Here is a 72,089-nt window from a genome sequence, read left to right as displayed (position 1 = left end):
ACTTTTAAAGAGGTCTTCTAATTTATTCTTGAATATTGTACTGTTTTGCAAAATGAATGAGTTGGAATGGGTTGAATGCAGAGTTCTTCTAGGAAGCTTCCTGTCGTTTGCTTTGGTTGCACATTCCTGAGCTTCACGCATGTTGACGGGTGGCTCGAGTCGCCCCGCCGTGCCGATTTTCGGATCACTAGGGCATTCTGGGGGTTTAATGCGACAAGCCCGCATGCAGTTTATGCGCATTCATGCGTTTTGTGGGTTAATGCATGGGAGCCCATTCATTTAATTGAGCCATTCATTCCGATGCCGCATGGGCGTTGCCCCGCATGTCTCTGCAGGGTTATATCAGCCTGAGCTTAACGCATGTTGACGGGGGACCCTAGTCGCCCCGCCGTGTCGATTTTCAGAGAGCTGAGGCATTCTGGGGGTTTACTGCAACAAGCCCGCATGCAGTTTATGCGCATCCATGCGTTTTGTGGGTTAATGCATGGGAGCCCATTCATTTAATTGAGCCATTCATTCCGATGAAGCATGGGCGTTGCCCCGCATGTCTCTGCAGGGCTCTATCGGCCCGAGCTTAACGCATGAGTACCGTCACTGTATGACATGCGACAAACAATGCACGTTATATTTGTAAATGCATTAACTATTAAAGAGGTCTTCTAATTTATTCTTGAATATTGTACTGTTTTGCAAAATGAATGAGTTGGAATGGGTTGAATGCAGAGTTCTTCTAGGAAGCTTCCTGTCGTTTGCTTTGGTTGCACATTCCTGAGCTTCACGCATGTTGACGGGTGGCTCGAGTCGCCCCGCCGTGCCGATTTTCGGATCACTAGGGCATTCTGGGGGTTTAATGCGACAAGCCCGCATGCAGTTTATGCACATTCATGCGTTTTGTGGGCTAATGCATGGGAGCCCATTCATTTAATTGAGCCATTCATTCCGATGCCGCATGGGCGTTGCCCCGTATGTCTCTGCTGGGTTCTTTCGGCCCGAGCTTGAAGTATGAGTAGTGTCGCATTACCGTGGCATGTTGCACAAAATGCGGTCAAGTTGCGACCGCATTTAAAGGGCATGCAGCAATTGATTAAATGCGGATCTCCTTAACCATTTGCTGGGCAAAATAGGTGTTTCATGGCCACGCTTTCCTTGTCGTCTGTGTAAATTGCCATCGGGCACAATAGTGGTTTCGTGGGCATGTTTCCTTGTAGTCAATAGAGCGTCTGTGTAAATTGCAAACGGGCACAATAGTGGTTTCGTGGGCATGTTTCCTTGTAATCAATAGAGCGTCTGTGTAAATTGCAAACGGGCACAATAGTGGTTTCATGGGCATGTTTCCTTGTAGTCAATAGAGCGTCTGTGTAAATTGCAAACGGGCACAATAGTGGTTTCATGGGCATGTTTCCTTTCAATCAATATAGCGTCTGTCTAAATTGCAACTGGGCACAATAGTGGTTTCGTGGGCACGCTTTCCTTGTTATATATAGAGCGTCTGTGTAAATTGCAAACGGGCACAATAGTGGTTTCGTGGGCATGTTTCCTTGTAGTCAATAGAGCGTCTGTGTAAATTGCAAACGGGCACAATAGTGGTTTCATGGGCATGTTTCCTTGTAATCAATAGAGCGTCTGTGTAAATTGCCATCGGGCACAATAGTGGTCTCATGGGCTAGTGTCTGTGTAAATTGCCATTGGGCACAATAGTGGTTTCATGGGCATGTTTCCTTGTAATCAATAGAGTGTCTGTGTAAATTGCAAATGGGCAGAATAGTGGTTTCATGGGCATGTTTCCTTTCAATCAATAGAGCGTCTGTGTAAATTGCAAACGGGCAGAATAGTGGTTTCGTGGGCATGTTTCCTTTCAATCAATTCAGCGTCTGTGTAAATTGCCATCGGGCAGAATAGTGGTTTCATGGGCATGTTTCCTTTCAATCAATAGAGCGTCTGTGTAAATTGCAAACGGGCATAATAGTGGTTTCGTGGGCATGTTTCCTTGTAATCAATAGAGCGTCAGTGTAAATTGCCATTGGGCAGAATAGTGGTTTCGTGGGCATGTTTCCTTTTAATCAATACAGCGTCTGTGTAAATTGCCATCGGGCAGAATAGTGGTTTCATGGGCATGTTTCCTTGTAGTCAATAGAGCGTCTGTGTAAATTGCAAACGGGCACAATAGTGGTTTCATGGGCATGTTTCCTTTCAATCAATAGAGCGTCTGTGTAAATTGCAAACGGGCACAATAGTGGTTTCATGGGCATGTTTCCTTTCAATCAATAGAGCGTCTGTCTAAATTGCAACTGGGCACAATAGTGGTTTCGTGGGCATGTTTCCTTTCAATCAATAGAGCGTCTGTGTAAATTGCAAACGGGCACAATAGTGGTTTCATGGGCATGTTTCCTTTCAATCAATAGAGCGTCTGTCTAAATTGCAACTGGGCACAATAGTGGTTTCGTGGGCATGTTTCCTTTCAATCAATAGAGCGTCTGTGTAAATTGCCATTGGGCAGAATAGTGGTTTCGTGGGCATGTTTCCTTTCAATCAATAGAGCGTCTGTGTAAATTGCAAACGGGCACAATAGTGGTTTCGTGGGCATGTTTCCTTGTAGTCAATAGAGCGTCTGTGTAAATTGCAAACGGGCACAATAGTGGTTTCGTGGGCATGTTTCCTTGTAATCAATAGAGCGTCTGTGTAAATTGCCATTGGGCAGAATAGTGGTTTCGTGGGCATGTTTCTTTTCAATCAATAGAGCGTCTGTGTAAATTGCAAACGGGCACAATAGTGGTTTCGTGGGCATGTTTCCTTGTAATCAATAGAGCGTCTGTGTAAATTGCCATTGGGCAGAATAGTGGTTTCGTGGGCATGTTTCTTTTCAATCAATAGAGCGTCTGTGTAAATTGCAAACGGGCACAATAGTGGTTTCGTGGGCATGTTTCCTTGTAGTCAATAGAGCGTCTGTGTAAATTGCCATTGGGCAGAATAGTGGTTTCGTGGGCATGTTTCTTTTCAATCAATAGAGCGTCTGTGTAAATTGCAAACGGGCACAATAGTGGTTTCGTGGGCATGTTTCCTTTCAATCAATAGAGCGTCTGTGTAAATTGCCATCAGGCAGAATAGTGGTTTCATGGGCATGTTTCCTTGTAGTCAATAGAGCGTCTGTGTAAATTGCAAACGGGCACAATAGTGGTTTCATGGGCATGTTTCCTTTCAATCAATAGAGCGTCTGTGTAAATTGCAAACGGGCAGAATAGTGGTTTCGTGGGCATGTTTCCTTGTAATCAATAGAGCGTCAGTGTAAATTGCCATTGGGCAGAATAGTGGTTTCGTGGGCATGTTTCCTTTCAATCAATACAGCGTCTGTGTAAATTGCAAACGGGCACAATAGAGGTTTCGTGGGCATGTTTCCTTGTAGTCAATAGAGCGTCTGTGTAAATTGCAAACGGGCACAATAGTGGTTTCGTGGCTATGTTTCATTGTAATCAATAGAGCGTCTGTGTAAATTGCCATCGGGCAGAATAGTGGTTTCATGGGCATGTTTCCTTTCAATCAATAGAGCATCTGTGTAAATTGCAAACGGGCAGAATAGTGGTTTCGTGGGCATGATTCCTTGTAATCTATAGAGCGTCTGTGTAAATTGCAAACGGGCAGAATAGTGGTTTCGTGGGCATGTTTCCTTTCAATCAATAGAGCGTCTGTGTAAATTGCAAACGGGCAGAATAGTGGTTTCGTGGGCATGTTTCCTTTCAATCAATAGAGCGTCTGTGTAAATTGCAAACGGGCATAATAGTGGTTTCGTGGGCATGTTTCCTTTCAATCTATAGAGCGTCTGTGTAAATTGCAAACGGGCAGAATAGTGGTTTCGTGGGCATGTTTCCTTTCAATCAATAGAGCGTCTGTGTAAATTGCAAAGGGGCAGAATAGTGGTTTCGTGGGCATGTTTCCTTTCAATCAATAGAGCGTCAGTGTAAATTGCCATTGGGCAGAATAGTGGTTTCGTGGGCATGTTTCCTTTCAATCAATAGAGCGTCTGTGTAAATTGCAAATGGGCAGAATAGTGGTTTCGTGGGCATGTTTCCTTGTAATCAATAGATCGTCAGTGTAAATTGCCATTGGGCAGAATAGTGGTTTCGTGGGCATGTTTCCTTTCAATCAATAGAGCGTCTGTGTAAATTGCAAACGGGCACAATAGTGGTTTCGTGGGCACGCTTTCCTTGTTATATATAGAGCGTCTGTGTAAATTGCAAACGGGCAGAATAGTGGTTTCGTGGGCATGTTTCCTTTCAATCAATAGAGCGTCTGTGTAAATTGCAAACGGGCAGAATAGTGGTTTCGTGGGCATGTTTCCTTGTAGTCAATAGAGCGTCTGTGTAAATTGCAAACGGGCACAATAGAGGTTTCGTGGGCATGTTTCCTTGTAGTCAATAGAGCGTCTGTGTAAATTGCAAACGGGCACAATAGTGGTTTCGTGGCTATGTTTCATTGTAATCAATAGAGCGTCTGTGTAAATTGCCATTGGGCAGAATAGTGGTTTCGTGGGCATGTTTCCTTTCAATCTATAGAGCGTCTGTGTAAATTGCAAACGGGCAGAATAGTGGTTTCGTGGGCATGTTTCCTTTCAATCAATAGAGCGTCTGTGTAAATTGCAAACGGGCAGAATAGTGATTTCGTGGGCATGTTTCCTTTCAATCAATAGAGCGTCTGTGTAAATTGCAAACGGGCAGAATAGTGGTTTCGTGGGCATGTTTCCTTTCAATCAATAGAGCGTCAGTGTAAATTGCCATTGGGCAGAATAGTGGTTTCGTGGGCATGTTTCCTTTCAATCAATACAGCGTCTGTGTAAATTGCCATCGGGCAGAATAGTGGTTTCATGGGCATGTTTCCTTGTAGTCAATAGAGCGTCTGTGTAAATTGCAAACGGGCACAATAGTGGTTTCATGGGCATGTTTCCTTTCAATCAATAGAGCGTCTGTGTAAATTGCAAACGGGCAGAATAGTGGTTTCATGGGCATGTTTCCTTGTAGTCAATAGAGCGTCTGTGTAAATTGCAAACGGGCAAAATAGTGGTTTCATGGGCATGTTTTCTTTCAATCAATAGAGCGTCTGTGTAAATTGCAAACGGGCACAATAGTGGTTTCATGGGCATGTTTCCTTTCAATCAATAGAGCGTCTGTGTAAATTGCAAACGGGCACAATAGTGGTTTCGTGGGCATGTTTCCTTGTAGTCAATAGAGCGTCTGTGTAAATTGCAAACGGGCACAATAGTGGTTTCATGGGCATGTTTCCTTGTAGTCAATAGAGCGTCTGTGTAAATTGCAAACGGGCAGAATAGTGGTTTCATGGGCATGTTTCCTTGTAATCAATAGAGCGTCTGTGTAAATTGCCATCAGGCACAATAGTGGTCTCATTGGCAAGTGTCTGTGTAAATTGCCAGCGGGCACAATAGTGGTTTCATGGGCAAGTTTCCTTGTAGTCAATAGAGCATCTGTGTAAATTGCAAACGGGCACAATAGTGGTTTCGTGGGCATGTTTTCTTGTAATCAATAGAGCGTCTGTGTAAATTGCCATTGGGCAGAGTAGTGGTTTCGTGGGCAAGTTTCTTTTCAATCAATAGAGCGTCTGTGTAAATTGCCATCGGGCAGAATAGTGGTTTCATGGGCATGTTTCCTTTCAATCAATAGAGCATCTGTGTAAATTGCAAACGGGCAGAATAGTGGTTTCGTGGGCATGTTTCCTTGTAATCTATAGAGCGTCTGTGTAAATTGCAAACGGGCAGAATAGTGGTTTCGTGGGCATGATTCCTTGTAATCTATAGAGCGTCTGTGTAAATTGCAAACGGGCAGAATAGTGGTTTCGTGGGCATGTTTCCTTTCAATCAATAGAGCGTCTGTGTAAATTGCAAACGGGCAGAATAGTGGTTTCGTGGGCATGTTTCCTTTCAATCAATAGAGCGTCTGTGTAAATTGCAAACGGGCATAATAGTGGTTTCGTGGGCATGTTTCCTTTCAATCTATAGAGCGTCTGTGTAAATTGCAAACGGGCAGAATAGTGGTTTCGTGGGCATGTTTCCTTTCAATCAATAGAGCGTCTGTGTAAATTGCAAAGGGGCAGAATAGTGGTTTCGTGGGCATGTTTCCTTTCAATCAATAGAGCGTCAGTGTAAATTGCCATTGGGCAGAATAGTGGTTTCGTGGGCATGTTTCCTTTCAATCAATAGAGCGTCTGTGTAAATTGCAAATGGGCAGAATAGTGGTTTCGTGGGCATGTTTCCTTGTAATCAATAGATCGTCAGTGTAAATTGCCATTGGGCAGAATAGTGGTTTCGTGGGCATGTTTCCTTTCAATCAATAGAGCGTCTGTGTAAATTGCAAACGGGCACAATAGTGGTTTCGTGGGCACGCTTTCCTTGTTATATATAGAGCGTCTGTGTAAATTGCAAACGGGCAGAATAGTGGTTTCGTGGGCATGTTTCCTTTCAATCAATAGAGCGTCTGTGTAAATTGCAAACGGGCAGAATAGTGGTTTCGTGGGCATGTTTCCTTGTAGTCAATAGAGCGTCTGTGTAAATTGCAAACGGGCACAATAGAGGTTTCGTGGGCATGTTTCCTTGCAGTCAATAGAGCGTCTGTGTAAATTGCAAACGGGCACAATAGTGGTTTCGTGGCTATGTTTCATTGTAATCAATAGAGCGTCTGTGTAAATTGCCATTGGGCAGAATAGTGGTTTCGTGGGCATGTTTCCTTTCAATCTATAGAGCGTCTGTGTAAATTGCAAACGGGCAGAATAGTGGTTTCGTGGGCATGTTTCCTTTCAATCAATAGAGCGTCTGTGTAAATTGCAAACGGGCAGAATAGTGATTTCGTGGGCATGTTTCCTTTCAATCAATAGAGCGTCTGTGTAAATTGCAAACGGGCAGAATAGTGGTTTCGTGGGCATGTTTCCTTTCAATCAATAGAGCGTCTGTGTAAATTGCCATTGGGCAGAATAGTGGTTTCGTGGGCATGTTTCCTTTCAATCAATACAGCGTCTGTGTAAATTGCCATCGGGCAGAATAGTGGTTTCATGGGCATGTTTCCTTGTAGTCAATAGAGCGTCTGTGTAAATTGCAAACGGGCACAATAGTGGTTTCATGGGCATGTTTCCTTTCAATCAATAGAGCGTCTGTGTAAATTGCAAACGGGCAGAATAGTGGTTTCATGGGCATGTTTCCTTGTAGTCAATAGAGCGTCTGTGTAAATTGCAAACGGGCAAAATAGTGGTTTCATGGGCATGTTTTCTTTCAATCAATAGAGCGTCTGTGTAAATTGCAAACGGGCACAATAGTGGTTTCATGGGCATGTTTCCTTTCAATCAATAGAGCGTCTGTGTAAATTGCAAACGGGCACAATAGTGGTTTCGTGGGCATGTTTCCTTGTAGTCAATAGAGCGTCTGTGTAAATTGCAAACGGGCACAATAGTGGTTTCATGGGCATGTTTCCTTGTAGTCAATAGAGCGTCTGTGTAAATTGCAAACGGGCAGAATAGTGGTTTCATGGGCATGTTTCCTTGTAATCAATAGAGCGTCTGTGTAAATTGCCATCAGGCACAATAGTGGTCTCATGGGCAAGTGTCTGTGTAAATTGCCAGCGGGCACAATAGTGGTTTCATGGGCAAGTTTCCTTGTAGTCAATAGAGCATCTGTGTAAATTGCAAACGGGCACAATAGTGGTTTCGTGGGCATGTTTTCTTGTAATCAATAGAGCGTCTGTGTAAATTGCCATTGGGCAGAGTAGTGGTTTCGTGGGCAAGTTTCTTTTCAATCAATAGAGCGTCTGTGTAAATTGCCATCGGGCAGAATAGTGGTTTCATGGGCATGTTTCCTTTCAATCAATAGAGCATCTGTGTAAATTGCAAACGGGCAGAATAGTGGTTTCGTGGGCATGTTTCCTTGTAATCTATAGAGCGTCTGTGTAAATTGCAAACGGGCAGAATAGTGGTTTCGTGGGCATGTTTCCTTTCAATCAATAGAGTGTCTGTGTAAATTGCAAATGGGCAGAATAGTGGTTTCGTGGGCATGTTTCCTTTCAATCAATAGAGCGTCTGTGTAAATTGCAAACGGGCACAATAGTGGTTTCATGGGCATGTTTCCTTGTAGTCAACAGAGCGTCTGTGTAAATTGCCATTGGGCAGAATAGTGGTTTCGTGGGCATGTTTCCTTTCAATCAATAGAGCGTCTGTGTAAATTGCAAACGGGCACAATAGTGGTTTCATGGGCATGTTTCCTTTCAATCAATAGAGCGTCTGTGTAAATTGCAAACGGGCAGAAAAGTGGTTTCGTGGGCATGTTTCTTTGTAATCAATAGAGCGTCTGTGTAAATTGCCATCGGGCACAATAGTGGTCTCATGGGCTAGTGTCTGTGTAAATTGCCATTGGGCACAGTAGTGGTTTCATGGGCATGTTTCCTTGTAATCAATAGAGTGTCTGTGTAAATTGCAAATGGGCAGAATAGTGATTTGGTGGACATCGCAACCGAATGGTCCAGCGACATAAAACTTGTTTTACTGCGCTCCAGACGAGGCTAGGAGTTTACGCAACTCGTTCCGGATCGTAAATCCGATGACCGGAAAACCACTATGCCGTTGAATGGGATAAACCTGATGCGGGCCTTTCGTATCTCTGCTCCGCGGTTGGTTGCGACGTTGAGACGCACGTTCCTGTTTACGCCTCGACACGCTCCTTTGCGATGCGAAGTTTAAATAAGATCAGAGGAAGTTGAAAATTATCGTCAAAATATCTACAAGGGTAACCCCTTGTATTTTTTTCGTCGAAAATTTTCGACTTGTTTGGATCTTTTCCTAAGTTGGGATCCCGGATCAGCTGGTGGAGACGTGAACAGGAACGCGCGTCTTCAGATCCTAGCCTGCCGCGGAGCAGAGATACAGCGGTCCCACCTCTGGCTTATCCCATTCGACGGCATACTGGGTTCGTGGTCATGGGAATTCTGGGTCGAAAGAGTGTCCCTCATACTGCCGCGGGAATGGTGATCGCCGTAAAGTGCCTCTCGATTGTTTAGGATGCAGTTTTGCATGTGGGCCAAATAGTGGTTTCATGGTCACAGAGCAACTGTAGTGGCTAAATGGGCACAATAGTGGTTTCATGGGCAAGTTTCCTTGTAGTCAATAGAGCGTCTGTGTAAATTGCAAACGGGCACAATAGTGGTTTCGTGGGCATGTTTCCTTGTAGTCAATAGAGCGTCTGTGTAAATTGCAAACGGGCACAATAGTGGTTTCGTGGGCATGTTTCCTTGTAGTCAATAGAGCGTCTGTGTAAATTGCAAACGGGCACAATAGTGGTTTCGTGGGCATGTTTCCTTGTTATATATAGAGCGCCTGTGTAAATTGCCATTGGGCACTATAGTGGTTTCGTGGGCATGTTTCCTTGTAGTCAATAGAGCGTCTGTGTAAATTGCAAACGGGCACAATAGTGGTTTCATGGGCATGTTTCCTTGTAGTCAATAGAGCGTCTGTGTAAATTGCCATCGGGCAGAATAGTGGTTTCGTGGGCATGTTTCCTTTCAATCTATAGAGCGTCTGTGTAAATTGCAAACTGGCAGAATAGTGGTTTCGTGGGCATGTTTCCTTTCAATCAATAGAGCGTCTGTGTAAATTGCAAACGGGCAGAATAGTGGTTTCGTGGGCATGTTTCCTTTCAATCAATAGAGCGTCTGTGTAAATTGCAAACGGGCAGAATAGTGGTTTCGTGGGCATGTTTCCTTTCAATCAATAGAGCGTCTGTGTAAATTGCAAACGGGCACAATAGAGGTTTCGTGGGCATGTTTCCTTGTAGTCCATAGAGCGTCTGTGTAAATTGCAAACGGGCACAATAGTGGTTTCGTGGGCATGTTTCCTTTCAATCTATAGAGCGTCTGTGTAAATTGCAAACGGGCAGAATAGTGGTTTCGTGGGCATGTTTCCTTTCAATCAATAGAGCGTCTGTGTAAATTGCAAACGGGCAGAATAGTGGTTTCGTGGGCATGTTTCCTTTCAATCAATAGAGCGTCTGTGTAAATTGCAAACGGGCACAATAGAGGTTTCGTGGGCATGTTTCCTTGTAGTCCATAGAGCGTCTGTGTAAATTGCAAACGGGCACAATAGTGGTTTCGTGGCTATGTTTCATTGTAATCAATAGAGCGTCTGTGTAAATTGCCATCGGGCAGAATAGTGGTTTCATGGGCATGTTTCCTTTCAATCAATAGAGCATCTGTGTAAATTGCAAACGGGCAGAATAGTGGTTTCGTGGGCATGATTCCTTGTAATCTATAGAGCGTCTGTGTAAATTGCAAACGGGCAGAATAGTGGTTTCGTGGGCATGTTTCCTTTCAATCAATAGAGCGTCTGTGTAAATTGCAAACGGGCATAATAGTGGTTTCGTGGGCATGTTTCCTTTCAATCTATAGAGCGTCTGTGTAAATTGCAAACGGGCAGAATAGTGGTTTCGTGGGCATGTTTCCTTTCAATCAATAGAGCGTCTGTGTAAATTGCAAAGGGGCAGAATAGTGGTTTCGTGGGCATGTTTCCTTTCAATCAATAGAGCGTCAGTGTAAATTGCCATTGGGCAGAATAGTGGTTTCGTGGGCATGTTTCCTTTCAATCAATAGAGCGTCTGTGTAAATTGCAAATGGGCAGAATAGTGGTTTCGTGGGCATGTTTCCTTGTAATCAATAGATCGTCAGTGTAAATTGCCATTGGGCAGAATAGTGGTTTCGTGGGCATGTTTCCTTTCAATCAATAGAGCGTCTGTGTAAATTGCAAACGGGCACAATAGTGGTTTCGTGGGCACGCTTTCCTTGTTATATATAGAGCGTCTGTGTAAATTGCAAACGGGCAGAATAGTGGTTTCGTGGGCATGTTTCCTTGTAGTCAATAGAGCGTCTGTGTAAATTGCAAACGGGCACAATAGAGGTTTCGTGGGCATGTTTCCTTGTAGTCAATAGAGCGTCTGTGTAAATTGCAAACGGGCACAATAGTGGTTTCGTGGCTATGTTTCATTGTAATCAATAGAGCGTCTGTGTAAATTGCCATTGGGCAGAATAGTGGTTTCGTGGGCATGTTTCCTTTCAATCTATAGAGCGTCTGTGTAAATTGCAAACGGGCAGAATAGTGGTTTCGTGGGCATGTTTCCTTTCAATCAATAGAGCGTCTGTGTAAATTGCAAACGGGCAGAATAGTGGTTTCGTGGGCATGTTTCCTTTCAATCAATAGAGCGTCAGTGTAAATTGCCATTGGGCAGAATAGTGGTTTCGTGGGCATGTTTCCTTTCAATCAATACAGCGTCTGTGTAAATTGCCATGGGGCAGAATAGTGGTTTCATGGGCATGTTTCCTTGTAGTCAATAGAGCGTCTGTGTAAATTGCAAACGGGCACAATAGTGGTTTCATGGGCATGTTTCCTTTCAATCAATAGAGCGTCTGTGTAAATTGCAAACGGGCAGAATAGTGGTTTCATGGGCATGTTTCCTTGTAGTCAATAGAGCGTCTGTGTAAATTGCAAACGGGCAAAATAGTGGTTTCATGGGCATGTTTTCTTTCAATCAATAGAGCGTCTGTGTAAATTGCAAACGGGCACAATAGTGGTTTCATGGGCATGTTTCCTTTCAATCAATAGAGCGTCTGTGTAAATTGCAAACGGGCACAATAGTGGTTTCGTGGGCATGTTTCCTTGTAGTCAATAGAGCGTCTGTGTAAATTGCAAACGGGCACAATAGTGGTTTCATGGGCATGTTTCCTTGTAGTCAATAGAGCGTCTGTGTAAATTGCAAACGGGCAGAATAGTGGTTTCATGGGCATGTTTCCTTGTAATCAATAGAGCGTCTGTGTAAATTGCCATCAGGCACAATAGTGGTCTCATGGGCAAGTGTCTGTGTAAATTGCCAGCGGGCACAATAGTGGTTTCATGGGCAAGTTTCCTTGTAGTCAATAGAGCATCTGTGTAAATTGCAAACGGGCACAATAGTGGTTTCGTGGGCATGTTTTCTTGTAATCTATAGAGCGTCTGTGTAAATTGCAAACGGGCAGAATAGTGGTTTCGTGGGCATGTTTCCTTTCAATCAATAGAGTGTCTGTGTAAATTGCAAATGGGCAGAATAGTGGTTTCGTGGGCATGTTTCCTTGTAATCAATAGAGCATCTGTGTAAATTGCAAACGGGCAGAATAGTGGTTTCGTGGGCATGTTTCCTTTCAATCAATAGAGCGTCTGTGTAAATTGCCATCGGACAGAATAGTGGTTTCATGGGCATGTTTCCTTGTAGTCAATAGAGCGTCTGTGTAAATTGCAAACGGGCACAATAGTGGTTTCATGGGCATGTTTCCTTGTAGTCAATAGAGCGTCTGTGTAAATTGCCATTGGGCAGAATAGTGGTTTCGTGGGCATGTTTCCTTTCAATCAATAGAGCGTCTGTGTAAATTGCAAACGGGCACAATAGTGGTTTCATGGGCATGTTTCCTTTCAATCAATAGAGCGTCTGTGTAAATTGCAAACGGGCAGAAAAGTGGTTTCGTGGGCATGTTTCTTTGTAATCAATAGAGCGTCTGTGTAAATTGCCATCGGGTACAATAGTGGTTTCATGGGCATGTTTCCTTGTAATCAATAGAGCGTCTGTGTAAATTGCCATTGGGCAGAATAGTGGTTTCGTGGGCATGTTTCCTTTCAATCAATAGAGCGTCTGTGTAAATTGCAAACGGGCACAATAGTGGTTTCGTGGGCATGTTTCCTTGTAGTCAATAGAGCGTCTGTGTAAATTGCAAACGGGCACAATAGTGGTTTCGTGGGCATGTTTCCTTGTAATCAATAGAGCGTCTGTGTAAATTGCCATCGGGCACAATAGTGGTTTCATGGGCAAGTGTCTGTGTAAATTGCCATCGGGCACAATAGTGGTTTCGTGGCCACAGTGCAACCATAGTGGCTAAATGGGCAGAATAGTGGTTCGGCGCACATCGTTACCGAAAGGTCCAGCAGTATAAAACCTGCTTTACGGCGCTCATGGCGAAGCCCCCTGGAGGCCCCAAGTGACCCCTGCCTTTCCCTGGCAGAGTTTGGCAAAATAGTTAGTTAGCGGGCATAATAGTTGGTCTGTGGGCGGGGGGGGGGGGTGTGGGGGTGGCTCCCCTAGACCCTGGCCCTCATTGGTGGAGTTTGACAAAATAGTGAGTAAGTGGACAAAATAGTGGGTCTGCGGGCCGGGGGGGGCGTGGGCGTGGTCCCGCTTGACCCTGCCTCTGATTGGTGGAGTTTGACAAAATAGTGAGTAAGGGGGCTAAATAGTTGGTCCGCGGGCCGGGGGGGGGGCTTGTGTTTCATAATTGGGGACCGGGTCGACACGTGCGCGCACGAGCAATTTATTAAGTGGGCATCGGGCCCATTGGAATAAACCTGCAGCGGGCTGTGGGATATCCCCCTAGTGGATTGTGAGCGAACAGCAATTATTTCAATTTTATGAGGTGAATTTTAAATAATTTCCCGTGCGAACCACGAAGGTTTCAGCCGCGCAACGCTCGCCCGCACGACTCCCCGGCTCCCCTGGGACGCGTGGACGCTATCGTGGCATCCCCCAAAAAATTAGGGGGTCCGGCGCGCAGCGACCAGCAACCCATTGCCCGGTGGCAATTTATTAAATGGGCCGTTACATCTGTGGTCCTAACGGCATGTTAGGAAACATGTTTGTTTCTGTTTATTGGAAGTGCATTTAAAGACAGCACAGTTGTTTTTGTTGGTGCTTTTTTTTTTCTTTTTAAGAGCAATAATGGCATCTCTCACATGTAGCACCTCACGTTGTTAGTGTATAAAGCACTGTTTACAAAATAGTACTGTTAGGCTACTTGAAATATAGACAGATAGTCTGAATTGAGTATTTTCCTAACGTTATGGGATTAGGAAGTCTTGTAGAATACTATAAAACATAAAAACTTGAACTGTTAATTTCTATGATAACAAATGTTCAAATAAACCTGTTCAATTAGCAAATGACTGTTGTCATTAATGCAAGTTGTATGTGCCCTTGAGACAATGCCCAGTTTTTCTATATTCATTTCCATTTAGTGGACGCTTTTATACAAAGCGACTTACGAAGTATAGGAAGACAATGGAAGCAATAATCACATCATATAGCTGAATATTACTGTAATGTTTGTCATTATAGTGTAATGTGGGACCATTTCATGCTGCAGTTCATTAAGAGCAAAAACAGAATAACACATTTTACTGAAATGATGTACTGTTAGGTACTTAATACAGCAATGTTTTATAATCATGTTTGTACTGTAGCTTTGCTACCCTGTGGACCATCGTAGTCTGAAAATCTCCATTTTCAGTAACTGACTTTCAGTAAACGTTTTCATTCTGACGATGCATTTTTGTCTTCAAAAAAGGTTTATTTATTATAGTTTACTATTTTTATACAAAAAGTAAACCATAAACGTTTGCAGGAACAATATTAATCACACATTTTGAAAATAAAGTCTGACATCTTTACTAGTTACTTTTAATAACACAATTTAAATCACAAACCCTTCCTTTCATCTGAAAATGCAGGGGTATATATATTTTTTTCTTCTTTAATACAGTGGCGTACACTTGTAAAGTCAAAAAGAATAAAACTTCTCTGTTTAATATGAACACAACAGTCCAGTTTATCATAGTCATCGCCCATAACTGGTGATAGGTTATGAATTACCGTACAAAACATAAATCATGTAAATGCAGGTTTATATCCTTCTAGTGTATCATGAGATCATATCAAGTGTGGCAAAAGACAATACAAGGAACATTATACAACTTTTAACTTAAAAAACTGAAAGAATTATACTATGGCTCCAGTCTATGTGTAATGTTCACATTGGTCTCCAGACACTCCCAGAAAAGGTCACTGTGACCTAAAAGTGAAGCGTAAAAGATTTCATTGTAACAACAGGTTGACAACAGCAACATTTCCCTCTGCACCTGAAGGTCGGCATGGCCATCGAGGGGGTCTCGTCCGAATGGTGTGGGATAAGTCAGAGTTCCTCCATTCCTAATGTAGTCAGCAGCAATGTCCACAGCAGGTGGAAAGAACTGAAACGGGATCCGAGAGGTTCTGAGATGGGCTGCAAAAAGAGCATCTGGTATACCCTTGGATGGGATTGTGTGTGCATTTCAAGATGAAATGAAACTCTCTAACCCAACCATGCAACATTTTGAAGCAACAGAAGAGACACAGTGCTTCCACAAAGGGTCAACAATGTCCAAGAAACCATTGTTAACCAAGGAACACAGTGTACGCTTAATTGGGTAGTTTATTCCAACCCATTTTCTTTCTGCAGCGTGGTTCTGTTTTGACTGACTTTGAATGTCTATTCACATTGGTCCTAAAGTCCTGAAGATTGTCTTGTTGATACAAGCATAAATAAAACTCGCGCCCGTGATCAGCTCGCAGCTGATACAGGCCATGGGTCAGACAGATTTCTCTTTACACCATAAATTATAAGGTTATTCTATACAATTTTGCCACTAAAACCATGAGTGGCAACCACTTCAGTCACTCCAAAGTCCACGAGCTTTTCGTTTGGTCCATGTGTAGTTTGTGACCAGCATGTGTAGTTTGTGACCAGCATACTCAGCGTAATAGACATGGGGATTCGTTTGGCGAGCAGTGCCCTCTCTTCGCATTTGAGTGTAGGCCTACTGCGGGGTAAGATGTGCTAGCGCGCGCATTAAGCTCTTTCACCCACTCCACTCACTCATTGTCCAGGCAATGCACTTAAATCGCAAAGTTAATGGTGATCGGATATAAATAGTAGGACGCACTGTACACCCCTACCCCCGGCGACAATGGTACAATCCGGCTGCAAGCGCACGCACAAAAATGAAAAATTTGAAAAACAAGTAATTTTTTTGTTTGTTCCATAAACTGAAATTCTGAAAGACGTATAATGGAAAATGAAACTGAGGGACAATTATCCATTTATGAAGTACTCATGAAAATTGAAAATGAAAGTTTGAAACCAATTTTCCGTATATTAATTTTGATGGTGCAAATTGAAAAAAAGAACTGCAAAGCGTTACACGGGCCCTTGTCAAATGTTTAATTCACAAATACATTTTGTAATATAAAGAAAGCACCTGTGCACACATTATTTACAACTTGGTTTTATCATTCATTGTAAAGTACTCTTGGAGTAAAGGGTAAATACAATTTAAACATTTTGATAATTCATAGTCCAATATTACATTAAATGCACATTTAGTAAATAGTGTTTTTTTTTACCAAAAATTGCTATATGTTTAATTATATCTACTCATTTATTTTGGTGGAACAATTTACACTAAAAAATATTTTGATTTGCAAAATCAATAAAATTAACTGCTTAAACAGAATTAATGCAAGACAAATAAGTAAATCTGAATAACTCTACTCGATTTTATTTGTCATATAAAATAATTAAGTTATTCAGATAATAAAAATAAAATAAACTAGATCTAATCAATTTTATTTGTCATATACATAAATGGAGTTACTCAGATTTGCTTAATGTTTTTAATTTGCTTAGTTAATTAATGTTTAGTAAATTGCAGTAAAACTTTTTAGAGTGTATGGAAAAAGTCATTATATTGTTTTATGTCAACGATCATTTGATTATCAATTTGTCTGTTGCTGATAAAACTATTATTTTATTATATGTATTTTATGTTTTAATTTTAGAGCCAAATATCTAGGTGGCCATTGACCATGTCATAATGTTTTGTGACCAGACACACACCAGACTTTATAAGCTCAGAGACTACAGGATGATACAGCATATATTAGATCAGAATGTTTTACACATTTCAAAAGTAATATTATATTTACATTAAACATAACTCTACACTTTAAGCGTTTCACAGCTGTCACCGTTGACGTCACAGTCTTCAAAGAGAAAAAGGCACAGATGATCTTTACTGAATGAAGTGAATCCTTTCACTCTGCATGTGATTGTAATAGTTGAGGCTCAATACTGTAAAACATTGAGGAGAAACATCAGATATGATATTAATATACACTCATCTCAGTCATTATCAACATCATGTCAGAATGACTTTATACTTACAAATCATAGTAAATGAATCCAAGAGAGAACACAATACAAGAAAAGCTACCACACCAACATTAACACAAGTGTGAGTACAAAACATTTCTATGACAATCACTTGAACACAAAAGTGTTTCCACTGTAAAAACTCTACGTAAAAAAAAATCTCCAAACAAAGGTAATAAAGTGATTTAAACAAAGATTTTTAAAATTTTAAATATTTTTTATACTGAATAAAATCAGTGCTTAAAATTTTCCAAATAATGGATTTTTTTAAGGATATTTAAAGGAATATTTCACCCAAAAATGAAAAAAGGCTACTATGGGAGCCAATCGTGACCCAAAACAGATTAGTTACAAACTCTCAAAAGTGTTTATTTGTGTTAAGCACAACAAAGAAATGTTTACAAGTTTATAATAACTGGTCACTCAAAATTTTTAATTCTTTCATGATTTACACCTTGTGTCATTCCAAACCTGCATGACATATTCTGCAGGACACAAAAGAAGATATTTTGAAGAATGTTGGTAACCACAGAACGTTGGTTCCCATTGTCTTGTCATTGGTTTTGTATCCATACAATAGAAGTATATGACTACCAACGGTTTTGGTCTTTTGCAGAAGAAAGTAAGGTTGGGTGGACTTATTTGTGTAAACTCAGACATGTAGCTTTTTAAATTAATGTAAAAGTTGGATTCATTTAAAACAGTGTGTGTGTGTGTGTGTGTGTGTTTAGGAATGCAACAATTTTGTCCAAAAGTTCAGTAAACTTAAAAGTTTGTCTAACACTTTTGAGTTTATTATTAAAGATTTCTCAACATTTTAAATTGTGGGAATTGTTTTAAAAAATGGTTTAATCAGTAACTCACATTAGTGTCTGTAGTTGACAGTGTGGATCCTTCAGTAGATCAGAGAGCAGCTTCACTCCTGAATCTTCTGGATTATTATCACTCAGATCCAGTTGTGTCAGATGTGAGGGGTTTGATCTCAGAGCTGAAGTCAGAGCAACACAACCTTCAGATCTAATACTGCAACTAGACAGACTGAAGAGAGAAGAAAAATAAAATAAATAATGTCAATAACATTTAGACAATAACAAGGAGTAAAATTGTTTAATATAATATTTACATGTATTCATCAATTTATGTCCATTTTTACAAGATATAATATATTAATTGGCTCTAAATCACTGTCATTTTATGATAATAACATCTAAAGTTTAAAATATTAAAATGTTTAAAATGATCTCAGTATCATGATAATGCTGCATGAATCTAAATCAACAGAGTCATTGACTGACTGATTTACAAAATACAAACATAAATGTTTAACATTATTGGTTTAATGATTTTCTTACTTTAGTGTCTTCAGTTTACAGTTTGTATTCTTCAATCCATCAGAGAGCAGCTTCACTCCTGAATCCTTCAGATTATTGAGACTCAGGTTCAGTTCTGTCAGACTTGAGGAGTTTGATCTGAGAACTGACGCCAGTGATGAACAACTTTTATCTGTCAGATTACAGCCACTCAGACTGAGAGAGAAATAACAACACAACAGTGAGTTAAAATGTTAGTAATACACTTATGACTTTTTTCTGACCGCATGATTGATCGTTCAGATTTAAATAATGCTGCACTTGAGACACATATAACAGACAAATATTAACAGATCGATCTTTAATGATCACTTCTAATCTCATTTCTATTTTTCAGGATATTGTATGAAGCAGTAAGGTTCATGTGAGACGTTAAATCTCAGAGTATCACAAATGTAATAGCCTACATATAACAATGTTCCAAGAGAAAGACACAAACATAAATTTTCAATGAAAGTTTGACAACTTCTATGAGTGACAGTGAACTTCAGCAAAACATGATGTGTGTGTGTCCAGAAACACAAGAAGAGTATGTGATAGTAACAGGGTGAACTTTGTAATTGATAACTGACACTCGTTACCAACAATTAGCATTCAGTGCCCGCTTTTTAAGAGCTGGTTTGCTGTAGCCTGATGTGCTTCACGTCCGGACTCTCCCAGATGATGTTTGTTTGACTCTGGTTACAGGTATGTGCTGTTAGCTGTCATGGTTCCACTACCATGTCATGTTTTATTCCTGTCTCAAGTGGAGCCATGGCATTGCCTGATGGTTTTATGTGGGAAAGACCTAGTTCTTTCTCGTGTCTTGTCATTGTTCCCTACATCTCGTCCCTCGTCAGCCTCTCCTTAGTGCCAATCCCCAGCACCTGTTGCTCGTTACCATCCTCTGTTTGTTTCCCCTATAAAGAGTCCTCATGTTTCTTTGTCTCGTTGCTCGTGCATTGTATGCAGTACCTGTTCATGTTCCTGTTTCCAGTCGTCTTACCTTGTTCCTGTTTCCCGTGTCTAAGTGAGTTTAGTCTAGTGTTTGTTACCAGTGTTTGTCTTATAGTTTAGTCAGTCAGTGTTCTTGTTTAAGTTATATATATTCCTGTCCTGTTTTCCCCCTCGTGGGTTTTTGTTTTGCCTGTCTTGTTTTGTTGTGTTTATTTGTTAATAAACATCCCTGTCACATCTACCGTCCGTGTCTGCCTGCAATTGGGTTCTCACGCCATGTCTCACATTGAGAATCATGACAGAATGCACGAGCCAACACAGAACCCAGTAGGCAGCATGGACGGTACGACGTTGTCCTTGCGGTCTCGCCAGCCCCACTTGATACTTGGATTCCGCCAGGGGAATTATGGTGACCAGGAGTTCGCCAGGGCATTCTCGGCGGTGGCGGAGGTGACCGAGTTTGGTGAGGCGGAGTTGAAGACGATCTTAAACTGCTGCCTCACCCGGCGCCTCACACGGTCGGATAAGAGGCTGCTGGCTCCCTTGGGGTTTGCGGACATGGTCAGGTACGTGGCCAACCGTAGCGATCCCGGGGGTGAGGTTCCACATGGGACTTTCACCCCACGGTCGAGCGCTGCGGAGGGTATCGTCCTGGCCGCCGCTGCCCTTGGGGAGTCAGTACCCTCTGGCTTGAGCTCCACGGTCGCCAGCCCTTCTGGTGGAGTCCAAGATGAGTGGGTGGCTAGAGACTCGAGGACGACGTCGCGGGAGTCCTCCTTCCCGGTACTCCCTCGGTTCCCCACTGGCCCGGCTGAGTCAGCCGTGGGCCAGACTGACCGTAGTGGGAGGAGAAGGCCACGTGGAGGACGTCCCAGGCCGAAATTGCTGTCCTGTCGCCCAGTTCAGAAACCGGCAACAGTTCCGGGTTCCCCGAGTCCTGTGGTCCCGAGTCCTGTGGTCCCGAGTCCTGTGGTCCCGAGTCCTGTGGTCCCGAGTCCTGTGGTCCCGAGTCCTGTGGTCCCGAGTCCTGTGGTCCCGAGTCCTGGGGTCCCGAGTCCGGTGGTGTCAAACCCCAAATATTTTTTGGGGGGGCGCTGTGGGGAGGTGACGGTCCGAGCGTCCAGCCCGGCCGCAGATCCGCTCCAGCAACCGGCACCTAGCCCGGTCCAGCAACCGGCACCTAGCCCGGTCCAGCAACCGGCACCAAGCCCGGTCCAGCAACCGGCACCAAGCCCGGTCCAGCAACCGGCACCAAGCCCGGTCCAGCAACCGGCACCAAGCCCGGTCCAGCAGAGGCCGCCGTCAAGTCCGGCTGCCCAGCCGCCGTCAAGTCCGGCTGCCCAGCCGCCGTCAAGTCCGGCTGCCCAGCCGCCGTCAAGTCCGGCTGCCCAGCCGCCGCCAAGTCCGGCTGCCCAGCCATGGTCCAGCCCAGCAGTCCTGCAGGGGACAAGAGCAGTTCCCCCCAGGACTTCCCATGTCAAGTCCCCTGGGGCTCCGCGCTCTGGCGCGTCCCCAAGGGCTGGAACTTCCCCACCCAGCCCTGCCCCTTCTGGACTTCCCATGTTTCCTCGTTTGCCCCCGCCCCCCTCCCTTGTTTGTTGTTTTTGTTGTCTCACCCCAACCCATTTGTTATTATATCTTGTATGCCCCTTGTCATGTTCTCCTCGTCTGTCTGGTTTTTGTCTGTTTCCCAGTCGGTCTTGTCCTGTTAGTTACCCCTTGGTGAACGCCTGGAGGCGTTCATTTAAGGGGGGGCTTATGTCATGGTTCCACTACCATTTCATGTTTTATTCCTGTCTCAAGTGGAGCCATGGCATTGCCTGATGGTTTTATGTGGGAAAGACCTAGTTCTTTCTCGTGTCTTGTCATTGTTCCCTACATCTCGTCCCTCGTCAGCCTCTCCTTAGTGCCAATCCCCAGCACCTGTTGCTCGTTACCATCCTCTGTTTGTTTCCCCTATAAAGAGTCCTCATGTTTCTTTGTCTCGTTGCTCGTGCATTGTATGCAGTACCTGTTCATGTTCCTGTTTCCAGTCGTCTTACCTTGTTCCTGTTTCCCGTGTCTAAGTGAGTTTAGTCTAGTGTTTGTTACCAGTGTTTGTCTTATAGTTTAGTCAGTCAGTGTTCTTGTTTAAGTTATATATATTCCTGTCCTGTTTTCCCCCTCGTGGGTTTTTGTTTTGCCTGTCTTGTTTTGTTGTGTTTATTTGTTAATAAACTTCCCTGTCACATCTACCGTCCGTGTCTGCCTGCAATTGGGTTCTCACGCCATGTCTCACATTGAGAATCATGACAGTTAGCATGTATTCAGTTTGCTAAACTGTGTTTAAGTACAACTTGTCATGGCACTAATGATTTGTGTATTACACCCCAGCCTGTCTGTGTATCTCAGAGTTCTCCGTCGGTTTCTTTACTAAATAGACCTAATGACGGCCTTCCCTTCAGGTAAGTGTGCTGTTTGTCGCAAACAAAAGCCTAGCGCTGGTTTATCTTAACGGTTGGCAGCGTGTTGAGTAACGTACAGTTTATTATACTCTAGCATAGCAGCGAGGTGTTTGGATGTTGTTTATCTGGACTTGTGACCTCATAAGAAGTACACGTATACCCTTGTGTGGTAAGTCTAGCATATGATCATCTTTGGGAAATTCTAGCGGGTATGTAATTAGTAGTAACCCTGTTTTGTTCCTATTTGCTACAGGGTCCTTTCTCTCGTCCTGTTCCTCATGAACGCGTTTGGTATCACCCTGCTCTTCCCCCCCTCTTTAGTGCGGACGATTAATGGTGTAGCTCCGTCGCTATTTCTGGTGTATGCTACAAGAACATTATCACATGTCGTTTACTTAAAGGTAGAGATGGGAACAAGTCACATATGGTCAAGTCCAAGCAAGTCTCAAGTTTTAACCATCAAGTCTCGAGTCAAATCTCAAGTCACAGTTTAGACAAAACAAGCAGGTCAAGTCAAGTCAATGGTTCACCCTAAGAAAGTCAAGTCGAGTCCTGTTAAGTTTCAAGTCAAGTCGCAGTACTAAAATAATAATTTTTTAGATACATGTTTTTTTTTTGCACAGAAAAGATGAACTTATATACATACATTATGTATCTTATTCACATTGCTATGTATGAATTATATGCATATCTGTGCAACATTAATATCAAAAAAAAATAAAAGTGTTGCTTACACAAAAGAAATCCAGTCTGAAATGTATAATACAATCTAATTCAATTTAATTGAAACGGTCTACACTGAAATGGAAATACTTGTATCTGACAGAATGACTTAAGACTTAAGCATTTATACAGGCTATGAAGTAGGGATGTGCACGAGTACTCGATTAATCGATTACTCGAACGCATCAGCAGGATCGAGCATGAAAATGATGATCGATTGGCTCTAAAAAATTTTTACTATCATTTTTTCTCATTGGTTATGCTGGTATTTGGACGGTAGTCTGATATTTGATTGGTTATGGCTGCGAGAAGTTGTGGTCTAGAGACAAGACCGGAGCACAGAGCGAAAATGGCGTCTAAAGCGCGCAGCGATGTCTGGCAACACTTTGAAAAACTTGATGAAAAAACAGTCCACTCCACAACGAGTTCGATGCGTTACCATCTTGCACATAAACACAAAAAAGTAGATGATGCCGATGCCACCAGCAGTCAGACGAGCATAAGAGATTTTACCATCAAACAGAAATGCAAAAAAGGCAAGAAAATGACGCAGCTAATAGCAGAAATGACAGCAGAAGACTTGCTGCCTATTAGTTTTGTTGAAGGTGAAGGTTTTAGGAGTATTAAAATCTGTTGGAGACGGCGTGGATAATACACAGTCGTTCACCTCGAGTCCTGTTCTCCTCGCGATCCACTTGAGCTAGCTCTCTCGCTTTCTCTTTTTTGTTTTTTTCATTGCCAGTTTAGTGCCTTTTGCACTCTTTATTGATTTAAGTGACCTCGTTTAACTGATACTTATTTATTGTTTACCAAGAGATATTTATTTTGTTTCTGATCTTCCTTCAGTAGCTGAGGGCACACCGTTTGCTGTGTGACATTCTTGAAGTGTTGGAGTGTGTGATTTGAGTTCACTGTGAGTGGAAGTGTGCTTTTTAGAAACCTAGTAGTGATCACCCTCGTGGGTCACCTCAGCCCTGTCGGTTGGTGTATTTTGTTTGCTTTTCTATTTCTATGATACCCGCGTCCTCCTGCCTAGCTTAAATTATTAAGAGAACATACCTGTGTGCTTTAAAAGATAAAAATGGTTCTTTCTAATTCCTGGGTGAAACTTTCTCGGGTGATGTAGTCGGTGTTTATAATAAGTATATGTCTCGTGTTGTTGAGAACGGCACTCGGTTACATTTTTAACTTCATGTAAATGGAGAGCAGCTTTCTGCATAATACAATTACACTTATTGGGGAAATGATTGTATCCAAAGTGACTTAGACATGAGAATAAACATGGAACAGACAACATATATAAAATGTAAACAAGATCAAGAGTGAAACAGCAAAACCTACGCGGCAACAATATTTGATTCACTTGTGATTATTAATAGTGAATTTAATAAACAAAATAATAATTGAATCAGTAACTCACAGTAGTGTCTGTAGTTGACAGTGTGGATCCTTCAGTAGATCAGAGAGCAGCTTCACTCCTGAATCTTCTGGATTATTTCTGCTCAGATTCAGTTGTGTCAGATGTGAGGGGTTTGATCTCAGAGATGAAGTCAGAGCAACACAACCTTCAGATCCAATACTGCATCCAGACAGACTGAATAGAGAAGATTTTTTTTTGAGAACTCAATGACATTTTAAAATAATATATAGGAGTGTTCATTTTTTAACATGTATTTCAATAGGCGGTAGTAAACAAATATTGTAGTCTCATGGCTAATTCTGTAATTCGATCAGATGTGTGTTTGGTTAGAGTGTCTTGCGGTTATTTCTCATTGTAAAATGATCAGAATAATCTGAATCATCAGAGAGTCATTGACTGACAGTCACTGTTGATTCTCTATGATCAACAACATTATATGAAGGTGATTCACATGAACTTTTAGAAGGAACTCTAGTGAACTTAATACATACACACGTTTCAATGTATTTGGGAGTTTTCTTACTTTAGTGTCTTCAGTTTACAGTTTGTGTTCTTCAGTCCATCAGAGAGCAGCTTCACTCCTGAATCCTTCAGTTTATTGTTACTCAGGTTCAGTTCTGTCAGACTTGAGGAGTTTGATCTGAGAACTGACGCCAGTGATGAACAACTTTTCTCTGTCAGATTACAGAGACTCAGACTGAGAGAGAAATAACAACACAAGAGTGAGTTAACACACTATGATATAAACACATCAAGAGAACTTGTTTGTAAAATGAGAATCTGCTGCACAAGATCTGAAGAAACATCTGCACCTGATTGAGAATTACTGCAAAAACTGAAACAAGACAGACAATTATCAATAAATATAAGACAAACAAATGATTAAAGGCAAGAGCACAAGAGATCAGCTCTCACTCTATAAATGCAGTGAATCATTTCATAATTTCCTTCATATTTTTTATTTTGTCTCTGATCATGTACACAACATTGACTGATCACTGTTACAGTAATATGACTGTTAGATGTTCAGGTGAAATGCAGTTAAATGACTCACTCAGCTGTTCTGGATGCTTTGATCACTGGCAGAAGCCCCAGAAGACATTCATCTGATCGAACATATTTCCTCAGATTAAACTCATCCAGCTTCTCTTCTGAGTTCAGTAACACAAACACCAGAGCCGACCACTGAGCAGGAGAGAGACGGACTCCAGTATGACTAGACTCATCTCTTCTGTTCACATATGTTTGTACTTCCTGCACTAGAGAATGATAATTGAGTTCATTCAGACAGTGAAACAGATTGATGGATTTCTCTGGAGAGAGATTCTCTCTGATCTTCATCTTAATGTACTCGACTATTTTCTGTTTACTGTCAGAGCTTCTTCCTGTCTGTGTCATCAGATCTCGTAAGATTGTCTGACTGGACTCCAGTGAAAGACCCAGAAGAAATCTCAGATAAAGATCCAGGTGTCCGTTCTTACTCTGTAAGGCCTTGTTCACTTCACTCTTTAGTAAATTAATCACACTTGTCTTGTTTTCTTTATCTTGAATCGAAAATAAAAACTTGAATAAAGCAGCGAAAAACTCCTGAACGCTCAGATGCACAAAGCTGAACACCTTCCCCAGGTTCAGTCCAAACTCCTCTCTGAAGATCTGAGTACAAACTCCTGAGTACACTGACGCTTCTCTGACATCAATGTCACACTCTCTCAGATCCTCCTCATAGAAGATCAGGTTCCCTTTCTCCAGCTGTTGAAAAGCCAGTTTTCCCAGTGACTCAAGACTCTTTCTAGCCTGCTTAAGATTTACCTCACATTTCCCATCATACTTCTGACTCTTCAGTTTGATCTGAAACATCAGGAAGTGTGTGAACATTTGAGTGAGAGTCTTGGGGATCTGTGCTTGACTCTCTGCTTCACTCAACATTCTCTGGAGAACAGTGGCTGAAATCCAGCAGAAGACTGGGATGTGACACATGATGTACAGACTTCTGGATGATTTCATGTGTGTGATGATTCTGTTGGCCAGACTCTCATCATTGATTCTCTTCCTGAAATACTCGTCCTTCTGAGGGTCATTGAATCCTCGTACATCTGTGATCAGATCAACACACTCAGGAGGAATCTGATTGGCTGCTGCTGGTCGAGAGGTGATCCAGATCAGAGCAGAAGGAAGCAGATTCCCCTTGATGAGGTTTGTCAGCAGCACATCCACTGACGCTGATTCTCTGACATCAAACAAACTCGGATTCTTTGAGAAATCTAGAGGAAGACGACACTCATCCAGACCATCAAAGATAAACACAACTTTATGATCATCAAAGTCTGTTGATCTCAGTTCTTTTGTATCTGTGAAGAATTGATGAAGAAGATCCATCAGACTGATATTTTTCTGTTTGATCAGATTCAGTTCTCTGAAAGGAAGTGGAAATATGAAGTGAAGATCTTGATTTGTTTTTCCTTCAGCCCAGTCCAGAATGAACTTCTGCACAGAGACTGTTTTTCCAATTCCAGCGACTCCTTTAGTCAGCACACTTCTGATGGGTTTGTTTTGTTCAGGTGAGACTTTAAAGATGTCATTACATTTGATTTGTGTTTCTTGTGTCTCTGATCTTCTGGATGCTGTCTCAATCTGTCTCACCTCATGTTCATTATTGATGTCTTCACTCCCTCCCTCTGTGATGTACAGCTCTGTGTAGATCTCATTCACAAGTGTTGAGCTTCCTTGAGCTGAGATTCCTTCATTCATTCTCTGGAATTGCTCTTTTAGTCTGGATTTGTGTTTCTTCATGTATAAAGGGGCAAATCCTGATAAACAAAGAGAATATGTATTTATAAATCAACATAATAATAAAAAATTGTATGAAATATACATTTAATATAGTACAGCTTGCTATGCTTATTAAAACAAATGAATATTTTGTCTAATCTGTTATTATATTTGAATCAAGAGTGTTTTAAGAGTTTGATGATCATGACATTAGATGAACACAAACAGCTTCATGGTTCTATTCTGTTGATGTATTAACTGTAAATGTGTTTTCACTAATAATCATCAGTAAAAACAGACGCTGTGTCTGTTCGTATGAAGGTAAAGTGATGTAATAGTCACATGACTGAGAGCTCTTACTGGTCTGTAGATTGTTAGCGAGGTCTGTCTGCTTCATCTTCTTCAGGACGTTCAGTGTGATCTTCAGAAACATCTCTCTGACTCTGATCTGATCTTCATCATCCTCCTCTTCTCTCTCAGAGCATGATGGGTAATCTGGACTCAGTAGACTCTTGAAGATCTTCAGCTCTTTCTTCATCATAGAGATGAGTTTGTGCTCAAGCTCCTGAAATTATTGTTCAAACACACAGTGTTTTTTCTCATAAGGGCAGAAAAAGTTTCTAAATGCTCATTGTAGTTTACACACTTTTTAAAAAAAATCTTAAACCCCATTTCATGAAACCTATAACACATTTCAGCACTATTTCCACACATCAAAACTACAGAAACATAATAAAAAACGTGCACAAAAAAATCATGTTATCTATGATTTAAATTTTGCCTTTAAGTGATTCACAAATTATCAAATACACGTCAGCATCAATAACATACTGAGTGATCGATTTAAATTCAATATTATATAAAAGTCTCCTTCAGATCCTCCCATTGGCCACCAGAGGAAACCCTCACCTGAATTCTAATTCTCTCTCTGACTACAGTTCCCATATCTGTCTCTGATTACTTCTGCACATGAAACCCAACAGTAGAGCTATTCAACACGTTCTGACTTTCTCTCTGTGTAAAGTCCTGTTATGGCATGATTGACAATTCTGAGCGTTTATTCTGTTGTTGCCTTTCGTGTTTGATCTTTGGACTGTTTATTGTTTTTATGAACCTTTGCTGCCTGACCTGGATTATTGCTAAATTGACTCTGCTATTGGTTTTGATGGTGTTTGACTATGCCTGTTTGACTAAATGTTAATAAAACTGCAAATGGATCCTCATTTCAAGAGTGCTTCATTACAATATGATCGGTACCCGTTTACTACAATGAATCAGTTTGAAACTAGACATCTAAACATGTTTTATAATCATCAGTAATGATAAAAGTAATCTGTGTAAAGATGCAGTATGACTGCCAGTAAAAGAATATCATGAAACGCCTCTTAAACACACAGATTTGTTTGGGGGCTTATAATTACAATGTGGGCTAAAATCCTTTAAAGCATCATTTGAAAAAGATTTCTGAATTTCTGAATAAACTGATTGAATGAACTTGATTTTTAATGTAAATCAACTGAATGTACAATAAATTATTGTAAATTTAAGTGAAATAGAAAATGCACATTATTGAAAACGAAATACTGTAAAAAATATCCAATATAAATGTTTATATCCATTTCTCAACTTGCAATAATTATATTTCAAATAAGATTTTATAGAAACATTCTGGTGTAGGCTGAAACATTTTTGGTTTCACTTTATTGTACAGTATGTGAACCTGTTTATGACAGTGCACTTACGAAAGAAGATATAAAGTGTAGTATACAGTAACTGCATGTTATAATAGTTTAGGTTCAGGTTTAGTACCTAGTTGTTAACCAGTTATTATATTTACTGCACTGTAAAATAAAGTGCCGCACATTTTTTATTAAGGCCAAAGTCTGTGATATATGTGCATGTGGTGTGAGTGTGTTCCATGTTTTATACTAAAAAAAATCAGTACAGAGTTTTATTGTATTATATCACATCTCATGAATGAATCCGATGATAAATCATAAAAATAAATGCGCACGCGCACACAAGCACAGACACTCACCTGGAAAACAGAATCCATGTGCTTCCCTTTGAAGGATCCATTTGTTGTGTTACTGTAATTGAACAATAAATGAAATATCTGTTTACATACAGTGAACACATGGATTAATGTGTGTATCTGTCAGTAAAGTGTTCAGTGAATATCTGCAGTAACATCAACAGCACAGACTCAGATCAGAGAATAAAGATGATGAAGTGATTTACTCGTCTAAACCATCAGACTGTTCTCACCTCACATCTGTATCATCACAGTCTCCTGAACTGAAATGAAGTGGAAGACCCATTGATCTGTCACTCTTCATAGACACACAACTGGGTTTAGGAGATTCTCCACTAGTCAAACTAAAACAACATTAAACTGAGTTTACTTCATGTTCATTGTTATGCATTTTTCAATAAAGGACTTTTATTAATTAGATATTTCATCCATTGTTAATCATTCATATAAATGATAAAATATATTTAAATATTATTCAAAAAAGAAAATGTTTAAATGTGTGTAAATGTTCTATCCTTTTTCTTTCTTATAAAACCAAAAATAATGAATTAAACTTTCAACTAAAACCATTTAAACTAAAATAAGTTGTTAAATACAAACAAACATCTGTCAGACCAAAATTTAGCCTTCAACTAAACAAACACATCTAACTATAGACAAACATTTTTCAATTATAATAAAAAAAAATTTGTTTATTCAAATATTTCGATTATCTCACCTTTTTGTCTCGCATGAGAGATTCATGATGAACACACAGTGCCAAATACACAGAGTTAATCTCAAACCTGTAGGAAAAAAACTGATGTGTTACATGTCATCTCAGAAAGACTTCTTGTCCGTCCACAACATTGAGCTTCACATTTGATCTTTAAACAGTGAAACTAAATTTCAAAACGTCACTTTTAATGTTTTGAGTTTATAAACACACTTCCTGCTTCCAAAACTAACACAATACTTCCAACACAGTTCTTCAACCAATAAACTTAATGTGATGTTCAGAGCAAGACAATATTGAATCTACTGAATAAACATTAGACTATTTATACTTACTGTGTTTTTATCTTGTTTATTATTTATTTCCTTGAACGAGGCTTTACTGTCGAATGGCTCCTGCTGTAATAGTTTCACTTTCACCTGCAGTTACATACCTGTGGAGGAGGAGGAGCCATCAAACGTCTCAGTTGCGGAGGTAACTTCCGTTCCCTGGGAACATATGGCTGTGTCCAAATACCCCCCCCCCACTTGCGGTCTTTGCTCTTGACCACTCGACTTCTTTCATGACATATTTCCTGTTTTTGCTCTAGTGTTCTAGTGAGCGTGAAGAACCCAAGTTAGCATGTAGTATTTCTGACCGTTGGGAAACACTTAGCAATTGCAAACACATAACGCTAATTCATGTGTTTTTTATAATTAGGAGATAAAAATAAGTTTACAAAATACATACCTCTGGAGTTTTTACCAATAAAATATGTAACACCATGTTTCACTACGAAATTAAATGTAATATCTAATTATATAGTCAATTCCGATTTGTGTTGTATCAAAGCAACTGTTCCCAAAAAAAAAGAAAAATGAAAAGAAAAACACATGTTAGTTCAACATAGAATTAATACATAACTAACCTTAAAAAAATAGTATTACATACACTGGAAAGGTTTCCGCAACATCTCGCGAGACCCGAGCAAAAAGTCTCATGATTCATATCCAGAACATACTGCATGATGGGATACGGCTATAATCACCGCTCCGAAGCGTTATTCAGTCTAGTGTGGGTTTAGTGTGCGTTAAGCTCTTTGGCATTTTTGTAAACATTGGCGGTATTTGGACGCAGCATATGATTCATCACACACACTCAATCTAACTCGCACACACACACACGTTCTATAGTTCATCAACTATTATGAAATAAAATCCTTATCAGAAGTGTGCTATAAAAGTGAACCAACTGAGGTAAAACATTTGATAACAGCAGATTATAGAAGTAGAAGTATTCTTATAGAAGATTTTACTAAAATTGTATTGTACACTATCAATATGGCAAACATTGTTATTAATATCCTGATAACATCACTTTCCAGCAAAGAGTCAACAAGAACATTAACTGAACTTAATTTATATATCGCTTTTTACAATTTCCATTGTTACAAAGCAGCTGTACATAAGACATATTGACTCTAAGCAAAAAGTCATATACCTGTAAAAACAAGAAAAAGGTGAAAACTCAGAAGACAGACATACACACATATTAACACACATCGACATACGGACACACACACACACACACACTAACAGTGAAAGCACACATTTAAGAAAAAGGAGAGAGAAACACAAGTTTATATATGCAATATTAATTACAGTTGAAAGAAAAAGTATGTGAACCCTTTGGGCTTACTTGGATTTCTTCAGAATTTTTTTTATTGAACACAACATGTAAACATTCATAGTGCAGGGTGGAAAAAGTATGTGAACCTTTGGCTTTAATAACTGGTTGACCCTCCTTTGGTAGCAATAACCTCAACCAAACGTTTCCTATAGTTGCAGATCAGACCTGCACAACGGTCAGGAGAAATTGTGGACCATTCCTCTTTACAAAAGTGTTTCAGTTCAGCAATATTCTTGGGATATCTGGTGTGAATCGCTCTCTTGAGGTCATGCCACAGCATCTCAATCAGGTTGAGGTCAGGACTCTGACTGGGCCACTCCAGAAGGCGTATTTTCTTCTGTTGAAGCCATTCTGTTGTTGATTTACGTCTATGCTTTGGGTCGTTGTCCTGTTGCATCGTCCATCCTCTGTTAAGCTTCAGTTGGCGGACAGATGGTCTTAAGATTTCCTGCAAAATGTCTTGATAAACTTTGGAATTCATTTTTTCCATCGATGACAGTAATCCGTCCAGGGCCTGAGGCAGCAAAGCAGCCCCAAACCATGATGCCCCCTCCACCATATTTCACAGTTGGGATGAGGTTTTGATGTTGGTGTGCTGTGCCTTTTGTTCTCCACACATAGCATTGTGTGTTCTTTCCAAACAACTCAATTTTGGTTTCATCTGTCCACAGAATGTTTTGCCAGTAGTGCTGTGGAACATCAGGTGCTCTTTTGCAAACTTCAAACGTGCTGCAATGTTTTTTTTGGACAGCAGTGGCTTCCTCCGTGGTGTCCTCTCATGAAGTCATTCTTGTTTAATGTTTTCCTTATCGTAGATTTGTCAACAAAAATGTTAGCATGTGCCAGAGATTTCTGTAAGTGTTTAGCTGACACTCTAGGATTCTTCTTCACCTCATTGAGCATTCTGCGCTGTGCTCTTGCAGTCATCTTTACAGGACGACCACGCCTAGGGAGTGTAGCAAGAGTGCTGAACTTTCTCCATTTGTAGACAATCTGTCTTACCGTGGACACATGGACATCAAGGCTTTTAGATATACTTTTGTAGCCCTTTCCAGCTTTGTGTAAGTCAACAATTCTTGATTGTGGTCTCTGAGAGCTCTCTTGTGCGAGGCATGGTTCACATCAGACAACGCTTCTTCAGAACAGCAAACTCAAAACTGGTGTGTGTTGTTTATTGGACAGGCCAGCTTTAATCAACACGTCCAAAAAAAAAAAAAAAAACACATCCAATCTCATCACATTGATTGGACCCCAGGTTGGCTGACTCCTGGCTCCAATAAGCTCTTGGAGAAGTCATTAGCCTATGGTTTCACATACTTTTTCCACCCTGCACTATGAATGTTTACATGTTGTGTTCAATAAAAACACGCATAATGTTTGTGCGGTATAAGTTTAAGCAGACTGTATTTCTCTATTGTTGTGACTTAGATGAAGATCAGAACACATTTTATGACCAATTTATGAAGAAATCCAAGTAAGCCCAAAGGGTTCACATACCTTTTTCTTTCAACTGTATGTCAAACTTCTGAATTCTATAGCAGCCCCCCCAGATTAGAGGCAATACACTTCACCCTTTACACAGGGTTAACAGAGATTTAAACAGTTCTTCCATATTTTTTTAACTAAATATGTTTTTCAATTAAAACAATTGAAATCACAGTAAAAACTAAACTTTTCACAACTATGACTAAAATCTGAATGATTTCATTACATGTAAAATGTATTTTATGCACTGTGACAGGAGGAAAACCGTGCGTCTCATTCGCTAAGAATGAGTACACAGAAATTTGTGCTTGATATCTGCTTACGAACATTTTCACGAACAAATGATGATTCACTAAAACTTTCGTACCAAAATTTATTCTAAATTTCAGAAGAAAAATATAGGAAAAACTGAAAGCACACATATGCAAAAATCACACTTTGGCCGGTCTTAATAATATTTAAAATCTTTCTAGTAGCTTTCACTTAAATGACACCATGGGCGTGTTTTATTCAAAAGACTAAACTCGTGCACATGGCTGCTCATTCATAATTCTCCAAATTCACTAACATTAGGAGGAGGTTAATAATCAATTCATGTGCGTCTGCACGTGTTGTGAATTAGGCGGATCGTTTCATGAAAAGTTCAAATGTGGGTAGATAGGCCTACGAATAATCTACACAATTATTAGTGAATGAGACCCAATGTCTAGTTTCCTCTGGGAACAGAGGTTTCATATGTAACACATGAGACATTCCCTTTCTGTCACTCAAAGACCAAACTACACACCACATGCTAAACTTTTCTATACAGCAGCGCAAACACGGGCAAACTATGATGTGTCTTGTCATGAGCGCTCAGTACTGATGCAACCTTTCAACTTAAAGAGTAAGGTGTCTTTCTGCCCATCTGGATAGAGCATGCACCACAAAAGGCTATAGATGGTGGCTCTCTTAAATAATATTTGGACACCTTGCATGAATAAATCTAGGAGAAGTTCTCCCTCACCTAGAAGAAGAAACACTATGGAGACCACATCCAACCGGACATGGAAAACCCCTGGAAATTACAGGATGAGGGTTCCCAGCCGTAGTGGATTCCCAGGAGGGTAAAGGGTTTCCCAGCGCTATCAAGAGGAGACTTTTCAGTGCTGAATTAGCTTAATGGTGGTGGTCATTCTGTGTCATTTTGTTTCTTTAATTAGTATCAGGCGTTTCCAGTCTTGTAATCAGTCATTCAGTCTATTTAAACAGAAAAACGAAGTCACTGTGCTGTTTGGCATCATTGTGTGCACCACACTGAACATGGACCAGATAAAGCAAAGGATAGAGTTGTCTGAAAAGCTCAGAAAGAAAATAATAGAAGAACCGGGTAAATGTAAAGGCTAAAAGAGCATCTCTAAGCAGCTTGATGTTCCTGTGACAACAGTTGAAAATATTATTAAGAAGTTTAAGGTCCATGGAAGTGAAAAATTGACCCCAGATGCAACAGAAGGATAGTGCGGATGGTAGAAAAAGAAACAACGATAACTGCCAAACAGATACAAGATGAACTCCAAGGTGACGGTACATCAGTTTCTGCTGGTACCATCGGTCACTTTTTGAGCAAGTTGGCTCCATGGAGGAAGACCAATGAGGACTCCACTTTTTAAAGAAAAACGTAAAAACGCTCAAATTCGTATTGACAAGCCACAATCCTTCTGTGAGAATGTCCTTTGGACAGATGAGTCCAAACTGGAGCTTTTTGGCACGTCACATCAGCTCTACGTTCACAGATGAAAAAGGTTTTGTTTTAGGGCTGCTTTGCTGCATCTGGCCTTGAGTCTGTGCAGGGCACAATGACATCTGAAGACTATCAAGGCATTCTGGAGCCAAACTTACTGCCCAGTGTCAGAAATCTCTGTCTCAGTCGCAGGTCATGGGTCCTCCAACAGGATAATGACCCAAAAACACACAGCTAAAATCACCTAAGAATGGATAAGAACAAAACATTGGACTATTCTGAAGTGGCCTTCTGTGAGTCCTGATCTGAATCCTATCAAACATCTGTGGAAAGAGCAGAAACCTGCAGTCTGGAGAAAGAACCCATCAAACCTGAGACAGCTGGAGCAGTTTGCTCAGGAAGAGTTGCCAAACTACCTGTTAACACATGCAGAAGTCTCATTGAGAGCTAAAGAAAAAGTTTGCTTACAGTAATTGCATCTAAAGGTTGTGCCACAAAGATGATGTTTTATGAACAAGGTTCTGTACGAGCACGAGCAGATAATTTACTCAGCTGGCTTTCGATAAACAATCACATCAATCGTCCTCACAGACTATGAGTAGTCAAGCCACCTCTGACGTGTCGCAACATTGTTGCTCATTGGACACACAAACACAGCATCTTGTTTGCTTTACACGGTTGTTTTTGCTTTCGATAAATTACTCATAAATGAGAACTAAACAACTAAAGAGTGATTCCGTATAACCGCTTGTTTAGGTTTGTGCTCGTCACCTCGTTCATTCCTTTGCAATTGCTGCCGGCACGTTTGTTCGCTGCTAATGGGACACGAGTGTTCAGACGCTGACATCTGTAAACATATGATAGTCAAGCTCGCAAAATCGCCGTATTTCGACCCGATTCAATAACTGAACACCAATGCCAATACATTAACATTTCAATAGCTGTACACTCATCTTCTGCGAAGTGAGACAATCATGTTCTGGAAAACAATTCATTCTGTTTGTTTCATGCAGTCACTCAAGTCAACCTGAATTTAATGCCTCATTACCGAAAACAACCGCAAGATTCCTTGTCAAATATGTTGATATTACTGCACGTTTGGGTGATGTTATACTGCACTTGGGCGGCAGACCTTCAGATGATTCTATACAAAGACAAAAAGTTTACTTTCATTTTATTAAAAGATTTAGAATCTGATGATAAACGATTTCATTGTGAAGAGCGACTGGACTCAGTGGAGATCATGCCACACCACCAATAAAGTGTTGTTTTTGTTACACATGGGCATTGTTAGCATGCACATTTATTTATATTATAAATTAATACTTTGCACAATATATGCTTACAATTATTTACAGTTTTCTTGTAGAAGTTGCTGCATCACTGAATCTCTGTTCTTTGTAAATCAGTGGATGATAAAGACAGGACACATGTCAGACATATGATGTGTAACTGTGTGCTCCTGTTGATCAAAGTCTGAACTATTTGAAAAATAATCTAACATTAAACATATTATTTCAGTCTCATCACATTCTTTGTTCTAGTTGATTCAGAACATTACACCTTAATATCCATTATGTGTTTGGTCTTTATCTCTCCAGGTGTGAAATACATCAATATTCATCACCATTGACAATCAACAATCATTTGAGCATCAATTTGTCCGTTTATTGTGAGTGTTTTATTTTATAAAGTTAATTCTTCATTAAATTAATTTAAAGCCAATCTAGGTAGCTCAGAGACTACAGGATGATACAGAATATGAGATCAGAATGTCTTACAAATTTCAATAATAATACTACATTTACAATAAACATAACTCTACACTTTAAGGGCTTCACATCTGTCACCGTTGATGTCACAGTCTTCAAAGAGAAAAAGGCACAGATGATCTTTACTGAGTGAAGTGAATCCTTTCACTCTGCATGTGATTGTTTCCTTTGAGGCTCAATACTGTAAAACATTGAGGAGAAACATCAGATATGATATTAATATACACTCATCTCAGTCATTATCAACATCATTTCAGAATGATATTAAATCAATCCAAGAGAGAACACAATACAAGAAAAGCTACCACACCAACATTAACACAAGTGTGAGTACAAAACATGACAGTCACTTAAACACAAAAGCGATTCCACTGTAAAAACTCTACATAAAATTTTCTCCAAACAAAGGTAATAAAAACAATTTAAACGATTTTTAAATAGGATTTTTTTTAAACTGAATAAAATGAGTCCTCAAAATTTTCCACATAAATTATTTTTTAGGATTCTTAAAGGAATATTTCACCCAAAAATGAAAAAGACTACTATGGGACTCAATCGTGACCCAAAAAAGATTAGTTACAAACTCTCGTGTGTATTTGTGTTCAGCACAACAAGTAAATGTATACAGATTTATAACAACTGATCACTCATAAATGAAAATTCTTTCATGATTTACACCTTGTGTCATTCCAAACCTGTATGACATTGTTCTGCACAACACAGAAGAAGATATTTTGAAGAATGTAGGTAACCTAAAAACGTTGGTTCCCATTGTCTTGTCATTGGTTTTGTATCCATACAATAGAAGTATATGACTACCAATGATTTTTGGTGTTTTGCAGAAGAAAGTAAGGTTGTGTGGACTTATTTGTGTAAAAATAGACATGCAGCTCTTGAATTTAATGTAAAAGTTGGATTATATTAAAAAGGTGTGTGTGTGTGTGCGTGTGTGTTTATGTGTTATGCAACAATCTTGTCCAAAAATACAGTAAACTTAAAAGTTTGTCTAACACTTTGTTGAGTTTAATATTAAAGATATCTCAACATTTTATACTGTGGGAAATGTTAAAAAAAAATGGTTTGATCAGTAACTCACAGTAGTGTCTGTAGTTGACAGTGTGGATCCTTCAGTAGATCAGAGAGCAGCTTCACTCCTGAATCTTCTGGATTATTATATCTCAGATCCAGTTGTGTCAGATGTGAGGGGTTTGATCTCAGAGCTGAAGTCAGAGCAACACAACCTTCAGATCCAATACTGCAGTCATACAGACTGAAGAGAGAGAAAAATAATATAATAAATATAAATAAATACAAATAAATAAACATATTTCAATGATGTCAATAACATCTAGACAATAAATAGGAATAACATTTTTAATATAATATTTAAATGTATTTGTCAAATTATGTAGTTTTTTAAAGGTATAATAAATTAAATGGCTCTAAATCACTGTCATTTTACAATAATAACATCCTTTAAATATAAATATTAAAATCTTTAAAATGATCTCATCATGATAATGCTGTTTGAATCTGTTTGAGTCATTGACTGACTGATTTACAAAATACAAACATACGTGTTTAACATTATTGGTTCAATGATTTTCTTACTTTAGTGTCTTCAGTTTACAGTTTGTATTCTTCAGTCCATCAGAGAGCAGCTTCACTCCGGAATCCTTCAGTTTATTGTGACTCAGGTTCAGTTCTGTCAGACTTGAGGAGTTTGATCTGAGAACTGACGCCAGTGATGAACAACTTTTCTCTGTCAGATTACAGACACTCAGACTGAGAGAGAAATAACATCACTACAGTTAAAATGTTAGTAATATACTTATGACTTTTTTCTGCATGATTGATCGTTCAGATTTTAATAATGCTGCACTTGACACAAAGATAACAGATAAAGTATTAACAGATCAATCTTTAATGATCACTTCTAATCTCATTTCTATTTTTCAGGATATTGTATGAAGCAGTAAGGTTCATGTGAGACTTTAAATCTCACAGTATCACAAATGTAATACATATAACAATGTTCCAAGAGAAAGACACAAACATTAAAAATCATGTTGATCTCATTCACTTTCAATGAAAGCTTGACAACTTCTATGAGTGACAGTGAACTTGAGCAAAACATGATGTGTGTGTGTCCAGAAACACAAGAAGAGTATGTGATAGTAACAGGGTGAACTTTGTAATTGATAACTGACACTCGTTACCAACAATTAGCATTCAGTGCCCGCTTTTTAAGAGCTGGTTTGCTGTAGCCTGATGTGCGTCACGTCCGCACTCTCCCAGATGATGTTTGTTTGAGTCTGGTTACAGGTATGTGCTTGTGAGAATTTGGGTTTTGCCTGTGTCCCACACACATTTTGTGAAATGTATTGCAATGATTATTGTTCACAAATCATATTGTGAGAAATGTATTTCAATGAATATTGTTCTTGAATTATGTCTAACCTTACTTGAGTTCAAGCGCTGACCAAGTTAACAGAATGTTCAGAACTTCGTGCTGCCTTTTGCTAAAAATACTAAGTCCGAAGAACAAGGAACTAACCAACATGAATACTAATGAACTTATCAGGAGCTCTAAGAACAAAGATCTAACCCACGTGAATAATATTAATAGTTTCAATGACATATTTACTTCCTCTTTTCTGAATACAAATATGGGAACTATTTTCAATAAACTTGGGACTCTGATTGAACTGCACTCTGTGTCTGTGCCATTCTTGGTCTCCTAGATCCAGAAACTCTGAAGGTTCAATCGACTCGACTCTTCAACTTAATCAAACTCAGATTTAGGGGACAAATAAGTATTAATCTTACATTGCTGTTAGCATGTATTCAGTTTGCTAAACTGTGTTTAAGTACAACTTGTCGTGGCACTAATGATTTGTGTATTACACCCCAGCCTGTCTGTGTATCTCAGAGTTCTCCGTCGGTTTCTTTACTAAATAGACCTAATGACGGCCTTCCCTTCAGTTAAGTGTGCTGTTTGTTGCAAACAAAAGCCTAGCGCTGGTTTATCTTAACGGTTGGCAGCGTGTTGAGTAACGTACAGTTTCTTATACTCTAGCATAGCAGCGAGGTGTTTGGATGTTGTTTATCTGGACTCGTGACCTCATAAGAAGTACACGTATACCCTTGTGTGGTAAGTCTAGCATATGATCATCTGTGGGAAATTCTAGCGGGTTTATGTAATTAGTAGTAACCCTGTTTTGTTCCTATTTGCTACAGGGTCCTTTCTCTCATCCTCTTCCTCATGACCGCGTTTGGTATCGCCGTGCCCTTCCCCGCTCTTTAGTCCGGATGATTAATGGTGTAGCTCAGTCACTATTTCTGCTGTATACTACAAGAACATTATTACATGTTGTTTATTTAAAGGAACTATTGCTCACACTTATGTGGAGGAATTACTGCTGTCATTGTCCAGATTCTGTGACTCGCTGTTTTCTGTGTGGTTTTATCTCTGAGCAGAGGAGTATTAAAATCTGTTGGAGAAGGCGTGAATATTACACTGTCGTTCACCTCGAGTCCTGTTCTCCTCGCGATCCACTTGAGCTAGCTCTCTCGCTTTCTCTTTTTTGTTTTTTTCATTACCTGTTTTGTTTGTTTATTATAGTGCCTTTTCCACTCTTTATTGATTTATGATTTAAGCGACCTCGTGTAAATGATCCTTATTTATTGTTCACTAAGAGATATTTATTTTGTTTCTGATCTTCCTTCAGGAGCTGAGGACCCACGGGTGAAAGATCTCTTATGGTGAAGTGTTGGAGTGTGTGATTTAAGTTCACTGTGTGTGGAAGTGTGCTTTTTAGAAACCTAGTCATAGTGATCAGCCTCGTGGGTCCCCTCAGCCCTGTCGGTTGGTGAATTTGTTTGTTGATTTTGTTTATATGCTTTTCTTGTATTTGTTTTCTATTCCGGACGGTATTTGCGGTAAGCTGCCAGTAAAAAGAGTGGCTCTGTATTAGTGAGACTGTATTTAAGCATTTCCAATTTATTAATGTAAAATTAATAAAAACTTTTGTATTTCTATGATACCTGCGTCCTCCTGCCTACCTTAAATTATTAAGAGAACATACCTGTGTGCTTAAAAGCTAAAAAAGGTTCTTTCTAATTCCTGGGTGAAACCTTCTCCAGTGGCATAGTCTGTGTTTATAACAGTGGCGGCTGCTGATCTTTTAAAGAGGGGAAGCTCATTTTTGGCCTAAATCATATTACATGTAAATTCTGCCCTACGTTCCTTTTCAAGAAAATGAATAACCCTGTCGTACCAAGTAGGCGTCTTTTCCAGTGACTTGACCAGTGTCCTCTCAATCGCCAGCAGAGCTAGGCTGCTTAGACGGCCTTGGCCCATTGTGTTACGGGTATAGGACTAGAGCCGCTTTAAACAGGAGATGTTTGGTGTGAAATTGTGTGAAATATACAATGAAGGTTGCAGCAGTTTGTCTTTCCACTACACGTGCAAAATCCGCGATGGGACCGAGTTGGAAATGGAGACACAGAGTGATACGCGTTATAATCTGAAGACCACGCCCACACCATCCGTCTCTTTGCATTGTGAGAAGCTGCCGCCTCCTTGTCATTTATGATTTATAACAAAAAAAATAATGTCTAAAAGCTGAAATGTGACAATGTGTCTAGCAAACAAGCTAAAAAAACCCCAAGAAATACGATTTTATAAGCTGTCGACCCCATAAAAAGAGTGTTTTATGACATAAAAGTGGATTAATAAGAGATGACAGACCCTCCAATCATCACGCAGACGCTCGGAGTCCGGGCCAGCCCACTCCTCCATTCATCCCAGAAACGCTGAGCGTCCCTGGGCGGGACATAATCGCAGCATTATCCAATGACCGTCTTGTTTCTAAGCACTGAAAAAAACTGTTTAAAGCAGCCCCATTGAAGTCAATGGATGCTGGGCTTCAACAGAGTAATGCACTGTACGCTACGGGAATGAATGAGAAGGAAATCGAGTCAGTCGACCTAAGTAGCTGATTCTGAACGAAATTGTTTTCATTCGAGATGAACGTGTTTAACACATTTTATGTCAATAAAATGTTAACATAATAGTACATATATTTGACCAGTCATTTTTAACCAAATTATAAACGGCACTCATTTACATGTTTAATTTCATGTAAATGGAGAGCAACTTTCTGCATAATTCAATTAGATTTATTAATTGTGACCAAGACATGAGAATAAACATGGAAGAAAGGGAAAACATAATATAAAGTAACTACATGAAATTTAGACAAGAACAAGACTGAAACAGCAAAACATACACGGCAACAATTCTTGAGTCACTTGTGATTATTAATAGTTTTTTAACAAAATTATAATTGAATCAGTAACTCACAGTAGTGTCTGTAGTTGACAGTGTGGATCCTTCAGTAGATCAGAGAGCAGCTTCACTCCTGAATCTTCTGGATTATTATATCTCAGATCCAGTCGTGTCAGATGTGAGGGGTTTGATCTCAGAGCTGAAGTCAGAGCAACACAACCTTCATATCCAATACTGCAGTTATACAGACTGAAGAGAGAAAAAATAAATTGAGAACTCAAGATCATTTTAACAATAATATAGAGGATTGTTATTTTTTTTAACATGCATTTTAACAGGCGATAATAAAATATGGTAGTCTTATGGTTAATTCTGTATTTACATCAGATGTGAGTTTGGTTAAAGTGTCTCACAGTTATTTCTTATTGTAAAATGATCAGAATAATCAGAAGATTCACATAAACTTTTCATCCATTTACACAAAACAAACATAAACATTTAACATTATTGTTTCAATGATTTTCTTACTTTAGTTTCTTCAGTTTACAGTTTGTATTCTTCAGTCCATCAGAGAGCAGCTTCACTCCTGAATCCTTCAGTTTATTGTGACTCAGGTTCAGTTCTGTCAGACTTGAGGAGTTTGATCTGAGAACTGACGCCAGTGATGAACAACTTTTCTCTGTCAGATAGCAGTCGACTCAGACTGAAAGAGAAATAACAACACAACAGTCAAGATATAAACACATCAAGAGATATTGTTTGTACAAGATCTGAAGAAACATCTGCACCTGATAGAGAATTACTGCAAGAACTGAACCCTGACAGACAATTATAAATAAATAATAGAAGCAAATAAATACAAAACATGATTTTCAGAAAAAAAGCCAGAGCACAAGAGAGCAGCTCTCACTCTGTAGATGACGTGAATAATTCCTTCATATTTTAAATGATGTCTCTGATCATGTACATAACATAAACTGATCACTGTTACAGTAATTTGACTGTGAAATGTTCAGGTGAAATGCAGTTAAATGACTCACTCAGCTGCTCTGGATGCTTTGATCACTGGCAGAAGCCTCAGAAGACATTCATCTGATGGATCATATTTCCTCAGATTAAACTCATCCAGCTTCTCTTCTGAGTTCAGTAACACAAACACCAGAGCCGACCACTGAGCAGGAGAGAGATGGACTCCAGTAAGACTAGACTCATCTCCTCTGTTCACATATGTTTGTACTTCCTGTACTAGAGAATGATCATTGAGTTCATTCAGACAGTGAAATAGATTGATGGATTTCTCTGGAGAGAGATTCTCTCTGATCTTCATCTTAATGTACTCGACAATTTCCTGTTTACTGTCAGAGCTTCTTCCTGTCTGTGTCATCAGATCTCGTAAGATTGTCTGACTGGACTCCAGTGAAAGACCCAGAAGAAATCTGAGATAAAGATCCAGGTGTCCGTTCTCACTCTGTAAGGCCTTGTCCACTTCTCTCTTCAGTAAATCACTCATATTTGATTTGAACCAGCTGAAGTTTTCTGATGTTTGCTAAAGAAATGACAGAAACACAAATAAAGCAGCGAGAAACTCCTGAACGCTCAGATGCACAAAGCTGAACACCTTCCCCAGGTTCAGTCCAAACTCCTCTCTGAAGATCTGAGTACAAACTCCTGAGTACACTGACGCTTCTCTGACATCAATTTCACACTCTCTCAGATCCTCCTCATAGAAGATCAGGTTCCCTTTCTCCAGCTGTTGAAAAGCCAGTTTTCCCAGTGACTCAAGACTCTTTCTAGCCTGCTGAAGATCTACGTCACATTTCCCATCATACTTCTGACTCTTCAGGTTGATCTGAAACATCAGGAAGTGTGTGAACATTTGAGTGAGAGTCTTGGGGATCTGTGCTTGACTCTCTGCTTCACTCAACATTCTCTGGAGAACAGTGGCTGAAATCCAGCAGAAGACTGGGATGTGACACATGATGTACAGACTTCTGGATGATTTCATGTGTGTGATGATTCTGTTGGCCAGACTCTCATCATTGATTCTCTTCCTGAAATACTCGTCCTTCTGAGGGTCATTGAATCCTCGTACATCTGTGATCAGATCAACACACTCAGGAGGAATCTGATTGGCTGCTGCTGGTCGAGAGGTGATCCAGGTCAGAGCAGAAGGAAGCAGATTCTCCTTGATGAGGTTTGTCAGCAGCACATCCACTGACGCTGATTCTCTGACATCAAACAAACTCGGATTCTTTGAGAAATCTAGAGGAAGACGACACTCATCCAGACCATCAAAGATAAACACAACTTTATAATCATCAAAGTCTGTTGATCTCAGTTCTTTTGTATCTGTGAAGAACTGATGAAGAAGATCCATCAGACTGATATTTTTCTGTTTGATCAGATTCAGTTCTCTGAAAGGAAGTGGAAATATCAAGTGAAGATCTTGATTTGCTTTTTCTTCAGTCCAGTCCAGAATGAACTTCTGCACAGAGACTGTTTTTCCAATTCCAGCGACTCCTTTAGTCAGCACACTTCTGATGGGTTTGTTTTGTTCAGGTGAGACTTTAAAGATGTCATTACATTTGATTTGTGTTTCTTGTGTCTCTGATCTTCTGGACGCTGTCTCAATCTGTCTCACCTCATGTTCATTATTGATGTCTTCACTCCCTCCCTCTGTGATGTACAGCTCTGTGTAGATCTCATTCACAAGTGTTGAGCTTCCTTGAGCTGAGATTCCTTCATTCATTCTCTGAATTGCTCTTTTAGTCTGAATTTGTGTTTCTTCATGTATACAGGGGCAAATTCTGTTATAAATATATGTATATGATTGAGGAAATCCTAAATTATACTTATGTATGTAGGGCTGAAACGATTAGTCGTTGTCGACAATAAAAAAATTGTCGACAAATATTCTTGTTGTCGAGTAGTCGTTTGATTAAGTGACTTAATTTAAGGGCCTGCAATATCACAACTTGACCGATACGGCACTGTGGCGCTAGAGTGTAATGCAGCCTTCCCGAATGCTATCGCAGTAGAAGGACACGCAGTCGAGAATTATGTCGGAGTACAAACGAATGCCAACAAGTAAAGTGTGGGAAAGATTTACCAAATTGAAAACGACAAAATGCGGTTGTGTAATGCAAGCAAGGCGGAACTTTCCTTTCACATCAGCACAACCTGCATGCTGGAGCATTTAAAAGGAAACATCCCGGAGAATGAGCCGAAGAGAGGCGACTGTTCTCTATCTAGAGCTAACTAACTAGCTTAGCGGTAAATCTTTTTATGAGAGAATGCAATAATAACAGTAATGATAAAAACAACAATAATTACAGTTATGTTATTATTTGTTTTGCAAAGTAAAAAGCTTTGATCGAGTTTAAAAGTCAAGCCTGTTTTGATTATTATAACACTATTAGGTATTACATGAGCGGAAAATCCTTATAAGAGAGGGACGTTAAGTGATAGGAGTCTAATATCTTGACTTTATTTTAAAATATTTTCTTCTGTTTCTTGCTCTATTTCATTAACTCTTTCACCGACATTGATGATTTATCTCGTCATTTAAAAAAACGGTTCCCCCCAAACGAGTTATAACGGCAATCAGTGGTTATACTGTTGTACAGCAGGTGGCGCTGTTACACACATTTCGGGAAAATACAGAATCCTAGAACCTAAGTTTATCTCTTATCGGTTTTAATGATTGTTCTGAGTGTAATCTGTGCGGAATCTTTGACAAAAAAAAAACGAATTGACTCAAAATTATCTTTTAATCAAAGTGATACATATTTGAAGAAACCTACCCACATCTAAGGAGTGATAAAAAAAGATCAAATCAAGATTGAAGAATACAGTTTCCTTTGTTTAAAAGCAGAGACTGTGTTCTTTCATTGGACTTATTGTTTGTCCATATATTCTTAACAGAAAATGTAGTGTGAGCCATCAAAGTTTGGTCAAAATGTTAGAAAACGCTGTCGTAGGCTGGCAACTTTTTTTTTAAAAGGCTGACGGGAATAGAGTAAAACTGAAAACTGTTTTCATATAAATGCTGCTTAATGCTTCTGTCAAGAGTAGGGCTGTCAAACGATCAATTTTTTTAATCTAATTAATCCGAAGATTTCTTGAATTAATTTTGATTAATCACAATCCTAAATATGATTGAAAATTTTACATTTTCTGTGTACTGTTTCAGAACAGAACGATAAATGACAATAAGCAGATATTACATTTGTCTCTTCTTTTTTATTAATGACAAATCCAAAATATAATTTAAGTTCTAAACAATGTTGGCAACTTAGCCATTGCTCTTAGCAAAAACAGGAAAGGTGAATGAACCTTTTTCTTTTTGAACAAACAACTAAACTTTCACACAATTGCATGTGGCCCTGTTATCTTTTATTTATTCATCTTTTAGCCAGTTGCTAAGGCAAACTAACTGGTTAACATTTTCTGAATGTAAAGCGGACCGTTTCTTCTGAACAATATGGCCTGCGACTGAGAAGAGTCGTTCGCATGGAACCGTGGATGCAGGAGTCGCTAGATATTTCCGGGCAAGGCGGGCCAGCTTGTCATGTGCTCCTGAATGAGCAGCCCACCACTGCATGGGGCAGTCCTCCATACTTATGCTTGGTTCTGCTCTGTACCCGTGTATGTCTCTGTCAGGTTGCACCTCTTCATCTGACTCTGAATCTGAGCCCATTTGTAGAAGGTGAAATTTCTTCCTGGGTGGTCCATCTTGAGAAGTCAGCAGAGACCTTCTGGGTGATTGTTCATAAAGCATGCCTCCAAGTGAGGTCCACACCTCTTTCCTTTCACTCTTGGGCAGACTCTTCAAGTCTTTGAAACGTGGATCCAGCGCTGTTGCAAGCTTGAGCCATGCATTGTTTGTACTTTCCTGGCGGAATGCTAGTTCTTCCATGAAGATTGTTTTAAATTTCACCACATATGCAGGGTCTTCTTCAGAGACCTTCATCACTTGACGCAGATGGCAGAGGGCAGGCAGTACCACTGAGCAGGAGATATAGGCCTCTCCACACCGAATCTCAGTTACGTACCTGCAGTAGAATAACACACACAAATAAACAAACACACACACACACAAGTTATTTTAACACCACTTGGTATGCTGGCAAATCAGTTAAACATTAAATTTGAGCTTAATCAGTTCAATTTAATTTTTCAATTTGCACATATTGTACATGCATTCCTTACCTGCAGGGCTCTAGGAGAGTGCTCAGTCTCTGCAGCTTGTCCCATTCTGGTGGCGTCAGCATAACCAGTTTGTGATGTTGTTGGTCCAGCGTTGCTTTTGGTGCTGCTTGATTGCGGTTCAGGCGCTTGATCATTTCCACCGTGGAATTCCATCGCGTTGGCACGTCTTGGATCAGTGGCTCCCGCTGCTGGCCCAGGGTCGCTTGCTGTGCTTGAAGCTCCATGGTGTTTGCTGCGCTGTGTCTGAAGTGACCCTCAATTTTGTGACACTTGGCCAACACATTCGCAAATCCACTGTTGGAGAGGCTCACGTTGATACATCTCTGTAGCATGTGAGCGATGCAGGGCATGTGCTCATACGGCAGCAGTTTAGCCGCTGCAGTCATATTGCGTGCACTGTCCGTCCCTATTGTTGTGATTTTTTTTCTTCAATATTCCACTTGTCTGCCACGTTTTGAAACTGTTGCGCATACACCTCTGCAAAGTGACGCTCTTCTGTTTTCATCACGGTTAAAGCAAACGACTTAAGTTTCCAGCTTTTAGTGATGTGATGCGCCGTCACGCCGAGATAATTGTTGTTACTCACGGAGGTCCAGTGGTCTCCTGTCAAAGCAACATATTCCGCTGAAGCCAAATCCTCTTCCTTTGTTTTCTTTTTGGCATCATATAGTTCGTTGATTTTAGTCATCACTGTGCCTCTCGACGGTGGCTTGTAGAACGCGTCTAAAGTTGCCACTTTTAAAACTTCCGCGAGGCCCTTGTCCTCGACAATAGTAATCGGTCTACAATCCTTGGCTATCCATCTGGCAATTGTGTCTGTCAGCTTCTCAGACGTAGACTTACTTAATGCCCTGCGTTCGGTGAGGGTGGTCTGACGCATGCCAGGCTTAACACCTGAAGTGGAAGCCCCAACAAATGAATGCTTGGCGTTGAGATGGTACTTAAGGCTAGAGCTGCTTCGGTGAAACGAAAAGTCCTTCCTGCAGTGTGAGCAAACCACAACATGTTTATTTAGTGTTCCATCTTTGTTTTTTTTATATTCGAACTGTCCATCCAGCGGGCCGACGGGTTATTCGGACACCTCCATCTCGCTCGTGTCAGTACGATGTTTACGCGACGAGGAATGAACGCGGCGGGGTTTGAATTGTGGGTAAAACATGGCGGGAATGCGTTAATGCGTTAAAAAAATTATCGCCGTTAATTACAGTAATTAATCATCTCGCGTTAACGCGTTAATTTTGACAGCCCTAGTCAAGAGATTTGTTTCCATTTAAAAAAAAATGCCTTTAATGTACCTGATTTATATATTTTTATTTGTATTTAAAAGTTTCTAGAGAGTATTTGTGTGATTCGAGTTGGACAGAATCAGCAAACTTAAAGAGAGTAACCAGTTGGTTCAAGTTCATTAAAGCAAATTTCAAAAGCTGAATTGATTTTATTCATTACGTAAATTATCTATAACTCAATGTTTTAACTAGTTGCAAAAGCTGAATAATCATTAAAAACGTACTGATTAGTCATTGAAATACTAGCCAATTAGTCGATTAATCGATCTAATAATCGTTAGATTAGTCGACTATCAAAATAATCGTTTGTTGCAGCCCTATATGTATGAACATGTGTATTTTCTTATTTTTAAACCAAATTAATATTTTGTCTAATCTGTTATTATATTTGACTCAAGAGTATTTTAACATTTTGATGATCATGACATTAGATGAACACAAAAAGCTTCATGGTTCTATTCTATTGATTTATTAACTGTAAATGTATTTTCACTAATAATCATCAGTAAATACAGACACTGTGTCTGTTCGTCTGAAGGTAAAGTGATGTAATAGTCACATGACTGAGAGCTCTTACTGGTCTGTAGTTTGTTTGCGAGGTCTGTCTGCTTCATCTTCTTCAGGACGTTCAGTGTGATCTTCAGAAACATCTCTCTGACTCTGATCTGATCTTCATCATCCTCCTCTTCTCTCTCAGAGCACGATGGGTAATCTGGACTCAGTAGACTCTTGAAGATTTTCAGCTCTTTCTTCATGAGAGAGACGAGTTTGTGCTCAACCTCCTGAAATCATTGTTCAAACACACAGGATTGTGTTATCTTATAAGAGCGAAAAAAGTTTTTGTGCTCATTTTTAGTTTTCCCTGTTTTTTTAATCCTATAACACATTTCATCACTATTACCACAAGTGAAAACTACAGAAACAAAATCTAAATATTATAATATTTTCTTTAATTTATATATTGCCTTCAAATGATTCACAAAGCATCAAACACATATCAGCATTGATAACACACTGAGATCCATTTTAAATCAATATGATCGTGACTTATTACTACAGTGAATCAGTTTGAAACTAGATTTTTTCTACTCATCAGTAATCATCAGTAGTCTGTGTAAAGCTGCAGTACGACTGCCCGTCAAACAATCTCATGAAATGCCCCATAGAGATAAGCTTTGTTTTGGGGTAAATATTTTGGGGTAAAATTATTTTAAATCATCATTTGAGATAGAGGATCTCTGAATAAACTGTGTGAATGAACATGATATTGAATGTAAATAAAAATTAATGTTAAATAAATGATTGTCAATTAAAGTGAAATCCTAGAAAAGACACATTTTTAAAACAAAATACTGTAAAAAACATTTTCCAAATGAATGACATATAACGGTTGTCACACATTAGTTGTTATGCATCCATTTCTCAACTTGCAATAATTACATTTCTAACAAGTATATTTATACTTATTAGAAACATTCTGCTCTAGGTTGAAATATTTTTTGGTTGCACTTTATTTCACCACAAGGAAAGTTTAAGTATATACGGTAACTGCATGGTGTAAGCTTAGGTTCAGGGTTAGTAGTTATTATATTTTCTGTATTAAGCACACAGTAAGTTCATGGGAAACAGGACTCTAAACTAAAGTCCAAGGTCTGTGATTTATGTGCATGTGGTGTGCAAGTTTTATACTCAAAGAAAGTTAGGACCGAGTTTCACTGTATTATATCTCTGAATAACGATATTTCGTGTCATGATTCCACCTCTTCTTGTTAGGTAATTCTTGGTCTTGAGGTGGAATCATACAGGATCCTTTGTTTCTCTAGTCTGCGTCATTGTTCCTAACCTCCTGTTTCCTAGTTTGTGTTAATTAGTTTATCCCTTGCACCTGTTCCCTCTTGATTTGCTCCCCTTTAAAACATCCTTGTGTTCTTTTTCCCGTGCTGGTTCATTGTACGTTGTAAATTGTACCTGTAGTTGTATGCTGTTCCTGTGAAAGTCTTACTGTTTCAAGTTCCTTGTCTCCCGAGTTCCTGTTTCCTTGTCTTGTAAGTGTAGTTTAGTTAATGTTAGTGTTGTTCAAGTGTTTGCTTTCTTAGTTTTAGTTAGTCAGTGTCCTTGTTAAAGTTATTATTTATCCTGTCTTGTTTTCCCCCTTGTGGGTTTTGTTTTGCCTTTTTTGTTCTTTTTTGTTATATTTAATAAATACACTGGTTTACCCCGTACCATCGCCTTTGTCTCTGCCTGCATTTGGGTTCTCCCTCCTTGTCTTTCGTGCCATTACTGTGGCAAAGTGGTGGAGTAGGGAATTTGCCACACCAGAGACCCGAGTTCGATTCTCGCTTCAGACTGAATCTGACAATTTCGCAATGCAAAAATTGTACTCTGCACATCGTAGAGTGCTGGGGATATTTTACGATGTTTCATTTTATTTGTTGAGTGGTCAAGATGCAACCTACTCACATATGCGGTTATAGAGAAGTCTCCTGGAGAAGGGAAGAACACTGTCATGATTCTGCCTCATCATGTCACGTCTTTCTTGGTCTAGTGGCAGGACCATGACAGTGCCTCATGTTTTATGTTATGTTCTTGTCGATTGCATGTTACTTTGGTTATTGGATTACTTTGCCCCGTGGTTTCCCTTGTCTTTAATTTTGTGTGTATCATTTAGTCCTGTTTCTTTGTTTCAGTGCAAATTATATTTAAATAATGATGATAAGGTCTAACTGCCTTTATCAATATTTAGCATTCATTCTTAGATAATCCACAGTGCTTTTACATACATTGCAAAATGTTTACATACACACAAATATGATGATGTCGTAATATATAAAGAAGGGGGTAAGGGTGTGTTTGTTTTGGTGATTTGAACATCAACAGCAGCTAAGAGAAATCAGACAGCTCGCCTTTAACTTTCACTTTCAATAACTGAATGCGCAGCTAAGGGAAAGAACGTAAAAATAGAGGGAGGGGGGCCCTTTGAAGTCAGAAACCGTCCCCGAGTAGTTACTGAACTTTTTGAAAAATAGAGGCAATGACCTGCTTTGATTTAATTCTAAGATGCAGTAAATTATGTCAAAACAGTTAAGTCCTCGACTTAAACTTTGTTAAATGAGGATAACTAACACTAAATCAAAATTCACTGTCAAAATTGGAACTAATCTTAATTCTAATTATAGTTAAGCCTTAAAATGTTAAAATACTTTATGAAGTTGTATGTGCAACAAAAAAAAGTTACTGAACTTGTTAATATTTGAAAAATATAATTTTTTTATTTTGTTCAAAATATCCAGATGTGTATTGTATCGTGAATGGAGTGTATCGTTACACCCCTAATTATATCACATCTCCTGCTACATGAATGTATCAGATAATGAATCATAAAAACACAAATTACAGCCGCACGAACGCTCACGGACACCCACCTGGAAAACAGAATCCATGTGCTTCCCTTTGAAGGATCCATTTGTTGTGTTACTGTAATTGAACAATAAATGAAATATCTGTTTATATACAGTGAACACATGGATTATGTGTGTATCTGTCAGTAAAGTGTTCAGTGTATATCTGCAGTAACATCAACAGCACAGACTCAGATCAGAGAATAAAGATGATGAAGTGATTTACTCGTCTAAACCATCAGACTGTTCTCACCTCACATCTGTATCATCACAGTCTCCTGAACTGAAGTTAAGTGGAATATCCATTGATCTGTCACTCTTCATAGACACACAACTGGGTTTAGGAGATTCTCCACGAGTCAAACTAAAACAACATTAAACAGAGTTTACATCATGTTTAGTTCATCAGTATGTTATAAACATCATCTATTAACCATGTTCAGCAATAGGACACAAAATCAACAACAATAGCTTATGCTCTTAATATGTAAAAGTGTTATGCACTTTTCAATAAAGCACTTGTATCAATAAGATATTTCACCAAATAATAATTATTTATACAAATGATAAAGTATATTTTAATATAATTCATAAAAATATATTTTTAAATGTGTATAAAAGTTATATAATTTGTATTATTATTATAAAACTACAATTAATAAAACACACTTTAAACTGAAATAAGTAATTAAATATAAACTCTTACATATGTCAGACCAAAATGTCTCTATTAACTGTACAAACACGTCACTATAGACAAACATTTTTCAATAATAATATACAATTTACGTTTATTGAAATATTTTAATTATCTCACCTTTTTGTCTCTCTAGAGAGATTCATGATGAACACGCAGTGTCAGAACATAGAGAGTTAAACCTGTAAACACAATACTGATGTGTTATGTGTCATCTCAGAAATACACACTTCTCTCAAACCAGTCCGTAAACAACATTGAGCTGCACATTTGATCTTTAAACGTCACTTTTAATGTTTTGAGTTTATAAACACACTTCCATATTCCAAAAATAACACAACACCTCCAAGACAGTTCTTCAACCAATAAACTTAATGTGATGTTCAGAGCAAGACAATATTGAATCTACTGAATAAACATTAGACTATTTATACTTACTGTGTTTTTATCTTGTTTATTTTTTATTTTCTTGAACGAGGCTTTACTGTAAAATGGCTCCTGCTGTAATAGTTTCACTTTCACCAGCAGCTGTCGTGGAGGAGGAGGAGCCACCAAACATATGATACATCACACACACGTGATCACACATTTGATCATGTTCTACAACTATTGTGAATTAAAATAAAAATCAGAAAAGTTTTTTTTCAAATGAACCAAGTGAGCTAAAAAATATTTTGATAACAGCAGATTATAGAAGTTTATTACAAAAAAAACAAGCACTACATAGTACAAGTTTACTTCTTCCAAACAATGATATATTTACAATGTACAGGTTCATTTTAAGACAGCATCAGATGCAGATGAAATATGCAATAAATGTTTGAAACAGAATTCTGACATATACTCATAGAAATTCATAAAAATACATCTTTCATAAACAGAAACAAAATATTTGCTCCATAAACATTTTTTTCAATTGACAGGAGTTTGTTTAAATCTAGACTAAAGACTCATCTTTTTAATCTTGCATACACTACACCTCCATAATATTAATGACATAATTTAGCATTTCAAATGCTATTAGATTGTTAATGATAATCTTTAATTTTTATATTTTTATTAAGCCTTGTTGTGCAAGCACTGATGAGCTTGTGCAGAGGCAGCAGCTTTTGCCAGAGGGGAACTGGAATCCCCTGGTTGGGCCTGGGTTCCCCTGAGGTTTTTTTTCTCGATGGGAGTTTTGGGTTCCTCACCACCGTTTGCATATTGTTTTGCACTATCTGCCTGGCCGGGGGGGCTGCTTTAGAATTCATACTTGTATTAAATGTGTCTCATGTACAGCTGCTTTGTAACAATGAAAATTGTAAAAAGCGCTATATAAATAAAGTTGAGTTGAGTTGAGTTGAGGAGTAATAATATCCATTAAAAACATGTGGAAACTGGAGATAAATCTCCAATAAACTGACACTTCACTAGAATTGTACAGTATTAATATGACACATTGTTATAAATGTCCTGATAACATCACTTTCCAGTCAAGAGTCAATAAAGTACATTAAGACTTTCTTGACAGAGACAAATAACCCTGAATATTTATCACAATAAATAGTCAATAAAACAGATATTTACATAAATGATCATTTAATATTAGACACAAACTGTTCTGTAATGATCACTGGAGAGATTTTAACTTGTAAATAACTCCTGACTGTCCTTTCACTAATGATTTCACCCTTTACACTCCGCTAATCTGTCTGTTAAGGGTTAACAGAGATTAAAACTGTTCTTCCACATCTCTATCAACTATACTTAATTTTTTCTTGGATTAAAAATGATTAAAATCACAATTAAAACAACTACAACTTTTTACAACTATGACTAAAATCTGAATGATTTCATTACTTGTTAAATGTATGTTACACAGTATCTCATATCATATTACATGTCTGTTCAGATCATGTTAGTGAAACAGTGATCACTGTCCATCTGAAACACAAGAGACACTAGAAGAATAAAATGTCATCTGTATTTTCATGATCTTTGGCTTTACGGTGTTCTGGCTGTGTTGTGTTTGTGTTGTGAGGCTTCCTGCTTGTGTTTGAATGAGAGGACACAGAGCTGAAGATCTTCTCTGGATGAATAAACATATCTGCAGAAACATCACAACAAAACATTTACTTATAGGACCGGTTTCCCAGACAAGATTATCTTAAACCAGGACTAGGATTTAGTTAAATTAGGGTCTTTAAGGTGTTTAAAATAAACATATTTAAAAAAACATAACTGTGTGCATCTTGAGACAAAACAATCAACATATTTTGAGATATGTGAGTGTAAGTTGTTTTCGATCAGCGCAAAGATGGGAAAGTTACTCTGCATCTTGTCACGAGCGCTCAGTCCTGATGCAACCTTTCATCTTAAAGAGTAATGTGTCTTTCTGCTCATATGGTTGGAGCAAGCACCACAAAAGGCTATAGACTGTGGCGTTCTCAAAAATAGTAAGCCACCCAACATGAAAAAATCTGGGAGATGTTCTCCCTCACCTTGAAGAAGACTGTGGAGACCACATCCAAACGGATATGTTAAACCCCTGGGATGGACCCTATAACAGGGTGAGGGTTCCCAGCCATAGTGTCCTAGGCCTTCCAAGGGGAAGACCAATGGGACGGCACACATATGGAGCGCTGGTAGAAGGGCTTACTTAAAGATGGTCAAACACATGATTACCTATCCTAAAGGAGTAACTGCTTGAGTTTTTAAAGGACCTTCACAGTGTCCATTAACTTGGTCCATTAATATGGATAAGGCTGGGTCTTCCTTCCCCTTGACGATCAGATGTTTGCTGATCGCTTAAGAAGTGGTAAGAACTTTGTGCAGTCCCATGTTCTATAGAATGAGCAGTGGGCAATTTAATCACATAACTGAGACAAGTTGTCCTTACCAACATTCACACTCCCAAAAAAACAAATGAATGAACTGCTGCACTGTGCCTGGAATTAAATTTTGCACAGCTGCTGGACGGTTGAGGAAGCAACGTTAAACATTGTCGTACTTGATTGACATAATGCCTTAAGAGCTAGTGCCTGGTTTGACCCAGAGACATCTGAAAACTTCCCTTCTAAGAACAATGCAGGTGCCAGTGCCCTCTTGATGCTGTATATAACCTGAAGTCATTCAGTAGCTTTTACCTGGATTGAGCCGGTGGGGACTGAAGGATCCTGTGGCTCTTAAACTGCCTCCATCAATTCCAGTTACTTTGATGGGTAGGATTTGAGATACCTCTATGCCAGCTAAAAGTATGAAAATACATTTAAAAGAGTGAAAAGCACTCACAACTTACACATAGCCCAATATAACACACAAAACAACATGAGCTCAGAAATTCCACTGTGTATTGACCGACAGATAGAGGTCTAATATCAGTTACTACCTGCACTGTGGGTGCGTTGGTGTGAGTTCCTGTGCTTGCTGTGTTTGTCTTTGCCTTTCGGCTGTGCAGCCAGTTTTGTGGGGATCTGCTGTTGGACGGGATTGCCTTTGTATGTTTGGTTGGTGGTGCTGATGAGGTGGATGGGGACTGGATCTGTCTTGACAGGCAGGGTAGTGATGCTCTCTCTACGTGGTGGTACCAGGGGTGCCGTCTCCTCAAAGCCGAAGGAAACTACATTCAGTTTGGGGTATGGAGGAGGTATCTGGAGAGGAAACCAAAAACCTTTAAACCAAAAGGACACATTACAGAAGACCAGTACATTCTTTAATCACAAACCTGGATCTGTTCATTCTCCAGAGTAAAGTTTCCAGTGTTGGACACATTCTCATTCTTCTTGAATTTCTTCTGCATCTGTTCCAGCTTTTCTTTCTCTTTCTCCACAGCACGCATGGAGTCTCGGAGTCTCTCCAGGTCCTGCTGGTATTGCTCTCTGCATGTGTCCAGCTCTCGTCTCTCCTCGGCCAGCTGCATGTCCTGCTTGTTGCACACCAGTTCTCTCTCTCTCAGCTCTTTCTCTCTGTTCTCCATCTGAATCCTCTGCATCTCTCTCTCCTGCTCCCACTGTGTCTGCTCCTGCCTGTGCTGACTCTGAAGTCGCTGGAAGTTAGCCAGCTCTTCCCGCTGCTTTTCCAAGTTTCGTTGTTTTTCCTTTTCCAGGAGAGTGTTGACCCGGGGCCGGGACATCAGCTCCTCGTTAATGGTGCGCTGGACAACGATGTGGCTTTCTAACTGCGACACGACAGACTGAAGAAAGGACAGAAAACAAAGACAATGAAATATTTGCATGAATGTAGGTGACAGTGGAGCAAGACAAGAGTATTCAAGTGTAAGACCAGTGAATTTAAATTGAGAATCAAGTTTTAATCCGAAGGTGAATGAATAATAGAGTTATTGGCGTGGAAAAAAGGGAGTCGGCTCTGAATCACGCAAAAGACTCGTCCCTAGTCTGATTCGCGGACCGCCACAGATTTACGTCACTACATATAGTCCCGGCCTACGTTTCACTAGGTCTGCCTGTGAAAACTTCACTCTTCTCCCCAAAACAAAGTAGCTCGTGAGCCTCATTCACTGTAGACCAATCACAGCAGACTAGATCATCTGAACAATCACATCAGACTAGGCTAGTGGAAAGGAGGGGATTAGACAGATGAATCACCGAACAAATCATTTGAGAGTCAGCCAAGAAGTAAGGTAATATAATAACTGGCTATTATTACAAAATAATAGTGTTTTTACATCTATGTACATAAAATTGTTGTTGGACACTCCCTAAACAAAAGTATGATCTTAAAATTGCCTAGTTATGCACTCTTTAACAAATAGTTTAAAAAAGTGGTGGTTTTACAGCAAACTGCAGACGGTAATGCCCGACTAATTGGGGAGAAAACATAGGGGTGTAATGAGCATGTGTGCCAATTCGCTGATTGTACAGGAAATTAGTTTATTTTCACACCACACATGTCTTTGTATTAACTTGTGTCCAAGAAGTCCATTATCTCTCTGTCCGAAAGCCCAGCCAGAGAGCTCGCTCCCGCACCACTGCCACGCCAATACTCCTGGAAGTTCTCAGGTTGAGATCTGCATTAACCCAAATCTCTTCCCGAGGAGCTGGGTTAGGTGCTTCAGCAGCAAAGCACAGCAAAAGCACGCACTTCCACTTGAAATGGTTGCTCGACCAAAAACAAATCACATGAAAAATATATACAAAGCTGGCACACCAAAGCTCCAAAACTATCAAAAGTTTTAATTGACGTATGACGTTGCGAGCAAAACATGTCTATGCATTGACTTTGAAAACAACATGTTAAAATTTGAATAACAAAATCAACAGTGAATTCAACAGAAAAAAGGAAAGGAAGGCTGCTGTAAATGGGTGCCCTGCGGATTTATAACAAGAAGAAATAAGACAATCCTTCAGAGATAGAATAAGACAGTGAAGACACAATAATTATTTTAGTGACGGAAAATTATTTTGCTTGAATAGTTGTTGTAAGACAAAATTGAAATTGAAAATCGATAAAAAGAACAGAGTTTGTGAAGAAATTGGATAATGGTGAAAATGATTTTTCCTCTATATACTATCATCAATCTTTTTTCCCAAAAATACTTTATTTAGCTTTACCTGTAGGCTGCAAAGCTTCTGTGATAGACTAGTTACAGTTTCATAAAGCTGCAGAGATACAAACAGATAACGTTAAAACATTGAAAATGCTTCAAGCAAGATAAGTAAAACATTGATGAACTAACAGTATCTCTCACCTCTGCTTTAGGAAAACGGTCTGTCCTGCTCTGTAGATTCATCTCCTCATCTGCCTAATGTGTAAAGGCAAGACCTGGGCTTACACCAGCACAACCACAAATAAGAACAACTAAATCTATATGACAGTGATAGGTGTGATGTGCTCACCGACAGCTCCAGACCTCCCTCAGGATAAAGCACTCTGAGCTGAGGATCTGAGTGATTTCGCTGGATACTGTCACTTATTCTCTTCTCTAAACTCCCAGCACCATCTGCAAAAAGTCCACCAGTCAACAACAGCAAGATTTGAAATAATACAACACCACGTATAAAGTATGAAATAAAAAAGTATAGCACAGGAAACTGCAGATTTGCCCTTACTTCCTTGTTGCATGTAGGAATCGCCAACAAAACCTGCAAAGCTACCAGGTCTCTTGGGCAGTGGCATCAGATCCACTCCCTCAGTAGTGGATGAACATTGGTCCATCTCACGTTCTAACAGCAACTGCTGTAAGAGCCCCACTGAAAGAAAAACATTTTAATATTTAGCATTTTGACTCGAATATGAATTTTCTTTCCTACGAAACAAGTCTCACCATCCTTCAGGGCTCTGGAGAGCAGTTGCTCCCCCTGCTGGGGCTCCACTGCATAACCACACAGGAGACGGCCCTCAGATGATGAGAACTCTTCTAAATCTGTCACACAGGGTGTGATGCTGACAAATAAGCGATGCTTCTCTTTGAGGCAGTGTTCTATAACAGCATCCCTCATGTACAGATCCTCTGCTCGGAAAACACAATTAAAAGTAAACACACACAGATATGACACCAGCTCTTTGCTAATGAGAATTATAGATTCATAGATTGTGACACAAAAGTTGTCATACGTGCAAAGTCCCTGATTCTCTCAGATAGTTCTTCTGGTTCCTCCACCTGTTCTTCTGGACAGCTGGAACACAAGATGAAAACATGAAACTTCAGAAAAGTTCAAAAACAGCCTGATACATACACATTTTAATCTGATCCATTTAGACAGAACTTGAGGACAACGTGTATACATTTTTATTATAATAGATTAGTGTTGGGCCGTTATCGGTGTTAACGTGCTGCGTTAACTTGAGACTCTTATCGGCATTGTGCATTGATTTAGCATATTAATCCCTCGCGCTTGACGCGCCATTCGCGTTTGGTCTGAACACAACATAACGTTACTGTGAAATTACCACATCAAACGTGACGTGCTAACATGGATGCAGCTATGAAGCCGCCGGGTTTGCTTCAGGGAAATTTTATTTTGAAGAAGCTTCCCAATGGAAACCTTGACAAGACTAAGGTTGTTTGCACCTTGTGCTATGTGGAATTGGTTTACTGTAGGAGCTCTTCCAGTCTCAAGTACCACCTAAACGCAAACCATCCATTAGCTAATAAGGAAGTAAACACAAGTTCATGTTATTGAACATAATTTAATTTTCATCACAAATTATCATAGTAGAACAGCTTTCTCAAGCAGTTTGTGATGCATTTTGGAAACAGGAGATGAGCCCCTGGTCTAATGCGCCACCTGGCTTGAGAAACCCGTTCTCAAAGACTTACTTTTAGTCATTATTTGGGTAGCACACATATTCTGAATGCCTTCGGCAGAATTCAAATGAGCCATTTTAATCTAGATTAATTTAGATTAATTCCAAAATGAATATAGATTAGTCTAGATTAAAAAAATTAATCTATGCCCACCACTATAATAAATATACTTCCTCCTTTATATCTGTATAGTATGCCATCTGAAAGCTGACGTCTTTCAATCTTTTGCCATTTCATTTGACCTCTCTAGTGCAACTTTAAATATTAAATTTTAAAGGATTCAGTATTCTGCGATGGGTTGGCACTCCATCCAGGGTGTATCCTGCCTTGATGCCCGATGACTCCTGAGATAGGCGCAGGCTCCCCGTGACCCGAGGTAGTTTGGAAAAGCGGTAGAAAATGGAATGGAATGGATTCAGTATTAAATGACACTGTAAATGTGATTCTATGAAACGCACCACTCCACAGCTTTCCAGATTCGGTCTGCCCAAGCTTTGCGCACCTCTCTAGAGGAAGTGCGAAACTCGTACATCTCTGGAGTGTCAGAGGAGGCTGTGATCAGTAACAGAGTCTTTTCGTTGTGAGCCGCCTCACGGACGATGAGCTTCCGAAGCGAGATGACCGCAGGCTGCTTGTCCTACAGAAACACGTGTTGGACAGATGAATGTGAATGATACAGCAACAGGTACGATCACAACAAGTGTGTATGATTAACACACATCAAACACTCTTTTGTCACAACTCACCAGAGAGGGAAATGAAAGTCGCTGATCTTTCTCCAGTAATAGAAGCAAAACATCAGATAACAGCAGGACAAGAACGTCTGAGAGAATGTCAACAAATGTAAATATCAATATAGTCAATATATAAACAATACATTTACATTTACATTTAGCAGACGCTTTTATCCAAAGCGACTTACATAGAGTTAGGGAGCAACAAGCGATATAAAAGACAATAAAAGACACAGAACATCTAAAAAAACCATTGGTTACTTTTATAGCCGGTTAAGTTTTAAAAACTGTTTAGTTTTTTGTACGAAAATAAACAATTATGATATCACCAAAATATGAATTTTGTGTGCCTGCGCCGTTTTGGGCTCTCAAAGGAGTGGTGCCTATGGATTTGCATTTGATGAATCACCAACCAACACAGTTGTTCCTGTAACTTACATTACTAACACCTTCAGAAATAAGCACGTTCTTAAATAGATTAAACATGATCAAGCAACATGGTGAAAACTATAAAGACGAAAAATTTATTTGCAAAATGAAATTGGTCAGTAACGTTTGAAAGGTGTGGCTTAGCCTTCAATTAATTAGCATTATCATTCATATTATAGACAAGTTCAGAAGACCCAAACAACACTGCTTCAACGCTGGTCTAGAAGAACTTCCTGATTCAGTTTTTTTTTACTTTACACACACATTCTAATAAAATACAACCAAAAGAATATTATTAACTAAATTGAAATGTTAATGGATACCTTTAAGATTGAATTATATGTACTGTGAAAAAATGAAACCAAAGGGGCTTCTTGACCAGGTTTACATCTTGTGAAGAAGGTCTATTTGAGAAGCAAGAAAGCCAAGCAAACAGATACCAGTGGCACACCTTTGCTTTTGTTAGATGTTGATCTCCAGGTGAGTATTCCCTCGTAAAGCAGCTTCCTGTTGCTCTGTAACATGTCCTCTCTGCGAAACACTCGGCCCTGGGCCATCTTCACCAGAGATTTGGGCTCCAGCCTACTGCTCAGGTCCCTCAGTCTCAATGCTTTCTCAAACTCGTCCACATGTGTATTTACTTGAGCTATGGTTTCTTTCAGGAGCTCCAGACCGCGGACCAGGTCCCTGTGCTCCTCGGAGTCAACTGAAATATTAGTAATATTACAGGTCATTTGTTAATATGCATCTCTATATTTTGTGTGCTTGTAGGCATTTACCATAAACACAAACTGTTTTTGAGCCAAAACAACAAAAATGTACCGAAGGGAAATAGAAAGACAAAATATTAAACCAAAAGTTCTGTAGATCCTAAGAAATATGAAGTCAAATATAGCTGCAAGCAGCAATAATGGGGTCAAGCCCAACCACGGCCAAGAGAGAAATATTTGTCATATCAGACGCTCACTTTCAAAAACACTGGCAAAGTAGTAAGAACAAAGAAAACTGCTTATAACTTTTGACCACTAGGTGGCACTGTCAGCAAATTGAGGCCGGTGGTGATGAATACCAAATTTCGTGTCGCTAAACAAAAGTGTTTAATATAATAAGTGTAAAATATCAGAATAATATTAAGAACACTTACGGAAGCAATAGGTGTCTACGCCACTTCGTGGCTTAACACCTAAAAAGATGGAAAAACATACCTTCTGTGTATTTAATGACACGTTCAACAAGCACAGGATACTTGGTGATTCGTTGGGTTATAAGAAGAATACCCTCTGGTATTCCTAGTCGCCGTATGATGGACAGCTGCCTTAATTTCTGAGAACAGAAAGAATGCACTACTGAGACATCTTAATGACTTGTTTATGTATCAAATGCAATTGTGACTCCATCATGTTTCAACAAGGGACATCAAAAAGTCTGAGTTGATTCTTACTGTGATATAACTCTGGAACTTCTTGCTGTTTTGCATGAGCTCTTTATAACAGTTGACTGCATCAGTGTGATGACTGCAGAATACGCCATAACAGTATCGCAACTGCTCTCTCAATTCACCTGAAAACTACACAAACACAGCGACCAGAAGCTGCTAAAAGTGAAAACCATTCAATAACATTAGCAAAAGTTCAATAAAGGTCTTTTTACACTTGAAATGGTTAACCCCGGGTCATTCTAAACCCCGGGTAAATAGAATCCTGGGTTATATGTTTCACGTTTCACACTGCTTGTAATTCAACAGGGTTTAAGAGATAACCTGCGGTTTCACACTGTACAAAACTAACCCTGGGTTAACATTCTCATTTGCATATTTGCAGTGTCAACAGTCATGATTGGATAAATACTGCATCTTCAAACTGACGGATTAAAAATAGTGCGTGGTCGCTTTAAATAACTAAATGCATCATTGTTCCGCATCTGGGACAAAAATATGCTTTTGCAAATCCTTTTTGGCTGTTATTGCACTTCACACGTTTGGCACCGTAATGCAGGGTTAAGCCTTCAAAAGCAGTGCTAACCCTGCTTCGGAGCGGTGTTTCATAACCTCAGGTAAAATGCGGAGATTACCTAACTTTAAAATTACAAGTGTGAAACCTTCGATTACGCGGAGTTAATAGCCGGGTTTAGAGTAAAGATAACCCGGGGTCACATCTTGTGAAGATTTAAAGGCATTGAACACGTCAACGGTAATTACCCCTGCTGCTTAGCCTCTCAGCAGCTATAGGTTACCGCTATAGTGTATGCATTTGTGTTTGTATGCATTTATTTGAGTGAATGGAGTGAAAAGTGCAAAAATATGCCTGGAGATCTGGTGTCAAAAGAAGGCTCCTGAATGAAAACTATGTACATGACTGACACTAAAAATACTTTTTTTGCATGAACTACTGTATATTCTTCATGTCTGAAGGGCTAGATTCTTTCATTCTTTAGGTTTTTGAGAATGTCTGAAAAAAAATCTGAAAAAACGTATCTCCGTTTTTTTATTTTGTCTATTTAAAATCTATTTACAAACTCACAACACACAGTAATGGGGAAAACCCTTATTTTATTTCAAGACAGTTGTTTTCTGAAAAAAAACGGACCTTGCACATACGACATTGTGTTAAGTCCATCCATCCATCCATTTTCTACCGCTTTATCCGAACTACCTCGGGTCACGGGGAGCCTGCGCCTATCTCAGGAGTCATCGGGCATCAAGGCAGGATACACCCTGGATGGAGTGCCAACCCATCGCAGGGCACACACACTCACTCATTCACTCACTCATTCACACCCTACAGACAATTTTTCCAGAGATGCCAATCAACCTACCATGCATGTCTTTGGACCAGGGGAGGAAACCGGAGTACCCGGAGGAAACCCCCAAGGCACGGGGAGAACATGCAAACTCCACACACACAAGTCGGAGGCGGGAATCGAACCCCCAACTCTGGAGGTGTGAGGCGAACGTGCTAACCACTAAGCCACCGTGCCCCCCTTTGTGTTAAGTCAAAAGAACAAAATGTGTGAAAAGGACATATTTTCCCTTCAGGCTCTCAAGGATTAAAAAGTTTAAAGCGCATATAAATCCAAATATTTGACTTCTGTCAAAAAGAACCGAAACAATAATAACCAAAGAATGAACTAAAGCTAAAGCACTTGAAAAGTGAAACACAATCCATCTATTCATAAGAGCGAGCACCTGCTGCTTAGCTCAGCTCACGGGAATGTGGTTTCAAAGGTCAATTAAAGCACATTAAATATAAGTGACAGTTATACAGAAAAGAAAATCAAAACCATGGGACACAGATATAGTAAGCAGCAGAACACCATCAAACACATGTATGGCTGAAGGTGAATGTTCACACAATGAAAGAAAAGTGAAGTGTTCTGTGAAATGAAACCACACACCTGTTCAACGAGGATGTCTCCGATTCTGTGGATGCAGTAATTCTGACCGCTGCCTGCTTCCATGGATTCGATGCGTCGTTGTTTAAGGCGGTTGAGGAAGAACTGGTGAATCTGTAGCAGGTTTTCCACCTGCGGGAAGAGCCTTTCCATCCGAGTCTCGTCCAGCTGCAGGGTCTCGCGCACCTCCCGCACGTAAACGCCCAAGACCAGCTTTAACGTCCGCACGTGATTTATCTCGGTCTGGATTAGTTCTGTCACGATGATCATATGTTTGTTTGTTTAGAAGAGGCCTTATTATCAAACTCATGGATGCAATCTTGTGTAGACACCTCCGAGTTCACTATCATGAAAATAAAACCACACCGCCTACCGTGAATGACGTCTTGTCTTTTAGAAACATCTTTGGAAAAGGTTGTAAAATACTGCTGGTCAACGGTTAAACTCCAGGTGGGAGCTTCAAAATCTCGTGCGTCCGCCTCCAGATCTTCACGCAGGGCATTATAACGTCCATCTGTGTTGAAGAGCAGTAAATAGACATCACATCAACATCAACTGAATAAGACCTCTGAAGATACAGTAGTCACATGGCCAAGTGAGGTTAATGTACCGTCAATGTTAATGCCGTCGGCTGTATATGTGGGCAGTACGTTAGAGTCCTCTGGCGCTGGTTTGGCACGGACAGCATCCGTTTCATCCATCTTTAGTTCTGAAACACAACCGCAAAACCACACAGTCAAGACTGTTTGGATTCTTAATCATTAGCCAAACAAAGTGATGATGGATTGACACTTGGCTTCCTCTTAAAAAATCCATGAGGGGTGAATAAGTGTTTCTACAGCATATATGACCAAGAAAAATATTGTTTTTAAACAGGTTTCTTCCACTGTATTGCATTGATAATAAGCCCCGCCCCAAACTCTCATCATCCGTTGAGTCAATGTCACTATGCGGCAGGTCGGGATACTTAATAATACACAGGAGTAGAAAGTATTTTATCATAGAAACTCAAATTCTTGACTTTCACAGTTCCCTTCCCACCCAGAATACCAGAGCACTGACCTGTTGCCGCAGCGATAAGCAGAGAAGGTGAAAGGCTGGAAGCTTATCTGTGCTGTGAGAAGGTCATGTCTGATATGTCGCACTGTAGCCACGAGGATGAATACATGTCTCTGTCAGACGTGAGCATGACAACAGATAGTTAGCTACAGCGTCTGCTTATAGAAAAAGTGTTTCATCCTCAAGTCGTTGAGTACACTCTTAAAAAATCTGCCTTAAAAGGTTCTTTGATGCCATTGAAGAACCTTTTGGCTCCGTAAAGAAGGTTGGTTCTTAAGAAAGGTTCTTAAGATTATAAGATCATAAGAAAGAGATGATTCTTTAAAGAACCTTCTAGGGCATTGTTGTAAAGAACCTTCTGAGCACCTTTATTTTTAAGAGTGTATTAGTGTATTTAGTAACACATTTTACCCAAACATTTACAAACTGTTGATGACTTTTTTTTCTTTAACTGCTCACTAACAATTTTATATTAAAATGCCCTCATGTTACATCCTTATATAGTGCTCAACATGGGAAAGAAGCAAAAAGCAAATACAGTTCACTCATAAGGTGCTTAAAAGGTTCTTCACGGCGATGCCATGGAAGAACCATTTTAGTTCCACAAAGAACCATTCAGTCAAATGCTCTTTAAAGAACCATCTCTTTCTTACATTTTTATAATCTGAAGAACCTTTTGCAGCACTATTTTTTAAAGATTGTACACTCATCAGTGAAGAAATCCAAGTGACTCTGTATTCTGAAGTGAAACTTCTTATTTAGCAATTGCGTATCCATCAATGTAACAAATGTATCACCTTTGAGTCTATAACACTGTGATGTTCGTCAAACCTAAATGACACTTAAAATATGGTTGTGTTTAATTTTATTATGCTTTTGGGTCCTGAAAAGGTGAACACAATTACCTCCCATTGTAACCAGAAAATCCAAAACAAGAGTTGTTTTTCTTGGATTTGGTTGAGAGAGTAAAGAAACGAGGTCATGTGTGGGTGACTAAATGTTTAGGTTTGCATAAATTGTTAAGCTGTCGAATATCAGAGGAGGCTCACGTGTATACACATTTACAGTAAGTTTGAATGACCCCTGTGTGACTGTATCAAATATCTATGCAGGTTGAGGATCTTTATATGTGTCTGAATCATTGCAATCATTTGCAATCTCCGGTAGGGATGCTCTCATCACGATTTTTAAAGCCGATACAGAGTACCGATCTCTTGTCATCGTGATATCAGATACTTCAAGCTTGATGTAATCGACACTGAAAGTTGTCTTTGTTATTGTGAAAGTTGTCTCTGTTTAGTGCCTAAACAGGTTTGTCGCATTAAATATTTTGGTCAATGCCATGGCATGCAAATGTTTCATGGTTTCTCGAAACAACAAAGTAGTTCCACACAGCTGATGACATGAATGTGGCACCCAATAATTTACGTTTCCACACATCATGCACATCCTCACTCGTGGATAGATCGGTTTGTGAGATCGGCTCAGTTTAGTGAGTACCGATCAAGTCGTAAAATGTGATTATCAGCCTATACACATCTGCGGCCGATCGATCGTAGCTGAAATGATTAACACAAGGTGCTACTTAACACACCCAGAAAATGCTATTGTACTGCACTGTAAAAGATGACACAGATATTTACTTCAAAAATATTTTTAATGCAATATGCCATGAATAAATCAAGTAAAAGTGCCTAAACTATCTAAGCACGCCATATGATAACTTAAAAAAATCAAGAAGAAATACTCATTTATGTATTGGAGTTAACTTCTTGATCTTTTTTACTTCAGTTAACATTTATCGTTGTTTACAACATATCTGATGTACAAGTAAGCTGAGAGATGTCTCACAATACTGGCATCAGCACCATTACTGTTCACTGAGTGAACAAAACACACCTCATGCGCTCTCACATAACCTAAACACAAGCACCACTTTTCCAGACAGCTGAACAATAAACACTATCAAGTCTTTAGTTTTATTGTAACTTGTGCACATAAAGTAACAGTTGTTCACAAAAATGACTCTCCTAATGTTGTCTAATGCAAAGCATGCTGGGAACTCTAAATTCACAGATCAGTTAGTGAAATAAACTAAAATAATTCATGACTCCAATCACAAAATAATTAAGTAAAGATCGTTTATACAAGTTTAAGTGCGTTGAACATAATAAAATTAAGTTGAATTCACTCAATATTATAGGATTTTTTTCCAATAATTTTTACTTAAATTGTGGTTAGAAAATAACAACACAATTGTATTAAGTACAATTTACCCAAATAATTTCATGAAATCTACTATGACACAGAATCATTTTGTACTGTGTTTTCTAGCTCTCCACGAGAAAAACGAAACAAATTTTCTTTCCTCAAGCAAACTGGTTTAAGTTTGTCAGATTCCTAAACTCTTGTCGGACGAGGTTAAAGAGCAGACTGACACATGACAGAAAACAACATTGATATATCTAGATATATACAGACAATGCAAAATAATATACAGGAAATCCAATGAAAAATATTGATGAAGGCAGAAATAGATCATGACATTATTTAAACCCTAAGCAGCATATGACCGTGTTTGAAATAAAAAAACCATAGACCAGATGCTGATGAATCATCATGGAATATACATTGTTGTCCTCCCAAAACGCCTCATGGGATGATCTGAGGATCATATTAAACTTTGCCAAAGTCCATATTCACATTTGTGTGATGTATTTATAGTACATTCTCTGTTAGCTCTTTTCAGACTAATATACTCGTAGTCCAAATAATTAAAAACCACAAAAATCTTTTCTAAATGACAGCTCTTTACACTCTTATGCACAAATTCACACTATGGGTGTCAGAACTACTTCAGAATAACCCAGTTCATTTTGCCAACAGGGTAAAAGGAAACCCAGTTACTTATGTCCACTGTGTACTGCGGTTATAGTTTAACTTTCTTTAAAGAGCTCTGCTGTTAAAAGTCCGTCCCCCAGCTGCACACGTTACACCTTATTAATACACGAACAATGCTTAAAAGTACAATGTGTGCCCTGCTATCCAAACAGTGCATTCATACAGAAAGACTACAACACAGGACACTGTGGCTAAATGATACTGTACATGAACCAGAAGAGCAAACATCTCACGCTGTGTATGTCAACAAATGACTGTTTTGAAGAGAAGGATACAGACTAGGATGCACATTTCATCCACAAATCCTGCTGCACACTGAGGAAAGACAGAAGAAAGCACTTGGGCCCTCTGTGATTAAAAGTAAAACTCTCTGAGCAGAGCCACGTGTTGCCAGGGTTTTTCCTGGCTCAAAATGTGGCAAAGGTAGTGCCATCCTGATCTTGTTCACACACGTAGGCCTACCGTTCCTTTATGTGGCATAACCAAAGTGACTTTGACATGTTAAGAGTTCTAATTATATTTGATGAAAATGACAATTATGAATTAATATACAACATTATTTTTATTCAACCAAACAGATATTTTTTTAATCAAATAAAGCTTCTATCATATTCAGCTAATTTTTCAGCCCACAATAGCCAACTGAATTAACCAGACTTACTAAATGATCAAAGCTCATTCACATCTTGCATTCTCTGTGAATCACTTAAATTATTCAATGATCTCTTATATTCGCTAGTTACTGAAAGTAAAATGGTCTAAATGACTCGGTTCAAATGAGTAATTCGTATGCGAATGAATTCGTATGGTTGATGAATGTTACATGAACGGTGGATGTAACGCTGGATTTGGAGTTAGTTTGAAACTGATATATGGAGCCGTCCCAGCTCTAAAAGATGCGGGACATGAACCGCATGCGGTGAGTGAAACTGATGTCTGCGTTTTGTTGACAATGGGTGCGCACGTGCTTTGGTTCAGTCTACCCCTCCCCCCCCCCCCCCGCACGCACCGTATGTTTTCGGAAACAATCGTTAAGCTGTATCTTTCCTTTTTAAATGTGATCAATTTGGCGGCCGTCTCAAATTTCTCTATGCATGAAAACCCACCATAGTCAGGAATACTCGGTTGTGTAATGTAAGTTTGTTTCCTACAGGCGGTTTCACTGAACCATGCTCACTGAGTGACAACTTCTGCAGGCTGCGCCTTCCCATGAATCATCTGCTGGATAAAGTTCAACTCAGCGCACGGTTGAAGAACGGTTATGATTCACGCTAATCTGTCAAACGAGAAAAGCAGGCTGTCCCGGTCTGAAGCACGGGGTAGAAACAACGAACCGCCCTGCTGCTTCCTTTCTGGATATACAACACCAAACAGGAGACGCGTGAAATTTGTGTTTCTCACAAACTAAACCTGACAAAAGCTATTAGGTTTAACTCATTTGCGTGGAGTGATGATGGAACAGATTGTCTGTAAAACGAGAATGTTGTGTTTACACACGCTGTAACTGATTTACTAGTGCTGTAACCGAGTGGAAAACGTCTGGCTTGCAGACTGCTGACCATGAATGCCAACCTCCCCCTCTCACATCAACAAAGCTGATAAAATAAAGAAACCCTCCTGTTTCTTTCGGGAAAAGAGATAAGATGAAGATTACACAGCAACTTAAAGGAAGATGTCCATTACTGACAAGACGCACGTAAAGGATTTGATTTCATACGGAGCACAATGTAATAACACGAATTGATGTATGAAGCAGTACAGTAGCTCACGTCATCATGTGACTTGATAGCAGTAGATTGCGCTCGGTGTGGTTTAATGTCTGATATCAAACCAGAACCCAGGAAAACAGTCATGGCCACTTGGAAGTACTTAACTCTTAACCACAAACTAACCACAACAGTCTTATCTAAAACCAGCGAAGACGCGCAAGACATCGGGTCACGAGCGAATCAGTCACGAATCGAACGCAGAATGCGAGGAATGCAACGGCCACGCGATAAAACAGCCCGCATTCCTCAGCGCGTAAAACACATTTATTTGACAAATTCCAGCACTGACCACCTCACAAAACAATAAAAGCATCACAACACACCTGCGGTTAAAAACAACAAGTTTTATTTCACATTACGCGGAGCGAAACTTTCTGATGCATCATACGTCACTCACTCGCTCTCTCTTCGTAGCAACCGCGACGATAAACGAATGATGATGATACGCAATAAAAACCTCCTAATGTAGCGATAAACATACGAAATACGCGTCTACACAGCAAAAGAACGAACGACTGGGAACGTTGAACAACGTTTAGTACGATACAAAGCCGAATAACTATTAAATAGCAAGGCCTCGGTGAAAGCGTAAACACAAAGCAGAAACTTTGGCTACAATGTTCCTACTTACCAGTTTCAAGAAATATTACATCATTTCCACACCGGAACCTTTAGTGACTATTTGTGACAAGTCTGTCCACTTTTATCGACCTGGTTTGTTTAATGTAGCATCCGTACCATACCGGTTACAACAAGTGCACGCGCACACAAGACTATAGAGAGTGGAGCAGTTCTGTGTGCGCGCGTACACGCGCATCTCCATTCACTCGCGGGAGCACTGCTCTCATTCATCCACTAAGCTCATGTTTCATTATACTGAAAGTGATACTTCACCCAAACATTCTCTGTCATCATTTACTCACCTTCGAGTTTTTCCAAATCTGTATACTGTACATTTCTTTGTTCTGACGCATAGAGAGAATGGTATACGGAGCTCATAACCAAACAGATCTCGAGACCCATTGACTAACATAGTAGGAAAAAATAATGGTAGTCAAAAGTGTTCCAGAACTGTTTGCTGTCCGACATTCTTCAAAATGATTTATTTTGCGTTCAACAGAAAATAAAACTATTATTTTCTACTATGGGAGTCAATGGGGGTCAAGATTTGTTTGGTTGTGCATTGTTCCAAATATCTTTCTCTGTGTTTATCAAAACAAAGAAATGTATACAGATTTGGAACAATGATGACAGAACTTTCATTTTCGGGTGAAGTATCACTTTAAAGTTACACTTATAGTTAGTTTAACAATGAACAATACTTACAGAAGCCTATACAGTATTTATCAGTGTTGGGCAAGTTCCGCTGGAAAAGCGATTATTTACTAGTAACTAATGATATATTCAATAGTGTACTGTACACATGACTCTCTCCAAAAAGTGTTTAATTACTTATTAGTAATGACTTTCTATATCCTACATCAACCTTGATTCGTTAATGGATTGAAGGATAGACATGAAAAGGCACTCTTAATTCATTCAAATAAATAATATAAAACTACATAAAGTAGTATTAATATTTACAAATGTGAGAATTATACATTAAAGCACAGATTTTAAAGTTAGACTTTAAATTTTGATGTAATTTCTTCTATTGCAAACACATACGTATTACACATTATTTCGTTTAATTACATCATAAGAAACTATAATTAAATTACAGAAAAATAATAGTTATTACCTTACTTTACATTTCAAAGGGGAATGTAATTAAATTACAGTAACTTATTACTGAGTAACTAGTTACACCCAACACTGGTATTTATTAATATACATTTCAACATGAATAGCCTTTGTACATTTTAAATCAAAAGATTTATCATAACGTGAACGAACAAACAATAATATTTGTATATAATAACATTAAACAGTTTAAATAAACGCACTAAATTGCTCATAGTTCATGTGACCTAATCATGTTTTGTTAGTTACCGCTAATAAAAGCTATTTAGCTAACACGACTAGATTTGCATTTGTAGCTTTAATTAAATACTTTATATAAAATAATTAAATTTGTTTGCGAATTAACAGTGCGGTGTCAGGTAAAATAATGTTGGAAATTATTTTAATATCGTCATGATACAAAAACAGCCTAAGAAAAATATGGAAAGAGTAGTTTACTTCTTTAAGGAAAAGAGCAGGCGTTGAAAATTTAGATGTAAAATTATGATGACGTAATTTTTGCTGAGCAATATGTATCTATATATTTTTTAAGATTATAATGATGACTAAAAAGTATAGTTTACAGTAAATGTGTTCACATATTTCTCGCACAGCACAGCAGATGGCAGCAAAAGCTTAGTTTTGTTCGTGGCACATCATTTACGCATTAACGCTTATATTCAAAGAGAATTACTTTGATCTAGCCTTATAAAAGCTTTATCAAAGTATTTGTATTATATATTTTACCCAAATACTTTCGACCTGTTTGAGAGTAATAAACAAAAAGACATTTATATTTGAAACATGTTAATGCCACTAATGTGA

The 72,089-nt window shown here is 39.3% G+C and overlaps 3 protein-coding genes and 1 pseudogene across 5 annotated transcripts; all 4 read right to left on the bottom strand.

Moving 5' to 3' along the window:
• Positions 1–16,268: 16,268 nt before the first annotated feature.
• Positions 16,269–29,900, bottom strand: LOC130417983 (NACHT, LRR and PYD domains-containing protein 3-like). Its single transcript, XM_056743881.1, has 11 exons — positions 29,817–29,900; positions 29,485–29,551; positions 29,000–29,110; positions 28,770–28,821; positions 27,092–27,296; positions 25,017–26,769; positions 24,486–24,659; positions 23,963–24,136; positions 18,422–18,595; positions 17,934–18,107; positions 16,269–16,988 (listed from the first exon to the last, which is right to left on the bottom strand). Exons 2-11 carry the CDS (start codon positions 29,508–29,510, stop codon positions 16,952–16,954), a joined length of 2,880 nt encoding a protein of 959 aa, XP_056599859.1. The 5' UTR covers positions 29,511–29,551; positions 29,817–29,900; the 3' UTR covers positions 16,269–16,951.
• A 7,318-nt stretch (positions 29,901–37,218) lies between these two features.
• Positions 37,219–44,698, bottom strand: LOC130415805 (NACHT, LRR and PYD domains-containing protein 3-like; annotated as a pseudogene).
• Positions 44,699–45,707: 1,009 nt separating this feature from the next.
• On the bottom strand, positions 45,708–52,599 carry LOC130418013 (E3 SUMO-protein ligase ZBED1-like). Of its 2 annotated transcripts, XM_056743936.1 has the most exons (7): positions 52,450–52,599; positions 52,132–52,193; positions 51,568–51,678; positions 51,339–51,390; positions 48,494–48,698; positions 46,631–47,610; positions 45,708–46,473 (listed from the first exon to the last, which is right to left on the bottom strand). In XM_056743936.1, exons 2-6 carry the CDS (start codon positions 52,155–52,157, stop codon positions 47,474–47,476), a joined length of 531 nt encoding a protein of 176 aa, XP_056599914.1. In that variant the 5' UTR covers positions 52,158–52,193; positions 52,450–52,599; the 3' UTR covers positions 45,708–46,473; positions 46,631–47,473. The 2 variants fall into 2 exon arrangements, with proteins under 2 accessions (XP_056599914.1, XP_056599913.1); XM_056743935.1 differs by having other exon boundaries at positions 46,631–48,698.
• An 82-nt stretch (positions 52,600–52,681) lies between these two features.
• arhgef18a (rho/rac guanine nucleotide exchange factor (GEF) 18a) lies at positions 52,682–70,374 on the bottom strand. 2 transcript variants are annotated; one of them, XM_056743884.1, is made up of 20 exons: positions 70,174–70,374; positions 64,876–64,985; positions 64,424–64,522; positions 64,187–64,327; positions 63,817–64,067; positions 61,865–61,990; positions 61,629–61,746; positions 60,875–61,129; positions 60,007–60,083; positions 59,719–59,897; positions 58,567–58,628; positions 58,277–58,462; positions 58,062–58,202; positions 57,849–57,952; positions 57,701–57,754; positions 57,564–57,611; positions 55,718–56,185; positions 55,382–55,643; positions 55,140–55,241; positions 52,682–54,100 (listed from the first exon to the last, which is right to left on the bottom strand). In XM_056743884.1, exons 3-20 carry the CDS (start codon positions 64,512–64,514, stop codon positions 53,955–53,957), a joined length of 2,811 nt encoding a protein of 936 aa, XP_056599862.1. In that variant the 5' UTR covers positions 64,515–64,522; positions 64,876–64,985; positions 70,174–70,374; the 3' UTR covers positions 52,682–53,954. The 2 variants fall into 2 exon arrangements, with proteins under 2 accessions (XP_056599862.1, XP_056599861.1); XM_056743883.1 differs by lacking the exon at positions 64,876–64,985.
• Between the last annotated feature and the right edge of the window lie 1,715 nt (positions 70,375–72,089).

This window comes from Triplophysa dalaica, chromosome 3 (genome assembly GCF_015846415.1).
Source record: "Triplophysa dalaica isolate WHDGS20190420 chromosome 3, ASM1584641v1, whole genome shotgun sequence".
Classification (NCBI taxonomy): Eukaryota; Metazoa; Chordata; class Actinopteri; order Cypriniformes; family Nemacheilidae; genus Triplophysa; species Triplophysa dalaica.
Note: the sequence above shows the minus strand (reverse complement) of the source record. Positions and strands in the feature narration are given on the sequence as shown.

Coding starts and splice junctions, on each gene's coding strand:
- LOC130417983 (XM_056743881.1), bottom strand. CDS start 29,510: ATGAATCTCTCATGCGAGACAAAAAG. Junction 28,822..28,999: donor TGTGATGATACAGATGTGAG/GTGAGAACAGTC, acceptor GTTCAATTACAG/TAACACAACAAATGGATCCT. Junction 27,297..28,769: donor ACATGGATTCTGTTTTCCAG/GTGAGTGTCTGT, acceptor CAATAATTTCAG/GAGCTTGAGCACAAACTCAT.
- LOC130418013 (XM_056743935.1), bottom strand. CDS start 47,016: ATGACTGCAGCGGCTAAACTGCTGCCGTATGAGCACATGCCCTGCATC. Junction 46,474..46,630: donor ACTCTCCTAGAGCCCTGCAG/GTAAGGAATGCA, acceptor ATTCTACTGCAG/GTACGTAACTGAGATTCGGT.
- arhgef18a (XM_056743884.1), bottom strand. CDS start 64,514: ATGGATGAAACGGATGCTGTCCGTGCCAAACCAGCGCCAGAGGACTCT. Junction 64,068..64,186: donor AAGACAAGACGTCATTCACG/GTAGGCGGTGTG, acceptor TCATCGTGACAG/AACTAATCCAGACCGAGATA. Junction 61,991..63,816: donor GAGACATCCTCGTTGAACAG/GTGTGTGGTTTC, acceptor GTGTTTGTGTAG/TTTTCAGGTGAATTGAGAGA.